The sequence below is a fragment of the Rhodnius prolixus genome, unplaced genomic scaffold (assembly GCF_049639745.1).
Source record: "Rhodnius prolixus isolate KJV_2025 unplaced genomic scaffold, Rpr scaffold_17, whole genome shotgun sequence".
NCBI classification, from domain to species: domain Eukaryota; kingdom Metazoa; phylum Arthropoda; class Insecta; order Hemiptera; family Reduviidae; genus Rhodnius; species Rhodnius prolixus.
This window is the reverse complement of record NW_027411626.1, coordinates 31,967-92,914: the sequence shown is the minus strand read 5'-3', so window position 1 is coordinate 92,914 and position 60,948 is coordinate 31,967. Positions and strand designations below refer to the sequence as shown.

At 34.5% G+C, this 60,948-nt stretch overlaps 1 protein-coding gene and 1 long non-coding RNA gene across 4 annotated transcripts; both read left to right on the top strand.

Annotated features, from left to right (window-relative positions):
* Positions 1-298: 298 nt before the first annotated feature.
* LOC141459621 (uncharacterized) lies at positions 299-2,061 on the top strand. Its single transcript, XM_074138874.1, has 2 exons — positions 299-1,034; positions 1,825-2,061. The coding sequence occupies exons 1-2, from the start codon at positions 411-413 to the stop codon at positions 1,942-1,944; spliced, it is 744 nt and encodes a 247-aa protein (XP_073994975.1). The 5' UTR covers positions 299-410; the 3' UTR covers positions 1,945-2,061.
* Positions 2,062-4,355: 2,294 nt separating this feature from the next.
* Positions 4,356-19,214, top strand: LOC141459622 (uncharacterized). Of its 3 annotated transcripts, XR_012461539.1 has the most exons (4): positions 4,356-4,851; positions 4,957-5,104; positions 8,026-9,228; positions 17,420-19,214. It is a non-coding gene; the product is annotated as an uncharacterized lncRNA (long non-coding RNA). The 3 variants fall into 3 exon arrangements; XR_012461538.1 differs by lacking the exon at positions 17,420-19,214 and having other exon boundaries at positions 4,356-4,736; positions 8,026-11,256; XR_012461537.1 differs by lacking the exon at positions 17,420-19,214 and having other exon boundaries at positions 8,026-11,256.
* Positions 19,215-60,948: the final 41,734 nt, after the last annotated feature.

Below are 60,948 nucleotides of genomic sequence, written 5' to 3'. Positions count from 1 at the left end.
GCAATGTTTAGGATAAGAAGCTTTTTTAGATAATTAATTATAGTAAATTGAAGTGCTTTAAAAAAAAAAATCAGTTAAGTTCAACTTCCTTTGTATATTCGACCTAAAATATCAAAAATAATGAAACAATTCCGCTGATTTCCAGTTTCGAAACTGTTACTTCTCACATACATAACATAAATCACACTTTACCTACTTGAGTTACCTCTTCAGCGTTTTAAGAGAAAAATTAGACGAAGGTTGCTATGAAAATAAATCCGTAATGGATAAATTTTTGCGAATTAATTTTAATTTTGTAAAACATATGTTGCCAAATTGAGAATTTAAAATATAAAAAAAGGAGACGATATTTTTATTTATTGCATTTTACTATTTCCAATTGTAAAGTTTGATTTCAAAAAAGAAAAAATATGGCAACGTTAATTAAATTTTTTAAAATGAGCTTTCAAGATGAAGAAGAAATTTCTGACAATAATTTATTACAGGAAGAATTAAAGTTATTGTCAGCAATCGATATTGGTATTGTTGGTAATAGTTGTAAAGAAAATGATGGAAAATTACCAACTAAAGAAAATTTAGACACTACTAATGAGGAAGGAAAATTAGCTAAAGATAGGAAAAAATTAGAAATTATAGCCGAATGTGATTATCTGGCTAGACTGGTTGTGGAACAGAGGTTAGGTTCTTCTCGATGTAAGGTTGATGAACGTCACACTGAAGTCTGGAAGTACTTGATGCGAGGTATGGAACTCTACATCAATAATGGTAGTAATCTACTGGAAGGGAAAGCTAGAAACCTGTGGATCACCAATAAATGTGAATATAGTACATTCCAGGAAATAGCTAGCGAATTGGTACTGAGGAAAATTTCCTGGATCCAAATTTGTGGACTGTTCGCTTTGCTGGATAGACTGGCAGCTTTCTGTAAAATGTTCGGGCGTTCGTATGTGGCTAAATTGGCTGCAGGACATTTGGCTACCTTTATTGTAGAAAATAGTAAGATAATAGACTTCCTGGAAGAGAATGGAGGATGGGTAAGGATAGTTTCTTTGTATCACTCTTATAAGTTTTCCAAGTTGCTCAGATGGCTAAAAAGAGATGATTTACTTTCATTAATTCAAATAAAAGAAGTTATCAGTAATCGCGCAGAGTTAGCGATTTCACCGGGACTTTCCGGGCCCCCGTGTGTATGAAAAAGTGGTTGTTAATACAAAATCAGTCTGTGCATCCACCCCAAACTAAAAACTTGAAAATCACAGAATGTTGAAGATATCGCTACAGAAATTGCTACAATGAATTTTTGGTCAAAAAATCAGTCAACTAGTTCGAGGATGTGAAAAGAAAACTGGGTAGACCACTTTATTGATTATTTGTGTAGAATACATTGCTTTTACTCATCCACAATAATGCACAAATATAATAAAGAAATGAAAATAATTAAAAGTTAGCGGGGAATAAAGAAATGCTTAAACAAAAAATACTCAAGTTCATACTTAAAATGAAGGACAAATTAAAAAACAAAATGAGATATCTAATTTAATTATATAACAGAGAAAGGTAGCTTTAATAAAAAAAAATAATACTAATAAAAAAAACAGAAATTAACTAAAAAAAAAAATCTTAAGATAATTTGAGGACAACTACCACTTTGGGACCACCTACTGAGTTAGGTGGATCTAATTTAATTGATTCCCCAAACTAGGTACAGGGTGACCGTTAGACAAATCAGTATCAAACTTTAGATGCTTAAGGGCTTTTTAAAAACTTATTTACTATCAATTAAACAAGAAAAAAGATAATTTTAAATTTTTCTTTCTTTTTTAGGTTAACATTTTTGAAAAGAAATTAATGGTACAAGATATTGAAGATTTTAAAAGGAATTTGTACATAAATAGTGTAAAAATCATAGCTGTTGGCCTAATATGCCTATGGAGATATTGGTAGTCTAGATATTGGTAGACACGAATACCAGCGAAGAAAAGAAAAATGAAATATTTATTGTACAGTATATAATTTGTAATAGGATTAGTGTACAAAATAAAATACATTTGACTACTCGTATTATGTGTAAATTATTCAATTAAAAGTATAGACTATGTAAATTTGTGATTGAGGAAGGGGGCAATTAATGACAGAATAAAATTAGATAAAGTGAAATAAAACAAATGAGAATTAGCAACAAAGTAGTTTGCCACTGGGAAATGATGCGCTGTTAGCGCCAACAAACAAATTCTAAGCAGGGGGGCCGCACATCCTTTCGAGGATCGAACAGACTACAATAAATGAAAACATAACTTTATTCTGAAATTTAAGTCCCCTAAGAATAAATAAGCAATTGCATACTAATGGCCCTAACTTGGCCCGTAAAAAAACAAATAATCAGAAACTTTAATCAACAAATTAAACAAAAATAATAATAAAAAATTAATAATTTAAATTAAGGTAAATTATCGTCGAAACTAATGAATCTAATGAAAATTTAAAAGGATGCAGAATGGCAAACTGAAGTTGGAACAAATGATGACTGAAGAAAACTGATAGAGAAATTGGTGAGAAGATCCAAAGTGAAGTGACATGGATTACAATGGATTTGTGGGAAGGACTATAATGGGTTGTCTTCCCTTATGGGAAGGAATATGGAAGATGACGAGTTGTCAGTGCATTAAAGGATATAAATTGTAGGACATAGAAACGACTTTGTGAATTAATAGCTGGAATAAGTAGACCACAAGGAAATACTGGCGTCCGAATTCATGGAAGTGCCAGTTTGCAGGGGATCTTGAAGATTAAAAAAAAAGGGTAGAAAACAGAATTGGCCTTCAACAGCCTCAGAGTGGCCTCCACAAAAAAGATAGCCATAATCTAAATTAGGCGAACAGTTGGCATTTTTGGACGAAATAGATGTCGAAGATTTCAAGCATAATAATGGACTATTTGGTTATTTGAGCAATATGGTTCTTCCAGAAAAGATGCTGATCAAATATCCAGTCCAAGAGTTTAATGACGGGACCAAGAAAAGAAAAACTATGATGGTGAACAAGGAACAGAGGAGATGGTTAAGGAAGAGATTTTGAATCTCAGATTGATGACTTAATAGTTTTCAATCGATTATTTACTGGTCTGAACGGCTTTCTGTAGCTAATCGATTCGATTAGTATTTGGACAAAACATTTGTTTGGCCAGTCACATTGGTTTTAATTTTCTTTTCAGAGAATATTTCTTTTAATAGGGGGGCCACCCTTGCTTCAACTGTGCTAATTTATTGTAGCAAACATCTTTAATATAGAAGACAACTAACATCTATTTCTAGTAAACACAAAAATTTGATTACGTGAATACGCTGTTATTAAATAAATAAAAATATAATAAATAATAAATTAATTTTTATGGGAAAATTATAGCAATTAAATTATGGAGGGATGTAACTCTCACGGTTGGCCAATCAAATCACAATAGACAAGAAATGTCGCTGAGCTCAATTTTGTAACCAAAACTGTATGTATAGGTTATATTGTTTATTGTATATACAAGTGCATTGTTATAATTTGTATACTGTACTTATCTGTATATATACATTCATGGTGCACTGTATAATAACAATGCTTGCTATAACAAACATTATGTTGTTCATATATGTGACTGTGTGTGTATGTGTGTGACGACATAAGAAAGTACCCACATTACTGCGGTGGGGTGTGGGGTACAGGGACCCCCTGCTGTTAGGACACACTGGCCTTTAAGTGGCCTGCACTTTAAGAGCAAGCGAGAGGAGAAATTGTCTGCAGATTGGTTGTGAGTGGAAACTGCATAAAGAGAGACAGAGAGGAATAGGTAGGTCTTAACACTTGATTGGCTTTACGTTTATTGTCATCATACTCAACGACACAATGTTGCCTACAATCAATTATCTTTTAATTTAACAATATTTATTTAAAGAGGTTTTTTTTATTGTGAGAAAAATGTGAGAGAGAACAATTTTCATTTAGCTGGGGGCTTTAATCGAAGTTTCAGAGTGTAGCAGTGTACAAAGCAAAAGAACTTACTGAAGTAAGAGAAAAGCAATGTATCGCTAGCACTTTCCCCTAAGCTGAGCGTTTTCTAAACTAACTGTACGGGGGGGGCGTCCCTTAAATTGAAGTACGATATAATCGTAAGGAGCACGCATAACTTAAATCAGATTTTTTTTTTATAGCCACAAAATTATAAATATTACTAGATGCCTCATTAGGCCATAAAATAAGTAAGGGACGAGTAAAAGATAAGGGAAATTCTAGGTATGCTCATGAGAAATTGGCATGCCTGAATTATCTCGTATTACCCTACAACAAAAAAAAAAGACTAACTTTTTCAGTTAAGAAATTTACAACAGATGAAACATTGTTTTAAATTAATTGAGTAATAATTATTTTTTCCTTCTCTTTATCAGTGAAAGGATTTCTGCCATTAAGAAGCGCAAATGATTAGTATTCAGCAGCGTTAGAATGGCTGGCGTCAGGACAGGTGTAACGAGGATCATCTAAAGCAATGTTTGTGATCTTCTCCTCCATATTAAGGACATTCAGACCAATCAGCTCCTCCAGTTTTATGATAATGATGCTGCAAAAAAAAAGTCATGGCCAATGTGATCAAGGATGTCTTGGCTCAATGAGTGTCAAATCTCCTACGATATGAATGAACCTTCTGCAAAATCAACTCCGCTATATCAAGCAATCTGAAAAGAATCTGAGAATAGCCAGGCAAGTTTCAATCAATCAATAGAAACTTCATTTATTCCAAGTTATAATGAAATGCTTTTTATTTCAAACGATTTTTATGTAAGAATTAAATACGGGACCAAACTTCTAAATTCAGGTGACTTTAAGTGTCATTCATTCTAATGAATTTATTCGTTGTAATTGTTCTATTTGTTTAAACTTGATACTTATAAAAAAAGTAAAGTAAAGCCTATTTTTTCAGGTGAGCTTTACTTCCAAGTGTCGTGAACGGAGGCGACTCAAGCAAACTTACTTTACCACAAAGTTTTTACATTAATCATTAAATAAAACTCAAAGCCTAGACCAGGGAATCGATCCCAGTACCACAATACAAAACTAACGTTTCTAAGGTACTCTTACAGAATATACTATCTCTTCTTAGCTAATAAGAAGATTATGCAAGATGTTGATTTTTTTTGGATTTTACAAAAAGAAGAACATCACCGACAATTAAACATAATTAATTGTTTTTAACATTTACTTGAATGAGTTAGGTTTTTATGAGCAAAATACTAAATCCTTAGGAATTACTTTTTTTACAAAAAAGCAGTAGTGAATTTTATGATCTTGTCACACAGTATGTAATCTTTTGTTACATTGAATGTAATATTACAACAATACTGTAATGTTGCTTGTTAAAAATTTTATTGAGCACAATGATATTACTTGTAGATTTCTTTACATTTCTTAACAACAAACAAATGGAAGTGTTGTTAACAAACAAACAGATACGCTACTGTGAAGCAATAATAATAGTAATAATAAAAACAAAATTACGACGTTTATTCTAAAATATATTGTGTGCCTATTTAATTGATTGTATGAGTATGTATTTTTTGAAACTTTTAAAAAATACCTTTTCAGTGAGGATAATAAGTTTAATAGAAAAGTTTCAGGTAAAAAATAAGGATTTTTGTTGTTATTTTGTAGTAAACAACCTTTTTTGAAAATGACTGGGTGGTCGGAGAATTTTTCTATAGAACAAAACTCTTACGATGACAAAGATCATTTTAGCCGTTTCTCGCGTTTATTTCTTCTTCTTCTTCTTCTTCTTCTTCTTTTTCTGGTGTAGCAGTTCATCAAGGACCATTGGATGCTGAATCCGGCTTGCCTCTAAGGCACTGATCTTTTCAGCCACCTTGTTTTGGTAAGGATTCCTTAACCTTAAGACATGTTCAAAGTTCTCTAGAAATGCTTTAGCGAATATTTGGTCTTCTGACTCCTGCAGAATTGGCCCCTTAGTATTTCCTTTCTTCCTGTACTTTAAGAAGGAGAAGAATGGAAATTTCCTATTTGTCCTCCTTCTGCTCCATCTGCGGTTCTCCCCTTATTTGTCCCAAGATCTTGCTGAATATTTGCTACTCCTACCTTAAAACTATTTCTTAGGGAAACTAGTTTAGTGCACAAGTTTTACTTCCGTGAGTAACCCCAGCTAAGACATGTTCTTTTCAGGGAATGATAGTTGTACGTTCTATTGGTGTATAAACAGATTTATTTTTGATAGTAAATATGCACATAATTATTATTAGTAAATAATAATAATTGCAGTAACAATTAATTTAAGTAAAAATGTGGTATTTAACATACAAATGATTTTTAAATAGATTTTAAAATGGAGGAATACTAAAATGGTTGGTACCTTTGTTTTTTTGCTACAGTAGACAGGAAATACCAATGAATTCTTTGACCATATTTTTTGGCCATCTAGATTGACTTTATTGTTCGAATACAGTGACGACCTTGATCAGTTAGCAGGTGGTTTTAAACATTTTTTACATTTTTCTGTTTTCGCCGGCTGTAAAAGGAAAAAAAAAAATACTATCAAGAAATCAAAATGATTCTCTAAAGAATTTTGTATGTGTCTGTCTAAAATCTTAAATCTCAGATATTCCTTTATTATGTTAGTTATAGAAAAGACGTGTATTGATGATACAACTGGGATGGACCAAATTAGGAACTATTTGCTCTTTGGTTAACAAAAAGAAGTTTTGGTAAGGCGACTGCCTCTTATATGGTCGAGGATAGATGATACAATTAAGGTGGACACTTCTAGGAAGTGCAGTAAGAAAAAACGAAGGAATCTTTGAGAGGGTTTGGCCTGGATAAGGATGTTTTTGGGTGATGAAGTGTGTTTTTGGGTGATGAAGGATGTTTTTGGGTGATGGAAGTGTGTTTTTGGGTGATGAATGGTGTTGTTTTTGAGTGATGAAGTGTGTTTTTGGGTGATGAAGGGTGTTTTTGAGTGATGAAGGGTGTTTTTGGGTGATGAAGGATATTTTTGGGTGATGAAGGGTGTTTTTGGGTGATGAATGGTGTTGTTTTTGAGTGATGAAGTGTGTTTTTGGGTGATGAAGGATGTTTTTGGGTGATGGAAGTGTGTTTTTGGGTGATGAATGGTGTTGTTTTTGAGTGATGAAGTGTGTTTTTGGGTGATGAAGGGTGTTTTTGAGTGATGGAAGTGTGTTTTTGGGTGATGAATGGTGTTGTTTTTGAGTGATGAAGTGTGTTTTTGGGTGATGAAGGGTGTTTTTGAGTGATGAAGGGTGTTTTTGGGTGATGGAAGTGTGTTTTTGGGTGATGAATGGTGTTGTTTTTGAGTGATGAAGTGTGTTTTTGGGTGATGAAGGGTGTTTTTGGGTGATGGAGGATATTTTTGGGTGATGAAGGGTGTTTTTGGATGATGAAGGGTATTGTTGGGTGATGAAAACTACAGTCAAGTTCCAGATTAGATGGTAAAACAAAGATTAAAATGCCAGAAATGAGGGTCTAGGTTAAAAAAACAAACTATTAGACATCATTAATATTCAACACGGTATTTGCAGTGAAGGCGGAAGCAACAAGATCCAAAAATTTTCATAAATAAAGAAATTAGACTTACAAATAAGGCTTTTAATTTTTAACTTGCGAATCAACAACTATTCTTAAAAAAGCAAAAAAATCAAAATAAACGACCTTGTACGTAAAAACAAAATAATGAGCTAAAATATAAACGTTTTGCACATTTGCAATAAATATTTGCAATGATATATTACTGGTTACAAGGAAACAATAAAAGAAATATATAATATAGAGACTTGGTTGTCAATCGATTGTATTATACAATGGTTTTTTGAATAATTTTGTCATTTATTACTACTAAATTATTTATCAGATTTTTTTTGTTTGCACAGCTGCAAAACAAAGATAAATTTATTTATTACAACTCATATTTTTATAAATTCCGTTTGTAATGATTGGAATAATAATAATATGAATATGAATTCTGTGACAGATACAAGATGTACGGGAACCGGCGGAATCCTTGTTGAGCATAAGCGTATGTGAGGCTGTATGTAGCATTCGAACCGGGAGACAAGCTGACACCTGATGGCAATTCCTGCAGGATTGAGGGCACACAGGACAGCGTGTACTGAACGGTCGACCCTCCCCCAACACAACGAAAGTCAAAAATCATATGTCGTACAAATGCAAGACAAGCGTTTGGTTCACGTGTGGGAGATTTGTTTCAATTGACAGCTATCCAGGACCTCCAAGTTATCCTCTTGCGGAATCACAAGAGGTTCATAGGTTAAGGTAGTCTGGAACAGAGGATGAAAGATATAGAATGTGCCAACTAATGGCAGAAACTATACTGCACATAATTAGCTCGTACGAACGCTCGTCAAGACAACCATGTGGCCAATTAGAAGTTAGCAATGAAAGTTAACGGAAGTGTGCCTCAAATTTTGCTTGAGTAAAGTAATGCCTATTTTTTCAGGCAGACTTTACGTCCAACTACCAAATTAGGTGTCGTGGACGGAGGCGACTAGCAAACATACTTCACTACAAAGTTCTCATATTAACCATTAAATAAAATCCAAGGCCTAAGACCGGGAATCGAACCCACTAAACCAACAATACATCTTACCATTGCGGGTCTAGCCTATAACCGCTCGGCTACCGTGGCGCCTGAGTAGTAAATCAAGATGTTAAAGAGAAATACACTTCATTTTAGGATCCTCGTGAAGTAACTTTCTTTAAAACATTTAATAGGGGAAGCCGTGCATGGGAGGAGGTTTTTGGCTCCAGGAAGTAGTTATCCCTAACTGCTGGCTCCTCCTCGAACTTTCCGGGAATACCTGGATGAGTTGGTCCATTACCTGGAGGGGCAGGAGTGCTGTAATCTCTCAGCTGGCTATTGATGGCTGCAATGTCTTGGGGAATAGAATCCTTCACATGTTCATTTAATAGGATCAATCATTATACAGTTTGTGTAACTCAACATTATCATGAAACGGTACAATCTACCACCCAAACTTCCCTCTAGAACTATCATAAAAGATGTTTTTTTTTCCGGAAGAACAAAGAAAATCGAGGATCAATTATAAAGAAAGAAATCTCCAAAAAAAAAAGTGAAAAAAATCTCCACAGAAAATTTCAAACTTCCGTTTAAGATACGAGTATTTCAAGCGCAAACTTTCTATCAAGTTACAAAGTAAGTTTATGTTTGTTTTTCAGAAATTGTTCCACCATAGAAACATGCTTGTAGTGTTATCTTTAACAGCCGAGTATTTCTGTTCGGTAGGAAATAATGTTTAGCTCTCTAGTAGTAACATGTTTATAGATTAGTTTGGAATCTGTGTAGCTCTCTTATCTGATAACTTCTTATTTACATGTTCTTTCTAATAAATAGATTTATATCTAGTTTTTCTAACCTGTGTAAGTATTAGAGTGTTTATTATTTCTATAGATTAGTTTATTTACCGCGTTTATATACATAACTTGTGTAATAAATATAGATAATTACATTGCACGCATTTAAATTATAAAATTCCCCCCACTTAATAGAAATTTAAATTATCTTAGACTTGGTTGCTAAAGAATGCAAAAAGTGAACCGGTTTTAAAATTTGTCTTCTTTTTTTTTCAGACTGGCATGAACTATGATAAAATTTTAAGCATGTTTGTTCAATTCATTAGACAAATCTTTTTAGACCAATCGACACGCTTTTTACGCATGTTCTAGTCTGTTGCAGGTATTCACTGACAGGTTTTTTTTAAAAATTACTTTCTCTTTCTCTAATCCCCGGTATGAGGACCTGTCATCTGCCAGGATTGTGGTATCCGTAAATCCCACAATTCTTTAGCTTACTAAGAAGAGGGCAAAGAAAGTCATCCTTAGAATATCTGGGGATATTGTTCGTAAGAGGGAGGGGAGCTTTCGGCTCTAGGAAAAACAAGATATCCCAGACTGTTGCTCCTTCATCTTTCCAGCACTTTCCTAGCCCAATCCACAAGATGTTTATGCGATCTTGGACAGAAGGATGGATGGAACATGGGTAACTTTTGTTGAATTTAAGAGAACCCCTAAGACGCTAGGTACTCCTCAGAGTAAGCCTTTTTTTTGGTTGACATGGGCTTGAATGGGTATTTGATCTCCCCAGAAAGTCAAAATGAATATTGGGCAGTGAAGGAATAAGTCGCCTGCCTTTGGGAGAGGGTTCATCCCCGACTGTTCTTTCTAGGGGTCCTCCAGAGAGCCTGATTGGTTTACGAGTGTTGGGACCGGGATATGTTCTCCCTGGGGCATACAGAGAGAGAGTTTTGGCATCGAGAAGTAGGACGATCTACCGATACCTAGGAAAGTAAGCATAGGCTTTTACCAAGGTCAGTGGATTGTTAACCTTTATTTCGGGGTCCAATTTTGGAATATCTGGTGAGGATTTTGTTGGAAGAGGTGTACAAGACACCAGAGAGAATGTACCCTGGCTACCGGCTTTTTTTGGAGAGCTTGGTTCTCTTTTGGATCTTGAAGAATCATCTTTAGAAAATTTCCTCTTAGGGCTGTATTGACTCTAAGAGCTACTGAAGAAGATGAAGGCACAGGAATGGATATTGTGAGGAAATGATTGTGAAGAAAGATTCAATCACCAAGGAAACGATCAGGTGCTAATGGAGGATCTACTCTTGCTCTGGAATCCTCTCAGAACCTGGAATTCAATTCCCTTTTCGGAGGGTGGGACCTGGGAACTGTATCTGGACGAAGAAGTTTGAATAAATTGTTAACACACCCAAAGGTTGTAGAAACTAAACTTTGGTTAACCAAAGAATTGTAGTCTTTAATGATTTGATTGAATTGATCAATTTGGATGAATTCAATTCCTCTTAACTTTGGAATAATTACTTAGTAATTAAAATTCATCTTCATCTTTCAACTCGATTCTTTATTTACGGTTAACCATTGAAAGAGAAAATAGATTGGGTTTTTAACACAAGAATTTTATTTATATATTGAAATTCTTTAAAAATTATTTACTGAACCAAAAAAAAGGGGCATATCTTGAATCCTAGCAACAGGCAAGATATCAAGAAAGTTAATTTCAAGAATTCATTCTTGTATTAAATCTCTCCTTTTTAAAAACTAAAAGAGATTTATCGATTTAACTTAGCTAAGTAATCATAAGTTTTTTTTATAATCGAAATAATTCATCTTCTTTGTCGCTTCACATTCAAATTACTTAGGACTGTTAATCTGGGATGCCTGTAAAAGATTTCTAACAGACTTCTTTTGCTTCAGACGTGGCTGGGTAAGGTAATGATAAATTCATTCTTTGAATTTCTCGCAGCATGGTCTGTTGTACTTCTCTTTCGTTATTCCTAAAGTAATTTAAGATTGTCTTTGGGTTTAGATAGTAATAAGTGACTCCCAGAATTAGCTTTACGGTAAAACTACGGTATGTGGAGGTGGCCACAATTCATATCTGCTCTACCAAAGACACAGTGATTCCTGGATACATTCCGTTAAAAAGAAGGGAAACAAGAAGGAGACAGAAGAATTGGCGCTATTATTTGCATCGGTCTTCAGGAATTTTCTTTTTGAAGTACCCAAAAGAAGGGACTATATCCCTAGAGACCCTCAACGGCCTAGGACAGTATAAAAAAGAAGACGAAGAAGAAGAAATTGTCCTTTAAAAGTTTTGATAATCATATGCTACAAAATGTTATTTTATTTTTATGACAAAATTTATGTTCCTAAAATTACCGTGTTATGCATACACATTATTTTTTACCCCGTTAAATATTCTAAAATTAAATCGCTGAATGACATGAAGTTTGATTTTAAATTCCGGTTTTTAGAAGACAACCGGATATAGTAATGATAATATGTAAATCAGTAAGAGATCTCTTCTTTCTCCCTTTAATTCCTGTTTTTGAAATGCCTTCAGATCTGATACCGATCTGGGGACTTACGGACTTGAACTGTGGGGGGTTCAACCAAACTTTAGATACAGTCCTTTCAATCTAAAATACTTAGTCAGATACGGATTCTCCATTTTATGTCTCTAACTCCCCGCTCCATAACAACCTCAAGATCTCATATGTAACTGGCGAATCCAAATCTACGATTGCAGAAAATTCTTTGAATATCTCTTCCTCTCTGCACAAATCCTCTTGTTCAAAACCTAGGCTCAGCACGATTTCAGATCGTTCTCCACGTCGATTGAAGCGCTGTTGACCTCACCACCTTCTACAGTAATTGTAAGAATCTCCAGAGAGAGTGTTGACGGTGGGCAGCTTCTCTCCTCCAGCTGATCCCACTCATGAAGTCTTCTTGTACTGAAGCTGGACACGAGGCCTACAGCGTTTCAATCGTCGTGGAGGACGATCTGGAATGGTTTTGGAGGCGAGATTTTAAACAAGAGGATTTATACAGAATGGAAGAGAGTCAAAGAATTTTCTATGTTTAGAATTAGATTCGTCAGTTACGTATGAGATCTTGATGCAAATAAATAATTTTTTTTTTTTTAAATTCACGAAAATGCGTATCCAACGATTAAATTCTGATGATGGATTTAGATAGGTTATGTATTTAAGGGTTGAAATAAAGGGCCGTTATTTAAGGAGTTAACATTTTATCCCTTTCACTGAGCGACCAAACTTTTACATAGGATTAATAATTTTCAAAGCTCCTACAAAGGATAAATTGTGGCTTCTTTAGGTATGAATGTTTTGTTACTGTAATGTGGGTGGCAATAATGTATTTAGTATAATTAAAATGTGTGATTGTGTTTGTGAGGTGATGAACTCGAGTTTGGCCTGTGGGTTCGCTAAAACCAAAATTGTTGCACTAATTAACTACCTGTAGCAGGTACGATGAGTTTTCTTTGACTGGCTGGTATACTGGCGCAGATCCTTAAAAAGAAGTGATTCGTTCTCCTGTTGATTCTAGTCAGAAGTTTTAGTCATAATTATTTAGGCCTTAATTTATTTGAACAAGTCAGTCGAAGTCGTAAGTGAAATCGAAATTTCAGCATAAAACTGATTAATCCTGTATTTGATGGAGGTTAAAAGACTGAAGTACTGAAAAAGAAGGTCAGGGATACAAATAAACAGGAATTAAAATCAGAAAACTTCAGAATTATTTGAAAATTGAAGTTTTTACGTGTGTTTGGAATATCTCTTCCTTTCTGCACAAAGTAAATGTAAGAAACTCCAGCGAGGGTGTTGCCGGTGGGCAGTTTCTCACCTCAAGAGAGAAGAATAACCAAAAAGAGAGAGAGAGAGAGAAACCACTTCCGATTTTCTATGAAATTCTATTCATCAAAATTGATTTTAAGCACAGATTCTTGGAGGACAGCTTCATTTAAAAAAAATCATCATTTTTGGTGTTACCAAAAAAGTCATTTAGTAAAAATTTGAAGTTAGATGAGAAAACTTCACAGAAACGCTTTCACTGTTCACCTGTTCACACCTGTTTTTTTTTTTATGGGTTGTTCTAATCTGGAACAAAACAAAACTCCAAAAAACCAGATCAAAGAACAAGAAGAACAAGAAGGAGCCCACAATTGTGGTAGACCATTAAGTAGCGTTAAGTTAAGTGGGGTAACTTGAGGTTTACTTAAGCTTGGAAATACTTTGAACTATGTTCTCACAAGGACCTTAGAAAAAAAAGAGCCTTGTTTTATCCCCTCTCCCACTAATACTAATAAATAAGTTAAGCCTCACGTAAAAACCTGCCATAAATTGTAAACCTGTTCACTTTTAGGGTACATATATACGAGTAGAACCGGGACTATAGATTGTGAGATCCGTTAATTCAGAGCTCCTCTGATCCTGATTTGTTTCCCTTCTTCTTCCTCTTTTTATCCTTTATTCTCCTTGCCGTCTCGTCATGCACTCCCAGTGTTTGATGTTTCTCCTGGCTCGTCTAAAAAGCTCTTTCTTTTTCTTTTTTTTTTTATGAACAGAGTTGCCTTAATTATTAAAATACTTTCTCTAAGAAATAATTACATTATTTTAACTGTCTTGAAAGGCTTTTTCGTTTTTTGTCTTTTAACCGACTGAAATAGACCAATTAGATGTTTTAATACTTCTCTAATCTTGTTTGATCGTATGCTCCTATTTCTTGTAAGCCAATCGATTCTTCTGATTGTATCTCATTGTAATCAATGACTGTTAAATATTTAACCTTAGTATTAGTAATTAAATTAGACTAGCTCTTTATAATGATTATTAATTTCTCTAACGAGATAAGGGAATTGTATTGTGAGATTTTATCAAATTTTTTATTCCAATTTTTCACCTATCCGTTTTTGAGATACCCTGATTTAAAAAGAAAAAAAATGAAATTTAGAAAATGGTCTTTGTGAGTAATAACTGAAAAACGGAAAACTGTGTGGAAGCTGAAACTGTATATATAGATTGAGCCTTATCAGCAGATCATACTGCAAATCCAGTGCTCAAAATACTGTAACTGGATCTGCGCCAGTATCCTAGCGTATCAAAGAAACTCATCGTACATGCTAGAGGTAGTTATGGTTATTTTAGTACCATATTACTAAAAACATTTTTGTTTTTTTTGTGATCTACCCAAAAAAATGCGTACACACTTTGAACTCACGTTAGTCCACAACTTTTATTAGCAAAATTTTCCCTGATTTAAGGCCCTTCAGGGATAGCAGGCTTTCCTCTAAAGGGCAATTTAAATAGTATTGTTAGATTAAACTAGGGCGGCCCTTAAGGCCTACGCCATTGCGACCCCTCTGGATCTATTGTGGCACCCCTCACTCTAAAGCTCACCCACCAGACCTGTCCTTTTGATCAGACTCTTAATTCTGGAGAGCGACTCCTGGGGTAAAGCTCTCAGTGCCTTGGTTTTTTCCTCCCCGAGAAGTAACATCCTTAGCCCTAGACAAGCCCCTCACACTGACACAACACGTGCAGTGTCGTTTTCTTTTCTTTCCTCCTCCTCATGAAAGAACCTTCAAAGGCTGTTCTGCCAGGCCCCCATGCGATGCATGTGTTTTCTGAGCCTGCAGTGGCCCAGTTAATAGGCCTACAAATTATCTTTATAAACCGGTCTTGAACGGATTAATTCTGCAGTCAGTCTCGGCGAATAGCCTCTTTAATGAACTCCTTTGCCTGTCTCTGCCCAGTGGTGGCAAGCTACCACTCCTGAGACCTACTCTGCACCCATAGGTTAATGGCCGCAGACTTAACACACTTCGAAACCCCAAAAAACACTTCCAACGAAGTGTCAAGCAGAGCCTTCCCTGGCCAATTAAATCTGCCATTTCGTTTCCCTTATTATGTCCTGAATGACCAGGTACCCAAAACCAGAAAGACCTCATTGTGGTCACTAATTTCCTTCAGGGCAAAAAATATATTGTTAGACTTTTGTGTCCTACTTAACTGTAAGAAGTTCTCTAGACACGGATTGCAAGAATTTAGGTTCCGGGAGTTCTAGCTACTTATCAGCTATTCGCGATTATTTTAATACTACAAATTCGACAGTGTTGCTGACAAAGTTAATCTTTCTTTAGTTCGTTAAGCCTAGCTTAGTTAAGCTTCACTGATCTCACCACTTCATCGCTTCAAGTAAATATTATGTGGCATAAATATGTTACCTAATCTTTTTAAACTTTATATGAAGTTAATGAGCTTTAATGTTAGCTATTAACTTAAGAAGTAGCTTATTTCTTTCTTTTTCTTTTTTGGTTTAAATAATTGATTCTGTTTCTAAGACAATTTAATATTCCAATGAAATTATATATATTTATGTGTAATTTTGTTAGCGTGATTTAAACGCTGTTAAAAATGGTTTATTTCTTAAATATATATTTTTTTTTTTTTCTAATTTTTAAAAGTAAAGTACCTAATCATGTAATCATGTAAAAACATTAATTTTTTTGATTTTATGGTACACATAATATTTTACACGTTTTATGTTACGGGGTTTTGAAGGATGGTCATGTTTTTGATCTTCGTTGGTAGATTTGTTTTTTGGAGAGGAGAATATTAGCCAATAAACTTTTTGTTTTTTGTACCAACGTTTCGGCAAATTTATTGCCTTCGTCTTCAGAGTATCATAACATGATGTAGATCATCCGAGACTACTTGGAGCATTCACCAGAACGAGAAGGTTTATTGAGATGGAATCGTTCCCTAAATCGTCAACTAAGAAAGGGTAATGGGCCTCTTCAAGTATAAACCGACAGATATAAAGGTAGACTCTTACTGAAGTGGCCAACTGTATTGCAAAGCTCGCGTAAAATGCGGGCACTGGCTAATTTAGGTTTTGGACTCTTTTTCCTCGGATGCTGCATTGTTATCATATGCACTTTTCCTGCCTTTCCCCCAAAAAATCTCTGCCCAATGTACTGAGGATGACTCTTTTGCTCTTTGCCATTTCTTAGCCAAAAGGGCCGTGTCATTAATGAAAATCTCAATTCCGGAAATCCGACAACTACACTTACAACCGCCTTTGCTGGCGCGCTCTTAGAAGCCAGGTGTCCTGAAGGCACCACTATCTTTCTTCACCGTTAAATAGACATCCGCACTCTTCTTACACAAATGGTGTATACTCGTGCGGTTCAAAACAGCGATAATGCCATTCTTAAAACAGGAATCCATTCTTCTGATAAGCGATGGCAACAAAAAACAGAAAAGATGGATATCCTAGGTAGATCTGAATGACAGGATCTCCCTTCAGTTCAATTTACTATCCTTCAACCCTTTCTGGGAATCTAACCTTTATAAGGTTAGATGGTAAATCTTCGACAGATGCCAAAACAGTAGGCCCGCACACACGACTTGTTCCTCAAGCTCTTTAGCTATGCACAGTGGATGTATTCTCCGATAATTTGGGCCTGTTTACATTTGCCCATATAGATGTAAACGTTTACATACCTAAGTAAGAAAACGCTTTATATGAAGAACTAACTACAAGACGTGGTCTTCACATATTAATGCGGGCGGGTAACTTTTTGTATAATACATATGTATACATTTTTTTGTCATATTTTATTTGTAATGGCACGTGTCAGATCCTTATTCTGTTTTGCTTACTTCTTTTTATTATTGTTATTATTATAAGTATCTATTTTTATCCATCTGTTTTTAACGATTTTTACGCTTTGAATTTTCTACTGTTATTTTCTCAAGTCTGCTTCTTGGATAAGCAAAATAAAATATACAGCTTTACATTCAAAATAATTTATTTGATCAACGATGTCAATCGCTAGAATTATTTATGATTTTTTTCTCTTTTTGGGTATTTGCTCAAATCGATAATAATGCCGTGATTTGGCAGCAGAGAATTTATTTACTGGGTTATTGTTCAATACAATAAATTTTATGTTTTGGTAGCCAAAGAATGTAATAATCCAATTTTTTGTTTGTTTTCAGGCGGGGCTTAACGTCCAACTGCCAATTAGGTGTCGTGGACGGAGGCGGAAGCTCATACTTTATTGTAAACAATTTTTTCTAACAAATAAAAAAGTAGTCCCTTTACACGGGATTCGAACTAGCGATCTCCCGCACACAAAGCCATTTTCTTGACCACTAGACCAACACGTGGCCCCTGTTTGTTTATTTAATTTTCAAGAATCTAAACAGATCTATCTTTTAAGAAACCCAATAACAAGTAAAATGTTGAGTTCACCGGAAGTCTTAAAAGAATGGTTACAGGAGAAAAAGGATTGATTTAGAGATTTGTGAGAAAAATTTGTGTACTTACAAGATTTTTATGTAATTTTTTGTTTTTTTTTTCATTTAGTTGATATTTGAGAGGTGGAGAGGTGTTTATATCCAGGAGAAAACAGGAAGTGTTCATGAATTACCAATCCAAATATAATCAGATTTTTTTTGGCGCTGACAAATTCTGGCAACATCCGGCGGACTCCCCTACCGATAAACTTCACACAAGTTATACGAACACTACTTACATGATATTAATTTAAGTTTAAAGCCCTTGTTCTAGAAACAACCCTACCATTAATAATAAAGCCTTTAAGTTGCAGTAATAGAATGGGGGGAAGGAACTTAAGTAACTCCTCAAAGGTTAATAATACCTTTAGAAAAAAGGAGCGTACATAAAGGGTTAGGTAAACACAAATAGAGTTACTCCTTTTTAGGACAATGTTCATTCAAACTATTGTTTTTGCTTTCTTTGAACGAAACACTTTCAACAATGTGAACAAACGCATTCTTCATTAATTTTAAAGTAGGTCTTTTTTACTGGCGGCACTAGAAATAGTTTCATTATTTCTTTTCAACTAATAGGTGCTTAAGATATTAACAGTAAAACTATTTTTTTGTTTTATCGCTTTCCAATGGGATACAAATACAAAATGTATTAAGTATTAAAAGTTGTCACCTCTTAGAAAGGAAGAACTACCACTTCCGTCAGTTTTTATTTTGCGTATTTCTCAGGAAATATTTCCGCTTTGATGTCTCCTAATTCTAAAAAGAAAAAAAAGTTTTTGCGTACAGCGTATAAATGTGTCAGTAGTCGGCAAAACTCAAAAAAGAAAAAAAATAACCAAAAAGTTGAAATTGAGTACTTATCACTTATCTGGCGGCTAGGATAAGAGATAATAAAGCTACTAAAAAAAAAAAAATAAATAAAAATAAAGTTTATCGACAATAAGTTTCTTATCAATAACACTCATTTGTTTGGGGTTTTTTATAGTCAAATCATTTAATCTCAAAATAAGACCAGATGAATATTTTAATATCATCGTATTAATTAATATTGTAGTAATTATACGTAAATTATAAATCGTATTATATTAAATTACATATTATTTTATTATTAATACATTTTATTTCAATTTTTCAATTAATACATTTTTGCATTATTTCAATTTAATTTAGCTACTTTTATCATTATTTTAAATGCAGTTTTCTAATTTTATTATTTATCTGTTTTTTCTTTCTCTATTTTGATAAATTATGATTTTAATATTATCTTTATTGTAAGGTTTATTATCATTTAATTTAATATTATTATTTTGTTAGTATTATCAACTATTACTATTCTACTCTAAATTATTATTTTGATAATTGATGATAAATGTTATATACCAGCACGTATGGAGCATGCAGAAATAAAAGTTGAAAAAAAACAAATTTTATTAATATTTAATATATTATTTTTTAATATTATATCCCCGATTTTTAATATCTTTTTTAGACAATTAGAAGAGTGTAATAAAATATAATAAAGGCCATTAAAACAAACAGTATGATGAAAAATATTAAGTCCCTGATTAAGCCAACACTTGAAAACTTTCTTTTAAACAAAGTAATAAAGTTGTTTGGAAAAGTAGGTAGGTACTTGATGGTCGGTGATTACAAAGATCGAAAGTCCGTCCGTCCGTACGTGCGTGAGTGTGTGTGTCTACTCATTCAGCTTTCAAGATTCCGAGTTTTATCTATGACTCTCTACACCCAATATAAACGTATTTGGTGGGTTCTAGCTCATTAGATTTGGGGGGAAATTGTTATCAGTGATGTGTTAATTCTGACTGGACTCCCCCCCCGTTTCCCATAACTCCCCCTAGGTGTGTGTGTGTTTAACACTAATCCCCTCGACTAATACGGGTCCTAAAACTAATGGACCAACTTAATCTAAAAACCCTTATCTCACTACCACTTTTCTTTTGGTATCTAAACTACCCAAAATTCCCTTTGCATTTATACCCTGGACCATCTTTGCTGGCTAGAATTGAGCCAAAAACAGTTACCTCTTATCAAATAACTATTTATTCTACCTAGAATCAGTATTATTTCCGATTTATTTTTAACACCGATTATCTTATTTTGTGTTTTAAATGATTATGTTTGATTAGTTATATTAACCACAATTAAGTATAGTAATTACCTAATTTTATTGCTGGCTTTACGTCCAATTACCAATTAGGTGTCGTGGAAGGAGGCGACTAACAAACATACTTTACTACAAAGTTATTGTATTAAACATTAAATAAAATCCAAGGACTAGACCAGGGGGAATCGAACCCACTAACCAACAATACATCTTAGCATTGCGGGTCTAGCCTATAACCGCCTAACATACTTTACTATAAATTTCTCATTTTAACCATTAAATAAAATCCAAGGTCTAGTCCAGGGGGAATCGAACCCACTAAACCAACAATACATCTTAGCTTTGCGGGACTAGTCCCTCAACCGCACGGCTATCGTGGCGCCTATTAATCACATTTATACACAATAAATGAATTGCCATTATTCTCTTATAATCATTAGCTTAACGTGGTTAATTTATCTGGGTAGGTTGTAGCCTCGAATAATGTTCAATTATAATGCGTATAAATGAAACTACTAAAAAGCATCTAAATAACATTTTTAAATGGTTTCCTTTAAATTGTTCCCTTGCACACTGAGAAACTAGCAATTATAATTCCTCATTTACATAAAAATTTCTGAAGAATTCATCAAAGTACTACGATGTAGGTGCCAACAAATTGATCACTTTAAAGTCGAACCATTGAGTTCCCTATGCAGCACTGAAGTCATCCGAAAGTAAAGTCTTCATCAAAAGAACTACGATGTAGGTGCCAACAAATTGATCGCTTAATAGTCGAACTATAGAGTTTTGCTTCACTGAAGACATACGAAAGCAAAGTCTTCATCTATGAACTACAATATAGGTGCCAACAAATTGATCGCTTAAAAGTCGAACTATAGAGTTTTCCATCACTGAAGACATCCGAAAGCAAAGTTTCATCAAAAGAACTACGATGTAGGTGCCAACAAATTGATCGCTTAATAGTCGAACTATAGAGTTTTGCTTCACTGAAGACATACGAAAGCAAAGTCTTCATCTATGAACTACAATATAGGTGCCAACAAATTGATCGCTTAAAAGTTGAACTATAGAGTTTTGCATCACTGAAGACATACGAAAGCAAAGTCTTCAGCCAAAGAACTACAATGTAGGTGCCAAAAAAATTGATCGTTTAAAAGTCGAACTATAGAGTTTTGCATCTCTGAAGACATCCGAAAGCAAAGACTTCATCAAAAGAACTTCGATGTAGGTGCCAACAAATTGATCGCTTAATAGTCGAACTATAGAGTTTTGCTTCACTGAAGACATACGAAAGCAAAGTCTTCATCTATGAACTACAATATAGGTACCAACAAATTGATCGCTTAAAAGTCGAACTATAGAGTTTTCCATCACTGAAGACATCCGAAAGCAAAGTTTCATCAAAAGAACTACGATGTAGGTGCCAACAAATTGATCGTTTAAAAGTCGAACTATAGAGTTTTGCATCTCTGAAGACATCCGAAAGCAAAGACTTCATCAAAAGAACTACGATGTAGGTGCCAACAAATTGATCGCTTAATAGTCGAACTATAGAGTTTTGCTTCACTGAAGACATACGAAAGCAAAGTCTTCATCTATGAACTACAATATAGGTGCCAACAAATTGATCGCTTAAAAGTTGAACTATAGAGTTTTGCATCACTGAAGACATACGAAAGCAAAGTCTTCAGCCAAAGAACTACAATGTAGGTGCCAAAAAAATTGATCGTTTAAAAGTCGAACTATAGAGTTTTGCATCTCTGAAGACATCCGAAAGCAAAGACTTCATCAAAAGAACTTCGATGTAGGTGCCAACAAATTGATCGCTTAATAGTCGAACTATAGAGTTTTGCTTCACTGAAGACATACGAAAGCAAAGTCTTCATCTATGAACTACAATATAGGTACCAACAAATTGATCGCTTAAAAGTCGAACTATAGAGTTTTCCATCACTGAAGACATCCGAAAGCAAAGTTTCATCAAAAGAACTACGATGTAGGTGCCAACAAATTGATCGCTTAATAGTCGAACTATAGAGTTTTGCTTCACTGAAGACATACGAAAGCAAAGTCTTCATCTATGAACTACAATATAGGTGCCAACAAATTGATCGCTTAAAAGTTGAACTATAGAGTTTTGCATCACTGAAGACATACGAAAGCAAAGTCTTCAGCCAAAGAACTACAATGTAGGTGCCAAAAAAATTGATCGCTTAAAAGTCGAACTATAGAGTTTTGCATCTCTGAAGACATCCGAAAGCAAAGACTTCATCAAAAGAACTTCGATGTGGGTGCCAAAAAAAATTGCTCGCTTAAAAGTTGAACTATAGAGTTTGGCATCTCTGAAGACATCCGAAAGCAAAGACTTCATCAAAAGAACTTCGATGTGGGTGCCAAAAAAAATTGCTCGCTTAAAAGTTGAACTATAGAGTTTTGCATCACTGAAGACATCCGAAAGCAAAGTCTTCATCAAAAGAACTACGATGTAGGTGCCAAAAAAAAATTGATCGCGTAAAAGTCGAACCATTGAGTTATTAGTGACGCAATAGAAGTCTCAATCTAATTAATTTTCTACAAAATTAGAATGCCATAACGTGAGCTTTTATTCATTTCAAAAAATCAAATACGTCCTTCACGTTTTTTGTTTGATTTTTTTTACAATTAATACAAATAAAAACAATTATACGAACATATAAACAAAATTCATGATAATCTCCCCCCCCGTACATATGTAGATAATTCAACTGTCTAACATTATCTACGTTTAATTATCAATTTAACGGCTACAGAAGGAAATAACAAACTTAAATGAAAACTTGCTCACTAATGGGTGTTTTAAAACTAAAAAAATATTTAATTTTTATGGTAAAAAAAAAAAAAAAATGGCATTAGGCCTAAAACATGAAATTAGCGAATAAACTAGGTGGTCCTGTTGCCAAGGTTACCAACGTCCATACTTTCGTCAAAACTAAAGTTATAATTAGAATACATTTCTTCCCCATTAAATTATAGTTATATTTAATTTATTTGCAAGATATTAATTTTTTAAAATGGCTAATTCAAGAAATAAAAATTACTAATAAATACACAAAATTAAAATTTATAATATACAGGTTTGATAAATTAATTGAATCACGTATCAAATCTCCGCTTAGTTTTAATTAACTAGATAATTAATATTTCTTTAATTTCTAAATAATTTTTTTCCTATTCCTCGCCGCCATTAAAATGAATTGACCAATGAAAAAAAAAATAAAAAACCTTGCTTAATTCCTCCTCAAAAATGGCAACAATATTCCCTTGTCCAAAGAAGAATTTATAAAACAGGCTGTGGCAGAAGTTCAATGTTGGATTTGGTGGGGGGGGGGGAAATCGGATTTACCACTTCCTTCCTGGGGCGGTAAAAGCGGGTTAGCTTCTGTTCGAATAGTCATGAATGCGTTGAAGGCGCTGACTTCTTAGGGGGTTTTTCCCCGTTCAGTGGGGGGGGGGGGGTGTTAGAATGTTCTAGGAGACTGAAAGAGCTGGTCCTGTACGAGTATACAGCCGGGTTATTTGGGAATGTGGGGGAGAGGATAACCAAATCGGGAGAGTTTTACTCTTTCTTATTGGTCTAGAATTAATTGCCGACTTGTTGTTTCGGATTTCACATTATGCAGCGTGGATTTAAGAAGAAGTAGGAGCTCCACAGTACGAAATGAAAGTATGTGCTTCTGCTCCTGTACAAGACCCGTAATTGGAAAGCTCCTCGTATAAAAATAGCCGATTACCTTACTTTTCTTTACCTACATACGACCTAACTACATCTATCCTTATGTTTAAAAAGTCATGCTTACATGCTTAACTGTTTTTGACTAAAACTTAATGTTAATGTCCTCTGATAGCTGCTGCACAAAATATCAAATTTGAACCTACTGCAAGTATTGGGTTTTACGAATTCCGGTGGATACCGGAAGACAGTGACGCACTTTATCCGAACTCTGAGGAACTCAAAAAGGGTTATTTCCGGTGAGAACTAAATATTTAGACAAATTACAATAATTTCTCTTACTGCAGTAAGAGTAGGAGAAAATAAAAGATGGAGCAAGACGATATATAAATTCCTAGAAGAGTTTAATGTCCATTTTTGAAAAAAAGTACTAGGCAGATGCTTTGACTTTAGTGGTGACTTCGCTAGATCTAAGTCTTCGCTCTAAGCAAACACCTGCCTCGCTTTTATTAACAGCATCACCGCCCATTTCTGCTCTATTGCAACCGCCAACTATGCTTCTTGCAAATTTTATTTTCATTTCTTACTATTTCCTATTGCGCACTTAACACAACTATCTTCTGCTTGTTGCTTACTACGTCTCACACAATTACTTAATCGATTGTCTAAAAAAAAAAAAATAAGAAAATATTCAGTGTTTTTAAATTTCTTGGCCAAAATCCCACGACTTAGGGGGGAGCAGTAGGAATTTCCACGCTTTTCTTTTGTCCACTCATTGTACTCATTGAGGTCTTCAACTTTTCTTTGGAGCATTTTTCCTGGAAAATTCGATTGAAGGCACTTTTCTTTAATGGGTAGATTTCACTCTAAAGCACCATTACAGTTTAAAGTACACTCCTTTATCTTATGAATGACGTAATATGGGCGCCACGATAGCCGAGCGGTTAGAGGCTAGACCCGCAATGCTAAGATGTATTGTTGGTTTAGTGGGTTCGATTCCCCAGGTCTAGGCTTTGGATTTTATTTAATGGTTAATATGAGAAATTTGTAGTAAAGTACGTTTGGCGGTTATAGGCTAGGACCCGCAATGCTAAGATGTATTGTTGGTTTAGTGGGTTCGATTCCCGAGGTCTAGGCTTTGGATTTTATTTAATGGTTAATAAAAGAAATTTTGTAGTAAAGTATGTTTGGCGGTTATAGACTAGACGCTCAATGCTAAGATGTATTGTTGGTTTAGTGGGTTCGATTCCCGGTGTCTAGGCCTTGGATTTTATTGAATGGTTAATATGAGAAATTTGTAGTAAAGTACGTTTGGCGGTTATAGGCTAGACCCGCAATGCTAAGATGTATTGTTGGTTTAGTGGGTTCGATTCCCCTGGGTCTAGGCCTTGGATTTTATTTAATGGTTAATATGAGAAATTTGTAGTAAAGTACGTTTGGCGGTTATAGGCTAGGACCCGCAATGCTAAGATGTATTGTTGGTTTAGTGGGTTCGATTCCCGAGGTCTAGGCTTTGGATTTTATTTAATGGTTAATAAAAGAAATTTTGTAGTAAAGTATGTTTGGCGGTTATAGGCTAGACCCGCAATGCTAAGATGTATTGTTGGTTTAGTGGGTTACGATTCCCTGGTCTAGGCCTTGGATTTTATTTAATGGTTAATATGAGAAATTTATAGTAAAGTATGTTTGGCGGTTATAGACTAGACCCGCAATGCTAAGATGTATTGTTGGTTTAGTGGGTTCGATTCCCCTGGGTCTAGGCCTTGGATTTTATTTAATGGTTAATATGAGAAATTTATAGTAAAGTACGTTTGGCGGTTATAGGCTAGTGTATCCTAGTTTATAAATGTGATTTTTTTTTTTTGCCATAATGTAGATTAATTTGTTTTCGATTAAGAAAATGTCATTTTCAAAAATTGTTGACCTTGTTGTTACCTTATTTTGTAAACAACGTAGCGCCTAAACGCGTGAACCGATTTTGATGAATGAGGTGTCATTTGATTCAGAATTTCTTGCAGATGTGCCTTTTGGGAGTCTCAATGCTGTATATTATTTAGAATAAGAGTGAACACCACTTATGTAATTGTAAAGCTAAACTAAGATTTAGTTAAGATCCCAAGTAGCAATTTAACCTTAAAAAACTTGAATGAGAATTCAAACAATTTTTTTTCTATTTAAACATCCAAGTAAATTGGGAAGAGACTAAACTAAATAAATACAGCGGAAACAAAAATTTAAATAAATTATTACATAATAGCTGGAAATTTATATACAAGTATTTATTCAAATGTCATAACAGTAAATTATCTTTATGTGTTTAGGAAACGTGGCAAAAAGGAGAAAAACAACAACTTTGATTGGCTTAAAAAACTAGTTTTATTTTTTTTGAGAGAGAGATTGCAGGAATGGTCTTCGATTGTTTTGGGAATTTAATTTAATTAACAAAGGATTCTTCCAGAAGGAACATTTTGAATTGATCCCCCAATTTTCTCTTATAACAGGAAGAGAAAGTATTGAAATCGTGTTAAAATTAAGTCCTTACAAATGGGATCCAATTGATCGTAATGTTCAAAAAATAGAATCCCAAAATTGGGATGATTTATACACTTACGCTCGATTATCCATCCAGGTTCTTTGAAGAAGTCTAAGACCATGTGAGGAGCCGACAGATATGTGGGATAATTGTTCCCTGTTAATTGTTCCCAAAAGGGAGTTTCTCTACGTTCCTGTAATATGGAAGTTCACTATGCTCCTTCTCAGTGTCACGGAAACTGCCCCAACGGCCACTCAGTACCTCAAGGGATTAATTTCTGGTGCCAACCATCCCATTGCAAGTGCTTGAATTGAGCTGGTTATTCCAGAATAATTGTACCATATTTCTCTGCAGATCCCTACCTGAATACTGTCTGTAGCTTTGTAGGTCTCAGTATTTATGTGTTGTTCGTGTTGTTATACTGGGTTTGCCCGCAGGGACGGCCAAGCTCCCTGAAGAAGGTGGCTAATCCACTTCTCCCTATGGAAAATTATAATTCTTAGGGCTTTAAAATTGCTATTTTATTCATTTATTTTACAAAGGAAGCCATACAACATGGTTATAGTAGTTTTATGTTCAAAATTATCCGAAAGTGACTCCAACAACCCTTCAAACCCTACATCTCAACCCAATTTAAGGGCAGTTTATTATTTAGTATTTTTTTTGGGGGGGGGGCGTACCAACAGCTGAGATTATTAGTGCCCGGAGCTTTTTTCAATGCTCTGCCGGCCTCCGGACAGTTTTCTCTCGTTACAGACATCACTGTCCATCACCGGACAGTGAGCTGTAAGAAGCTCCTAGGAAGAGAAAATCTAAGGGTCAGCAGCTGGATTCGGACCCGGGACCTCCGCGTGAGAATCCAATACGCTAACCGCGTAGCTAATCCCTTCCCTTACTATTATTATTATTATTCCAAATGAAGGAATCAGTTTTTAGCAAAGAGAGATCAGCTATGTGCATTTACATTTTTGGCCACAAAATATACTTACATAAAAAGTGATCTTTATAAAGTGAAACTGTATTTTTATTATTCTTTTTATTGATTGGAAGAATGGTATAGAAGACAATATTCCAGAATTATCCGATAATGATAAGTTAAATGATCATTATCTTTTTGTTAAAGTGTTTTAATATTTATTATTGTTGAGCATTTTGACATAAAATATTTTATAAACCCTTAATAAATTTGAATATTACAATTTTTTCCTCTCTCACTTGTTCATATCCCAAAATTATTTATCGAATCTAACCTAATGGAATTATCAGCAGAAAACGCAGACAATAATGTCAGAAATTATAAATAGGACCGAATTCTCCACCTGCTCACATTTTGGTGAATGTCAGAATTAAATTTATAGCCATTTCAGTTTATTATATTGAACAGAGATTATTTTTTTCCCTAAAAATTTCCAAGGTAATCCAGGTACTACCGAAAAAAGCTGAACCAATACTCATTTATTTGTACTTTTTAATGGAATATAAAGGTGGAAGAATGATGCGAGAAGGTGGGAGAGGGCGATGTTAAAGCGATGTATCGATTTTTTTGTGTTTAAATAATTGATTTATACTATTTTTTTTTTTTAAACAATTTCGAAGTAAAAATTGATTTTTTTTTTAAACTAATTTTAATTCAATTAATATTTTAATTTGGTCTTTTGAAAGTTCTCCTCATTTTTCTTGTGGAGAGAATTTCCTGAGTAGTTTCTTTTTGGAAGATGTAGGAGTAGTAGTAAGTAGTAGTAATTGCCAATTTTTTCAAGCGGGCTTTACGTCCAACTACCAAATTAGGTGTGGTGGGCAGAGGCGACTAGCAAACATACTTTACTATAAAGTTCTCATGTTAACATTAAATAAAATACAAGGCCTAGAGACCAGGGAATCGAACCCTCTAAACCAACAATACATCTTACCATTGCGGGTCTAGCCTATAACCGCCTAACATACTTTACTACAAAGTTCTCATATTAACCACTAAATAAAATCCAGGGCCTAGACCGGGGGAATCGAACCCACTAAACCAACAATACATCTTAGCATTGCGGGTCTAGCCTATAACCGCCTAACATACTTTACTACAAAGTTCTCATATTAACCACTAAATAAAATCCAGGGCCTAGACCGGGGGAATCGAACCCACTAAACCAACAATACATCTTAGCATTGCGGGTCTAGCCTATAACCGCCAAACATACTTTACTACTAAGTTCTCATATTAAAATTAAATAAAATACTTGGCCTAGAGACAGGGAATCGAACCCACTAAACCAACAATACATCTTAGCATTGCGGGTCTAGCCTATAACCGCTCGGCTACCGGTGGCGCCTAGATGTTGGAGTGAACATTAATGAAGAAGGTCGAAAAAGAAATTATTAACTAAGAGGGTTATCCTCGGCCCAAAGAATGTACCAATGTCTTAAACAGAGTCTTCGTAAATACTAACGGAAATATACAAGGCTACGTTTTCTACAAAGTTTTCCAAAAATACTCATAAACATAACTCCGGGTTCGAAATCAATTGCTGGCTTTTAGATTTTTCTCTTTCTCCCGTTGATAGATAGTGTTGTACACTAGCTTTATGTCGGTGAAAAAAATACTACAGGCGCTATTGGCCTCAGAAGTTGACGCGCCTTTAATTAATTAAATAAATAAATATTAATCCTTTAGAGTGAACATGTATAAAATTGTAACCAAACTACTTCTTGGTAAAAAGTCTATGTTTTAAGAAAATGTAATTAGTGTTCACACACTATTATTTATTTAAGATGTCTGAGGGATATTGACGCCCGGAGCTTTTTTTTTACTCTGCATCACCGTTTAGCGAGCTATAAGAAGCTTCTATACAAAAGGAAAATCTAAGTAACAGCAGCTGGATTCGAACCTGTGATCTGTGCGTTGGAATTCAGTATTCGCTAACTACTTAGCTAATCTCTTCATCACGCACGATTAATATATTTTTTTTTTTCTGTTGTATTAACGAGAGAGAGATTTTAACGCCGTCTAAATAAACAGAACTTAAAACCTATAAAACAACAAAGACGTAACCTACTATTTTAGAAGATTTCAAAATATTCAATTTGATCTACAAGCTAGAAAGACCGGTTCTTTTTATTTTTTTAGTTTCTTTGTCTAAAATATTATTTTGTTTTATTTATCTTTTTTTTTTTTTGTAGAATTCTAGTTTATACATAGATGAGTAGAGAAGTGTGAGACGAGGGGAGCAAACCCACTGGCTAGTATTTCTAGTTCAAGTTCGTGGCACCTTGCAAATCTGCTGCAGCTGCAGCTGCACCAAGAAGCAGGTGACTTAATTGCAAGAGATGCATTAACCAAGCTGTGTTATGCACTGGATCTTCTTTCTCTCTCTTCTGTACATAAAATGCATTCTGCAACAAGATAGTTAACTAGTTTATTCTTATTTATTTATTTTATTTTTTTGTGTGTGTGTGCATCTGTTTTTGGTTTATTTGTTGTTAATAATAACTATACTACAGCCAATCGTACGTAGTAGGTATTTTCACGTAATCGTCTAATGCATCATAATTGTATGTTTCGAACACACATGAAAAATAAAATGGGTGTTAGCTTTATTAATTTTTGCTTTAAACAAAAAAAATGAACTATTTTCTTGTGAAAAATAAACCAAAATAAATAAATAAACTAAAATAAGTAAACTAAAGGCACTGACCAGGGCAAAAAAGAACGTCTTTCTTTTCAAAAACTATTCTATCTAGAGATTTTATTTCCAATGCTTACTTAATAATGTTGGTCTAAAAAATTAACTGATCATCCACGATCCATTTATTAATATCGATTTATTTTGTAATTTCGCTCTTTGGTTAAAAAAAAAAAAACGACATAGTTTCCGATTTTTGTAAAGTAGTAAGTAAGTAATTAGTTAAGTAATCGCCTATTTTTTCCAGGTGGGGCTTAACGTCCAACTACCAAATTAGGTGTCGTGGACGGAGGCGACTAGCAAACATACTTTACTGTGAATTTCTTTTATTAACCATTAAATAAAATCCAAGGCCTTAGACCGGGGGAATCGAACCTACTAAACCAACAATACATCTTAGCATTGCGGGTCTAGCCTATAACCGCCTAACATACTTTACTGTAAAGTTCTCATATTAACCATTAAATAAAATCCAAGGCCTAAGACCAGGGGAATCGAATCCACTAAACCAACAATACATCTTACCTTTGCGGGTCTATAACCGCCTAACATACTTTACTGTAAAATTTCTCATATTAACCATTAAATAAAATACGAGGCCTAAGTCCGGGGGAATCGAACCCAATAGTTTTTCGTTTTTTTTTTGGTACTCTATAAAAACCTCTTTGTGGAAGGGGAAGTTTGGGCTCTTCTTTCCTACATGGAGATGCAAGAAACGGAGCCTGAGTGAGATTCATCAAGCGTTTAGTGCATTCGCCATTAGATTGGGGGTAACTACTGACTTTTATGTTTCACTTGAATTGAGTAGACACTATGTTTAAAGTTACAGCAAGTTTAGCGGTAACGCAAGTGAAGTCGAAATCTCCACTCCAAACTGATAAATCTACCTCTGATCATGAATATCCGAAAGCCGTTAAAGATACAATAAACACGCATGTTACGGCATGAATATCAATGATATTATCCAGCACTGCCAACCTACATTTTCAAAACGTTTAAAGTTATTTAAAAAGAAAGCTGAATATTTACAGCTTCATTGACGTCCATTTTCTTTTCTTTTTTTTTTTAACTTCATGAATGGAAGTGAATTTCTGAAAGAGAAAGGTACCACAACTCTGGGCTGAATGAAGAAGGGGGGGACCAGCCAGGTACAGATGTTTAGATTTAGTAGTATACGTCACTATCGTAACGTCTACATGACAAGACACATATATACACCTGTATATGTTGCACGTGTCTTTAGACATTATTCAAAAAAAAGTGTTCACGTGTGGGAGTACCTAAACACACGTGTTTCACCACTGTATATAATCTTACAGCTAATAATTTTTTATGAAATTGGATACAGTCTGGAGATGTAGGCGTGGAACGAACAACTTGATGAAGTGTTAAATTGAGCGAAATATTGAAAATTTTATGTATTAGGAGTTAATACTCTTTTTTCGGAAGCCCTTTGACTATTCAAATTTGATGGTGATTATGTTTAAATATGGTAATACAAGCGCCCACTTATTCTTATAAATTTATTGCTTTACTAAATTCAATTCACAGTTTTCATTATAATGTTTAAATTATCATCATTTTTGTGTGATTAATTCAATTTTTATTACTTATTTAATCTTCTAAAAAATCTTATTTACTCGGTGACTGTGTGCGCCTTTGAAGGAGCACCGCAACTCTCCATCTATCTCTAACAATCGTCAATAATGCCTATTCTTTAAGGCCGGCCAGCTTTACGTCCAACTACCAAATTAGGTGTCGTGGACGGAGGCGACTAGCAAACTTACTTTATTGCAAATTTCTCCTATTAAACATTAAATAAAATCCAAGACTTAGTCCGGGGGAATCGAACCCACTAAACCAACAATACATCTTAGCATTGCGGGTCTAGCCTAAAACCGCCAAACATACTTTACTACAAATTTCTCATATTAAACATTAAATAAAATCAAAGGCCTAGACCAGGGGATTGAACCCACTAACCAACAATACATTTTAGCATTGCGGGTCTAGTCTCTTAACCGCTCGGCTACCATGGCGCCTATTAACCATATTGATATATAAATGAATAACCATTATTCTCATTAGCTTAACGTGGTTAATTCATCTTGAAATTAGGTAGATTGCAGCGTAGAATAATGTTTAATTATGACGAGTGAAAATGAAACTACTAAAAAGCAAGCCCATCTAAATAACATGTTTAAATGTTTAAAAAAAAGAGAAAAGTAAAACGTTCAAAAGCAGACAAGGCTGGAAAGAAACTTCATAAAACCTCTTAGAAATCAAAATCTGGAAATGAATCCAGAATTATAAAAAAAAAAAAAAAATTACACACCAAAAATAAAGAAGGCCAACTCAAATCTTAAAGAAGCTCCATTATATGAAGTAATAGTCTTGAGAATAGCAGGGGTCTGCCAGCCTTTAGTCTGGAGGATAAAGTCTGCAAGAATGTTGAGGTAGGTCCAGCGTCCAGGTCAGTATGTCCCAGAACGGCACACTGGATCTTCCTACCATGGTGGGACCGGTCTTCAACTATCTTACAAAACACCTGCCACTGGCCAGTTCAAGGTTGGCTATCCAATTTCAAGAACCGCACCTAAATTTTAACCACAAGATTCCACAGGAGGTGAACACACAAAAAATTAAAATTAATGATTTAGAGAGAGTTTAGTTTTTAAAATTATTTTAGATTTTTTAGACTTAATCAAGAGATAAACAAAAAATATTAAAAATTAATTTAACAATTCAAAATTTTTGTAGATTTAGAAGTATTCGTTGGAAAAGAAGTTTAATGATACGCTTTCCTTATCAATTTAACTTATCTCATTGTGGAGATTAGATAAAGCAACTTTGGATTCCTATATCGTTACAAAATTATTTTCGTACATAAATAATCATGCCTTAAGTTGGTTTAGTGGGTTCGATTTCCCTGGTCTAGGCCTTGGATTTTATTTAATGGTTAATATGAGAACTTTACATTAAAGTATGTTAAGCGGTTAGAGGCTAGACCCGCAATGCTAAGATGTATTGTTGGTTTAGTGGATTCGATTCCCCTGCTCTAGGTCTTGTATTTTATTTAATGGTTAATATAAGAACTTTGCATTAAAGTATGTTTGGCAGTTATAGGCTAGACCCGCAATGCTAAGATGTATTGTTGGTTTAGTGGGTTCGATTCCCTGTCTCTAGGCCTTGGATTTTATTTAATGGTAATATGAGAACTTTGTAGTAAAGTATATTAGGCGGTTATAAGCTAGACCCGCAATGCTAAGATGTATTGTTGGTTTAGTGGGTTCGATTCCCCTGCTCTAGGTCTTGTATTTTATTTAATGGTTAATATAAGAACTTTGCATTAAAGTATGTTTGGCAGTTATAGGCTAGACCCGCAATGCTAAGATGTATTGTTGGTTTAGTATAGTGGGTTCCATTTACATAAACTTACCATTTTTTTTCTCGAATTGGGACAATTTTGAGAGTTTGTTGAAAAACAAACGCCACCTATATACCAAATGCCTTTACTAGAAGTGACCAAAACTGAGGATTTGTTACCCAAAAAACCAACAATTCTGCAACAAAATAATTAGTTGGTTACCCACGCTTTTCCAGTTGCTAGACCTTGGATTTTTCTCTTCTTAGGAGCTCTTACGGTCCGGTAATGGATAGTGTTGTCTGTGATTAAAGAACACTGTCCGGAGGCCGGTAGAGCTCTGAATCCTGGGCGCTAGCTAATCCTCTCAGATGTTGACGCGTCTTAAATTTAAAAAAAAAGTAAAGGAAATAGTTGCTTTTAAACTCGAGACAATGAGGTTCCCTTAAAAAAAAAACCTGATTACTCGAGGTTCTTAAATACATCTAAGCATAGATTTACGTTTGCCATTTAAGCATGAACGCTAAGCAAAAAACTGCAAATGTACTTTATTGCTAGTTTTCCAAAATAAAGTGTAAAAATAGCTTAGAAGTAAGACAAAATGACGCGAAGATCGTCCTTTAAAAATGGACATTCCAAATCAAAACGAAATTTATAGGTCTAACATCTTCTTCTTTCTCTTACAAAGAATCTTACAAAGGCGTTAACAAAGAATCAGAAAGTTTTGTAACAAGTAGATTATTAAATTAAAAATCACTTATGCAAACTACGATCAAATTATAAGTTGTTATACGATACATCGAGATATATATACACAATATGTAAGTGTGCGTTTGTGTATAACGAGAAAGGGGTGTAGGGGTGACCGGTACCGTCCACTTACTGCAAACAAACATTTTCACGGTCAATATCGCGGATCCACCTGTTTGGCACGAGCCCCGTACACCTGTCTGTTTAATGATACAACTGGCATACTCGCGTAACAAGTGTCCAGTTTTGCACAAATAAATCTCTAAATTTTATATAGAACTATTATTATTAATATTAAACAAATTGGTAAAAAACTCTAATATTTACTCTAAAACTCTTATATTTAGTAAACTAGCATTTCCGCTCTACTAATTTACTTTAAATTTTAAATTTCCTCTACTTATTTAATTTCTGTCTCTCCAACAATTTATGGTCTAATATTTGTAATTTTGTAAGCTTTGTTAGACGCCATGGTAGCCGAGCGGTTATAAGCTAGACCCGCAATGCTAAGATGTATTGTTGGTTTAGTGGGTTCGATTCCCCTGATCTAGGCCTTGGATTTTATTTAATGGTTAATATGAAAAATTTTGCAGTAAAGTATTGTTTGTTTAGACGCCTCCGTCCACGACGCCTAATTAGTTAGTTGGACGTTAGGCTTTACTTTTTAATCTGGTTTCTTCTAAAATAAAAGAAGACAATTCTGATTGCAATTTAGGAAAACGCTGCTATTGTCTTGTCTCCAGACGATAAAATAAGTTGAACAGTTTTCTGAGAATAAAAGTTTTGGATAATTCAATGAAATTATGACACATCAAATGGAAATCTCTTTTTCTAAAAATATAACACGATTGCAATGCTTCCTTTTTTTATTATTAGAAGGAATGCGAATACTTTTCCTTTCAGCTGAATTAAGAATGGAAAAATCTCTAATAAATATTCCATCATAGATAAGATTGATTATAAACCATCTGAGAGGGCTGAAGATTGAATCAAAAAACCGCTCAGACATAATACACACGGCCCATCAAGATAGATTGAATATAAAAATGTGTTAACGGAAAAAAAACAAACCCTTTATTACAGAATGCGACCAGGTGTTAGCATATTTTGTGTATATTGTTAATTGCACGTTCAGCGCCGATACTTGCTAAGCCTGCTAAGATTCCAGTACACGTGACAAGTGCATAGTTATTGTCCAACACTATCAGGTGTTATGATCTACAGGGTATGGAATTCATGCTGATCTATTCAAAAAAGAAAAACGGGTATAACAAAACTGTTATCCTTTTGGAACAAAAGGGAATAGTTTTCACCCTTTTGCTTTCTTGTTCCATTCAAAGAGCGCACACCCAAGGTTTCTTATTTAGTCCTTTTTGGGATGCATGATTGGATCTCTCTCTCACGACACCCTAACTTATTATTGTGTCCTGACAAGAACGCTTTCATCGTACATACACGGCAATATCTGGCCATGATCTCGCAACTCTATCCATCATTTACACCTCTTCCAGAAGTACTGTTAGTTGTTCGCACCCTTTTGCTTTCAAACAATCATGTACTTCTACATTGAAAAGAAAAAAAACTATAAATGTTTAAACATATTTAATTACGCTAACATTACACAAAAATTTTAAACTGCTCGTTACCCTTAAAATAATATTTTACAGAGACTCTACTTCCATCCGTAGGAAACCCTAAATAGATCTAGACTTGTCTGTAAAATATTCACTTTAAAAACCATAAAACATTTATCAGTAATCAGTTATCAGATAATTGGAGGAAAATCTAGTTCCACCACCTGACTGGAGTTTAAAGAAAACTTAGATTCGAGGGTAAGTAATCAGATGTTGGAGGATGATATACCCTCCTAAGAAACTTTGCAGATTCTGGGTTCTCTCCAGAGGTAATGGAAATTAGATGAAGTTCAGAAGCCGGCCATCTATATAAGAAGGGACTTCCACACAACCTAACACATATCACACACAGACCGATCACATTCAGTCCATGAACATGCAAGACAGAAGAAACACCAACCCTGTAATGTAAAATATTACTTTGTAAATTAGCCGTGAAGATGACCTAGTCCCTAGTTCGAAAGCTCGGCAGAATAAATGTATCACGACTGAAATGGCAATTATTTTTTCATCCTATTGAAACTATGAATTAGTCACCAAAAATAATGAACAGAAATTATAAGAAGGAAGTTACCTCAATGCACAATGTCCAACAAAACATTTTCCAAATATGATCTTGCTAAATAAAAATTTAGGCTTTTTTTTTGTTTTCAAATAACCAAATTTTCACGTAACTTCACTTAATAAAACTATTATAAGAAAATATAATAGTTTAGTCACTCTCAATTTGTGATAAAATTAAAATAAAACAGACAACAGTTTGTGACTTCGCGCGACAAACGACTGTTTCACTAACTAAAACTATATTTAGGACAGTGATTGACAACTTTATAGCGATAATAAGAACTATTATGAGCTGTAACTTCCGGTTAATGAGATAACTATCCATGAACGAATGAACGATAAGTGAGGCCTAACTTTTTAGCCTAATTTAACTTTTGATGCAGTTATACTGATTCTGCAGTTAGTAACAAAATTTATTTTATTTTTTTAATGCCATTAGGCAGTTCGAACATAACGTCAGAAAGGAAACCATTATCTACATAAACAGGAAGAGATGGTTTGTTTTTGGTTTTAGCTTTTGGAGATAATGGAAATAATGATAGTGATATAGTTAATGGTATTTTTATAATTTTTTATTTTTTGAACAGCGTTGGCAGAGATTAACTTTTAAAGATGTAGAACGGTTGGGTAGAACGGTTAATGAAACTAATAAGTGTAATCCACTTTCATCGGCGAACATACCATTTTTTCCACTGTTTTTAGAACTAATCTTAAGAATTATGAACGACCCAGTCTGTATCATCCAGCCCTGCTCTAGGAAATAGTCCTTTGAGCTAAAAACTCACTATTGTCGGTGAACTAAGACCGTAATTCAGACTTTTTCCACAGTTTTAGATCTAATCTTAAGAATTGTGAACGACCCAGTCTGTATCATCCAGCCCTGCTCTAGGAAATAGTTATTTGAGCTGAAAACTCATTTTCGTCAGTGAACTTAGGAATGGAAATCCAACTTCTTCCACAGTTTTAGAACTAATCTTAAGAATTAAGAACGACCCAGTCTGTAACATCCAGCCTTGCTCTAGGAAATAGTTATTTGAGCAGAAAACTCATTTTCGTCAGTGAACTTAGGAATGGAAATCCAACTTTTTTCACAGTTTTTAGAACTAATCTTAAAAAGTAAGGACGACCCAGGCTGTAACATCCAGCCCTGCTCTAGAAAATAATTCTTTGAGCTGAAAACTCACTATTGTCGGTGAACTAAGACCGTAATTTTAGACTTTTGCACTTTTTTTTAGAACTAATCTTAAGAAGTAAAGACGATCCGGTCTGTAACATCCAACCCAGCCCTAGAAAATAGTTCTTTGAGCTGAAAACTCATATTGTCGATGAACTAAGACCGTAATTTTAGACTTTTTCCACTGTTTTTAGAACTAATCTTAAGCATTACGAACGACCCAGTCTATAACATCCAGCCCTGCTCTCCAGAAAAATAGCTATTTAAGATTAGAACTTACTATTATTGGTGAACTAAGACTGGAATTCAGACTTTTTTTTCACTTTTTATTAACTTATATTACGTAAGAAAAACGACAAAGTCTGTGACATCCTGTGATGGAATGAAGAGAAGGAGAGAGTGTGATAGTTAAAGAAAGAGAAAGTGATAAAGAAGAGGGAGAGATATAAATTGAGATTTCCAAGTAAGTGTACGATTTATTAAGGGGGACGTTCAATATAAAATTAATGGTCAGATAATGTAATGAAGGTTAAGAAACGCTTATAGTATCTTAAGTAAGAAGGTGAAAACCGGTTAAAAACAATTCTCTCTCTCCTCTGGGACAGCAGACGTCTGCGGTGTCATCTGTCCCGCATCTTTCTCAACTGGCACGAGTTGGTTTTAATTATAATTCACGCCGCATTGTCCTATTCGGCGTAACACCTGCTCACGTCTATAGCTGCCAGACTTACGTGAAATCTTGAATGTGGGTGTCGGACGAGGGGTGGTGTGTGTTTGTGGAGGGGGAAATATATCTGACTAGATATTAAGTCTCCCTCCCCCTCCAAAAAAATGGAGTTTCTCTTGTTTTTTTGTGCAGTCAAGTGGGTCATCTAGGGAATCTCTTCCCAAATTAGAGAATGCCAGACTCTCCTCTCTGATTACGTCATGAATTTTATGATAATTTCTTTTCTTTTCTTTTCTTTTTTCTTCTGTCTTTGGAACAGAATTTATCAAAAACAGGTAACAGGTGTGGCGATGTAAGGACTCCGTTTTTTATAAATACATGATATTGATGTTTCTATCAATTTAATGATTTCTAATCCACGTGGCTTTAACTCAGTTTGGTTGAATATTAATCAAATCGTTTTAAACACTCACACGACTTCCGGTTATTCACAAGGATCAAATACTTCAATTTGCTTCAAACTCGGTCTTTTCGTTAAAATTTCTTACCAACACTATGTAGGTTTTATTTTATTCATTTGTTTATTTTTTATAAACCAAAAGGACTCTTTAGCAGTAAATCTTTAGGAGGAAGCCTTTAGGAGGATGCCTTAAGGAGGAAACTTTTAGAAGGAAACCCTTAGGAGCAAGGATTAAGGAGGAAGCCTTTAGGAAGAAGCCCTAAGGAGGAAGGTTCTAGAATGAAACCCTTAGGAGGAAGAATTAAGGAGGAGTAATTGAGGAGGAAGTCTTTAGGAGTAAGCGTTTAGGAAGAAGCCTTTACGAGGAAGCCCTAAGGAGGAAGCATTTACGAGGATGAATTACGGAGGATGCGTTAAAAAGAAAGCCCTTAGGAAAAAGAATAAAGGTGGAATAATTGAGGAGGAAGTCTTTAGGAGTAAGCGTTTAGGAGGAAGCCTTTACGAGGTAGCCCTAAAGAGGAAGCCTTTAGGAGGATGAATTACGGAGGAAGAGTTAAATAGAAAGCCCTTAGGAGAAAGAATTAAGGAGGAATAATTGAGGAGGAAGCTTTTAGGAGTAAGCGTTTAGGAGGAAGCCTTTACGAGGAAGCCCTAAGGAGGAAGCCTTTACGAGGAAGCCCTATGGAGGAAGCCTTTACGAGGAAGTCCTAAGGAGAAAGCCTTTAGGAGGATGAATTACAGAGGAAGAGTTAAAGAGAAAGCCTTTAAGAGGAAAAATTAAGAAGAAAGCCCTTACGAGGAAGCCCTAAGGAGGAAGCTTTTAGAAGGAAACCCTTAGGAGGAAGTCTTTAGGAGTAAGCCTTTAGGAAGAAGCCCTAAGGAGGAAGCCTTTACGAGGAAGTCCTAAGGAGGAAGCCTTAAGGAGGAAGAATTACAGAGGGAGAGTTAAAGAGAAAGCCCTTAGGAGGAAGAATTAGGGAGGAAACCTTTTGGTGGAAGCTTTTAGAAGGAAGCCCTTCTTGGGCAAAGAAATGGCGAATCAAAATCACTCCACGAAAAAGCCATCATGCCACGTTTACTCTTCGGCGAAACTTCTTCAACATCAATCCTCCTCCTAAGGAGTAAAAGAAATTAAGAGTTATCTCTTAAAAATACCGCTACTAAGAAAACAAAAAAAGAGAAAGTAAATTATATGACCATTCCATGAAATGAAATACTTGATTTTTCTAACATCCAATTTAATCAATAGAAGAGCAGATAAATCTAGACAGCAGAGCGTGTTTGATAAACTAAGAAACGCATCTTCGTATCCTAACTCTGATTAGATCCGTTAAAAAGGCATTCCAACGATTGAAATACAACTTTTAATTGATATTAATAGTTTTTTTGCTTTTTTGAAAAGAAAAGGAAACCAATTAAATTGTTCGGTTTAAGATTTACAAAAAATAAACAAACTAATCGATCTTATAACCTAAATCTAAAATCTAAACATGGAAAGTTAGTTAAATAATTAAAGCATAGTTTTTAGAGTTGGCTTTTTTAGAGTTAGAAAAGTAAAAAAAAAAAAACTTACGAGTTCAACTAAGTTTGTGTTATGAGTCCCTAATAAACGTATTGAAACTTGCGTAAATCCTGAATAAATTTTGTTCAATTAGAAGTTGAATCAACATATGGCTGGTTAATGGTCAGTCGGCCTTTTTTTCTCTTTTTTGGCACTAGTGAGAAATTTTTTTGGCATTCGAAGGCCGTCTGGCTTCAAGTTCTCAGGATTTTTCTAAACAAAAATTTCTTTATTTTACATTTGGTCTTCTTTTTTTATTTATTTATTGGTGAATTAGTGAATAACTTTTTATTTTGTTTTTAAAAAAAGGCTCATCAAACGCGAAGAAAACAATAAAATTATTTTTAAAACTTTTTTATGGAATTCCAATATTTTTATTTAAGGCGCCACGGTAGCCGCGCGGTTATAGGCTAGACCCGCAATGCTAAGGTGTATTGTTGGTTTAGTGGGTTCGATTCCCCTGGTCTAGGCCTTGGATTTTATTTAATGGTTAATATGAGAACTTTATAGTAAAGTGTGTTAGGAGGTTATAGGCTAGACCCGCAATGCTAAGATGTATTGTTGGTTTAGTGGGTTCGATTCCCCTGGTCTAGGCCTTGTGTTTTATTTAATGTTTAATATGTGAAATTTATAGTAAAGTATGTTAGGCGGTTATAGGCTAGACCCGCAATGCTAAGATGTATTGTTGGTTTAGTGGGTTCGATTCCCCTGGGTCTAGGTCTTGGATTTTATTTAATGGTTAATATGTGAAATTTATAGTAAAGTATGTTTGCTAGTCACCTCCATCAACGACACCTAATTTGGTAGTGGGACGTAAAGACCGCAAGAAAAAAATAGGCAATTACTTTACTTTACTTTTTTATTTAATTTATTGTAAAAGTTTAATGAAATAACGAGATGTTTTACACATTGATCAAAATGCCGAGTTACTAAAAATAAAGGAGTCAAAATCAAATACGTCTATAAAGATGGATCATCCAGGTATTAGGAGAATAGTAATTAGGATTCATGACTGGAAGATCCACAGTGAATCGTATAATTTTTTAACGAGGATCATGCTGGAAAAAATTTCATGAAAATAATGTGGATTATACGATAGCATAAACGGATGGCACACGTAAGAGAAGGGACGTAGTCACATAGATACAATCCATTCGTGTTTCCTGCATATCGCTTACGTCCGAATGGAGGGGGGGGCATCAAAACGATAATCCAGAAACGGAAATCCGTTCAACTATAGCTGGAGAATTTATAGGACGTACCGTTTACTAAGTGCGCGGATGATGCTAGGAGACAGGGCGATTCAGTCTTTTTCAGTGCTTTAAATAAACCTGGAGGATTTCGTTTTAATGGGAAATTTTAGTAGAAATTTTTCCGAGAAGTAATACGCTTGAAAAATGGCAGCTTTGAAATATTTCAAATTTTTTTTGAATATTATTAAAACTGTCCAGTAGGATAGTTTGTATAAGGGTTGATTGCAGGAAAAAGCGTAACGTTGAAAAACACCCAACTTTGACAATTTTTTTCTCTTTTTCTATAAAAGATAAATTTCCCAAATTTTCTTTATAATTTAGAGCAAATCCTCCTTTATAACTATAATTTTTTGCAACAACCTAGATCAAATAGATTTCGAGATATAAACATGGCCAAAAATGGGCAAAAACTGGCATTTTCAAAAATTGTTCTTGTTACCATTTTTTTTTTTTTTTGTAAACAACGTAGCGCCTAAACGCGTGAACCGATTTTCACGAATAAGGTGTCATTCGATTCGGAATTTTCTGTAGATGTACCTTTTGGGAGTCCCGATGCTGTACATTAAGTAGGAGGGGAGTTAGCCCCATGTTTAATAAGTATTGACAATATTCATGGATAGTGCCCTCCACATTGAAGTTTTAAAAAAATCTAAACCTGAATAAACAATAACGTGTACATAAAAGATTTAAAAAAAAAAAATCAAACGCTATAACATTTTATTAACTAGCAATTTACACTAAGCAGGGGGTCTGACCTAAATGTAAGGCCTCCCCTTCGTTGTATCCTCTCCTTTATTTTTATTTAAGATAGAGTCATTGCATTTTACGAAAACTTTTATTTTTCCCCATTTATTTTATTATTGTGCATTATTGTTGGTAAAAAAAAAAAAAAAAAAAAAAAAAAAAAAAAGCAACAACAATAACAATCCTTACATCGTTTAATGGCGATGCACAATTAAGGCCGTCATTTTTAATGAAGGCTTTTTTGTGTGTGTGCGCGCATGCGTGGAACAGGTTTCCCATTTTACTGCAACAATTATTCTTTCCTTTGTTTTTGTTTTTTCTATCTCTTTCTTTTGTGAATTTGTATGTTTTTTTTTTAATTTGCATACAAATTTTTTGTGTCTTTGTTTGCTTATAGTCACTTGTTTGTAGGCAACAGGATCTTTTGTCTTTATGACAAAAACATTGTCTTAAAATCAATTAGATTTTGTCTTACTTTAACTGGTCGAAATTTTCAGCAAATACTGATTTTATTTGAAAGAATGAATTTGAAATTGTTCTTACTGGATTATCTAGAGCTAAAATTAGAGTAAAGTATGCCTGGAAAAAAAAATAGTCATCACTTTCCTCACTCCATTTATCGATATCGAGGAACCTGCTTGATTATATGACACGTGATGCGGGAAGTTGCAAGTATGAGGTCTGTAAATTAAGTAATGAGACTGATTTTTTAAAAAAAAATTTATTAAAAAAGAATTACAATTCTATATTGTCACCTTCAAAATAACTTCCTTCTGAAGCCACACAGCGCTGGAGACGTTTCTTCCACTCCTCATAGACCAGTGCTCGAACTCCTGATACAGGAATAGCCTTCAGCTGGTCGGTTACAGCCGTTTGAATGTTTTCAACTATCCCAAAATGACTGTTCCCTTGAGGTGATTTTTCCAACTTCGGGAAGAGAAAAAAAGTCACAAGGACTCCTCAAGTTAGGCGAATAAGGAGGCTGTGAGGAGCCACAGGAATGTTTTTTTACTGGCCAAAAACTCTGGTTTATTGAAATTGCTGTGTGACAAGGAGCATTATCGTGATGTACAATAACACCCACTTGTTCTTGATGTTTCAATAAACGATATTTCAATAAAGCCTCCTTATTCGCCTGACTTGTGCGTCCTTGTCACTTTTTTCTCTTCCCGAAGTTGGAAAAATCACCAGAAAGGGAACTCATTTTGGTACAGTCGAAAACAATCAAACGGCTGTAACCGAGACCAGCTGAGGGCTATTCCAGTATAGGGAGTTCGAGCACTGCTATGAGGAGTGGAAGAAACGTCTCCAGCGCTGTGTGGCTTCAGATTATTTTTGAAGGTGACAATATAGAATTGTAATTCTTTTTGAATAAAAAAATTTAAAAAAATCACTCTCATTACTTAATTTACAGACCTCGTAAAATGCCCGGTATCAGACTACTAACTAGTTTCCGTTTTATAAACCGTCACTTCTATAGATTAAACTTCCTTCCATAAACTAGTGATTACGTTAAAATGACTGAGAAAAATAAGAATAGAAAAGCGTTTAATCAGGGGAAGGGAAATAGGTCATCTCATTCAAGTTTGTAGCTTTTTAAATAAGCCCTAAACATATGTTATTTGGGTCAATTGATAAATAAAATCATATATAATTGAAGAATATTTTTTAAAAAAACATAAACAAAAATAAGAGAATCTTTCAATTGATTTATAACAAATAGGTACATTAGATTTGTGGTGAGCTTGAGCTTTAGAAATTTTAGAAATAGTTACAAGTGTGATCGGTACTAGTGATGATGTAGCTTAAAAGAGAGAAAAAAAAGAATATTTTAGTGAGATAGAGTTTGGAGATTAACTTAATAGAAGGTTTTTGTGGATGTAGGAACCGAAGAAGGGACTTCTGTGGAGTCTGGACTGCTGATTGCCGGCTATACAACTGATCTAGAAGATTATCCTAAAAAAAAAAGAAAATGCCCTCCAGGAGCTATAGAGTAGCTCTTGCAGTCCAAGGGCAGATCTTTGTGGCTAAGTGGCATGACTAATGGGGAAATTATAGGCTTCATTTTGGTCTTAATCTTTTTTTGGTTCAACTAGGGATATTCTGCGCTGTGACTGAGATAAGATGTGTTTGGTCCCAATGTGAGACTACTCATTCTATGGTACATCCCGGAGATGCGTGATGGAAACTCAATTGGGTTCTCTACGGAAGAAAGATTAGTGCAAACGCCTTTCCCTAAAGTTGAAGAACAAAGTACTTTTTTGTGATCATTGGAGAATAACGGGGACCTTTGGCCAGGTCATATGCTGGAACTAGCAAATTAAACGATAGAAGCACGTAGAGATGGAGATTTTACAAAAAAAAAAAAATTGCATACGGTAGCCGAGCGGGTTAAGAGGCGAGACCTGCAAAGCTAATATGCATTGTGGTACTGGGTTCGATTCCCGGTCTTGGCTTGGATTTTATTTAATGGTTAAATGAGAAATAGTAAACTATGTTTGCTAGTCGCCTCCGTCCACGACACCTAGTAAATGGTAGTTGGACGTTAAGCCCGCCTGAAAAAATAGGTGATTTCTTTACTTTTACTTTTTTTTTTACAAATTGCATGCTTCGAAGCCGGTTGCTGGAAGGGGCAGCAAGTTTAAAGAACCTTCAGCCTGTCATCCTGGAAAACAGAGAATTGTTAAGGCAACGTTTTTTTTCCCCCCATTGTTTGTGATTACATCTGAGGTTTTGTAAAGCTACCAAGTTCTAACAAGATAATTCATGAATTTAAGAGAGAGAGAGAGAAACCCAATACATTATCGTTGAAAATGAGCCATGGAACGATTTGCAAAAAAAAGTCTTCGAAAATTTCAAGCTGGTAGTCCTTTTTTTTTTTTTTAAAAAAAAAAGGAGCTCAAAACAGATACTTCCGGGCGAAAAAAGTTAACGACAATTTTACCATTTCTTCTTAACTGGAGTAACTAGAAAATAAGCACTCAATTACGTATTTATATATAAATCAACAATACAATTAGACGCCACGGTAGCAGAGCGGTTAAAGACTAGACCCGCAATGCTAAGATGTATTGTTGTTTAGTGGATTCGATTCCCCTGGTCTAGGCCTTGGATTTTATTTAATGGTTAATATGGAAAATCTATAGTAAAGTATGTTTGGCGGTTATAGGCTAGACCCGCAATGCTAAGATGTATTGTTGGTTTAGTGGGTTTGATTCCCTGGTCTAGGCCTTGGATTTTATTTAATGGTTAATATGGTTTATAGTGTTATTCAATTGTTTATAGTAAAGTATGTTTGCTAGTCGCTCCGTCCACGACACCTAATTTGGTAGCTGGACGAAAAGCCCGCCTGAAAAAATTAGGCAATTACATACTTTACTTTTTTTTACATTACACTTTATCTTGCAGTTTTTGACAATAAACCCTCATGCAACTCATCAGACAGTTTGCATGCAGTATAAAGATGCCTGAATAATTGCAATAAAGTAGCAATCAATTTCACGGCGAAGGAGTTTTAAAAGGAAAACAACAACAGGTTGTAGGAGAAACCAAATTGGGGATCATGTTTGCTAGAATTTATTAAATTAAAAAGAGAAAGTAAAAAAAACGATTACTACAAATCGATTAATTTGTAATCCGGTGATAATAATTTCGAAGAGACCATTTAAACAGTTTAGCTATAAAATTAATAAACAGGCAATCGATTTATATTAAGTACTAAAGTGTAAATAAAAGTTGAAACACCTTAAACATGTAATTGGTTGCCAATAAAATGTTTTTCGTCCAAAATTCTGAACAGCGTAAGACATTAGTACGTTATTTATATAGCATTGTCCATGTTACACCCAGAACTGACGTACCAAAAGAGAGAAAAGAAGTAGAAGAAGAACATGGAACAATGATGCTGTAACAGGTCTGGTGAAACTCTATGTGTGAGGGTGTAAGAGAGGCAGAGGGTGTGAGGGGAGCCTGAGATTAATGCGGCTCCATTTTGTGGAGTCTGTGATATTCCAGGACTGAAACAGATCTCAGTTGCCAGTCTTGATCGTTAAGTCGCACGCGCGCTGCTATGCCAAACCAACACTTCTTTAGATGTGCTCCACAACTCAGCTTCGTTCCGTCTTATCCGACCATCTTACCACCACATACACGAGATGCCCATGCTGCAACTTCTGAAACATCAACTTGCTCATTACCAAAAATTAGTGACCCATTTTAAAAATATCAAATGTCATTTACTAAAATTATGTAAGAATAGAAAATAACTGTTTTGATTAATTATTTTATTTTTTAAATTGTGTACGATTATAGTAGAGGTAAATGAGTACTATAATTGTACACAGTTTCGCAGCGATAACACCAATACAATAGGAGTTACGGCAATTAGAAAAATGAAGCATATGTAAAACCTTCAAATTTCATCAACTTATATCTCCTTTAAAAATACCGATTGAAACCTGCAACGTTGCACAATTGCAGAGGTAAACGAATACTATAATTGTACACAGTTTCGCAGAGATAACAGCAATACAACAGGAGTTACAGCAATTCGTAATATGAAGCATATGTAAAACCTTCCAAACTTCATCACCTTATATCTCCCTTAATAATGGCGCGAGAAAGCTGCAACACTGCGCAATTGTAGAGGTAAACGAGTTCTCTAATTGTACACAGTTTCACGCAGATAACACCAATACAATAGGAGTTACGGCAACTAGAAAAATGAAGCATATGTAAAACCATCCAAACTTCATCACCTTATATCTCCCTTAATAATGGCGCGAGAAAGCTGCAACACTGCGCAATTGTAGAGGTAAACGAGTTCTCTAATTGTACACAGTTTCACGCAGATAACACCAATACAATAGGAGTTACGGCAACTAGAAAAATGAAGCATATGTAAAACCTTCCAAACTTCATCACCTTATATCACCCTTAATAATGGCGCTAGAAAGCTGTAACTTTGCACAATAGTAGATGTAAACGAGTACTATAATAGTACACAATTTCGCTGAGATAACACCAATACAATAGGAGTTACGGCAATTAGAAAAATGGAGCATATGTGAAACCTTCCAAAGTTAATCACCTTATATCACCCTTAATAATGACGATAAGAAACTGTAACATTGCACAATTGTAGAGGTAAACGAGTACTATAATTGTACACAGTTTCGCGGAAATAGCACCAATACAATAGGAGTTACGGCAATTAGAAAAATGGAGCATATGTAAAACTTTCCAACCTTCATCACCTTATATCACCCTTAATAATGGCGCTAGAATGCTGCAACATTGCACAATTGTAGAGGTAAACGAGTACTATAATTGTACACAGTTTCGCGGAGATAACACCAATACAATAGGAGTTAGGGAATTAAAAATATGAACCATACATATGTAAAACCTTCCAAATTTCATCACCTTATATTTTCTTTAAAAATACCGATAGAATGCTGCAACATTGCGCAATTATAGATGTATACGATTACTATAATTGCACGCAGTTTCGTAGAGATAACACCAATTCAATAGGAGTTACGTCAATTAGAAAAATGAAGCATATGTAAAACCTTCCAAACTTCATCACCTTATATCTTCTTTACAAATACCGATAGAAAGCTGCAACATTGCACACTTGTAGAGGTAAACGAGTACTATAATTGCACTCCGTTTCGCAGAGATAACAGCAATACAATAGGAATTGCGGTAATTAGAAAAATGGAGCATATGTAAAACCTTCCAAACTTCATCACCTTATATCTTCTTTAAAAATACCGATAGATAGCTGCAACTTTGCGCAATCGTAGAGGTAAACGATTACTATAATTGTACACAGTTTCGCTGAGATAACACCAATACAATAGGAGTTACGGAGTTTAGAAAAATGGAGCATATGTAAAACCTTCAAAATTTCATCACCTTATATCTCCCTTAATAGTGGCGCTAGAAAGCTGCAACATTGCGCAATTGTAGAGGTATACGAGTACTGTAATTGTACACAGTTTCGCGGAGATAACACCAATACAATAGGAGTTACGGTAATTAGAAAAATGGAGCATATGTAAAACCTTCCAAACTTCATCAACTTATATCTTCTTTAAAAATATTGATAGAAAGCTGCAACATTGCGCAATTGTAGAGGTATACGAGTACTGTAATTGTACACAGTTTCGCGGAGATAACACCAATACAATAGGAGTTAGGGAATTAAAAAAATGAAGCATACATATGTAAAACGTTCCAAATTTCATCACCTTATATTTTCTTTAAACATACCGATAGAATGCTGCAACATTGCGCAATTATATATAATTGTACGCAGTTTCGTAGAGATAACTCCAATTCAATAGGAGTTACGTCAATTAGAAAAATGAAGCTTATGTAAAACCTTCCAAACTTCATCACCTTATATCTTCTTTACAAATACCGATAGAAAGCTGCAACATTGCACACTTGTAGAGGTAAACGAGTACTATAATTGCACTCCGTTTCGCAGAGATAACAGCAATACAATAGGAATTGCGGCATTTAGAAAAATGGAGCATATGTAAAACCTTCCAAACTTCATCAACTTATATCTTCTTTACAAATACCGATAGAAAGCTGCAACATTGCACACTTGCAGAGGTAAACGAGTACTATAATTGCACTCCGTTTCGCAGAGATAACAGCAATACAATAGGAGTTACGGTAATTAGAAAAATGGAGCATATGTAAAACCTTCCAAACTTCATCAACTTATATCTTTTTTAAAAATATTGATAGAAAGCTGCAACATTGCGCAATTGTAGAGGTATACGAGTACTGTAATTGTACACAGTTTCGCGGAGATAACACCAATACAATAGGAGTTACGGCATTTAGAAAAATGGAGCATATGTGAAACCTTCCAAAGTTAATCACCTTATATCACCCTTAATAATGACGATAAGAAACTGTAACATTGCACAATTGTAGAGGTAAACGAGTACTATAATTGTACACAGTTTCGCGGAAATAGCACCAATACAATAGGAGTTACGGCAATTAGAAAAATGGAGCATATGTAAAACTTTCCAACCTTCATCACCTTATATCACCCTTAATAATGGCGCTAGAATGCTGCAACATTGCACAATTGTGAGGTAAACGAGTACTATAATTGTACACAGTTTCGCGGAGATAACACCAATACAATAGGAGTTAGGGAATTAAAAATATGAACCATACATATGTAAAACCTTCCAAATTTCATCACCTTATATTTTCTTTAAAAATACCGATAGAATGCTGCAACATTGCGCAATTATAGATGTATACGATTACTATAATTGCACGCAGTTTCGTAGAGATAACACCAATTCAATAGGAGTTACGTCAATTAGAAAAATGAAGCATATGTAAAACCTTCCAAACTTCATCACCTTATATCTTCTTTACAAATACCGATAGAAAGCTGCAACATTGCACACTTGTAGAGGTAAACGAGTACTATAATTGCACTCCGTTTCGCAGAGATAACAGCAATACAATAGGAATTGCGGTAATTAGAAAAATGGAGCATATGTAAAACCTTCCAAACTTCATCACCTTATATCTTCTTTAAAAATACCGATAGAAAGCTGCAACATTGCACACTTGTAGAGGTAAACGAGTACTATAATTGCACTCCGTTTCGCAGAGATAACAGCAATACAATAGGAATTGCGGTAATTAGAAAAATGAAGCATATGTAAAACCTTCCAAACTTCATCACCTTATATCTTCTTTAAAAATACCGATAGATAGCTGCAACTTTGCGCAATCGTAGAGGTAAACGATTACTATAATTGTACACAGTTTCGCTGAGATAACACCAATACAATAGGAGTTACGGAGTTTAGAAAAATGGAGCATATGTAAAACCTTCAAAATTTCATCACCTTATATCTCCCTTAATAGTGGCGCTAGAAAGCTGCAACTTTGCGCAATTGTAGAGGTAAACGAGTACTATAATTGTACACAGTTTCGCGGAGATAACACCAATACAATAGGAGTTAGGGAATTAAAAATTTGAAGCATACATATGTAAAACGTTCCAAATTTCATCACCTTATATTTTCTTTAAACATACCGATAGAATGCTGCAACATTGCGCAATTATATATAATTGTACGCAGTTTCGTAGAGATAACTCCAATACAATAGGAGTTACGGCAATTAGAATAATGAAGCATATATGTAAAACCTTCCAAACTTCATGACCTTATATCTTCTTTACAAATACCGATAGAAAGCTGCAACATTGCACACTTGTAGAGGTAAACGAGTACTATAATTGCACTCCGTTTTGCAGAGATAACAGCAATACAATAGGAATTGCGGTAATTAGAAAAATGGAGCATATGTAAAACCTTCCAAACTTCATCACCTTATATCTTCTTTACAAATACCGATAGAAACCTGCAACATTGCACAATTGTAGAGGTAAACGAGTACTATAATTGTACACCGTTTCGCAGAGATAACTCCAATACAATAGGAGTTATGGCAATTAGAAAAATAAAGCATATGTAAAATTTTCCAAACTTCATCACCTTATATCACCCTTAATAATGGCACTAGAAAGCTGCAACTTTGCACAATAGTAGATGTAAACAAGTACTATAATTGTACACAGTTTCGCGGAGATAACACCAATACAATAGGAGTTAGGGAATTAAAAAATTGAAGCATACATATGTAAAACGTTCCAAATTTCATCACCTTATATTTTCTTTAAACATACCGATAGAATGCTGCAACATTGCGCAATTATATATAATTGTACACAGTTTCGCGGAGATAACACCAATACAATAGGAGTTAGGGAATTAAGAAAATGAAGCATACATATGTAAAACGTTCCAAATTTCATCACCTTATATTTTCTTTAAACATACCGATAGAATGCTGCAACATTGCGCAATTATATATAATTGTACGCAGTTTCGTAGAGATAACTCCAATACAATAGGAGTTACGGCAATTAGAATAATGAAGCATATATGTAAAACCTTCCAAACTTCATCACCTTATATCTTCTTTACAAATACCGATAGAAAGCTGCAACATTGCACACTTGTAGAGGTAAACGAGTACTATAATTGCACTCCGTTTTGCAGAGATAACAGCAATACAATAGGAATTGCGGTAATTAGAAAAATGGAGCATATGTAAAACCTTCCAAACTTCATCACCTTATATCTTCTTTACAAATACCGATAGAAACCTGCAACATTGCACAATTGTAGAGGTAAACGAGTACTATAATTGTACACCGTTTCGCAGAGATAACTCCAATACAATAGGAGTTACGGCAATTAGAAAAATAAAGCATATGTAAAATTTTCCAAACTTCATCACCTTATATCACCCTTAATAATGGCACTAGAAAGCTGCAACTTTGCACAATAGTAGATGTAAACAAGTACTATAATTGTACACAGTTTCGCGCAGATAACACCAATACAATAGGAGTTAGGGAATTAAAAATATGAACCATACATATGTAAAACCTTCCAAATTTCATCACCTTATATTTTCATTAAAAATACCGATAGAAAGCTGCAACATTGCGCAATTATAGAGGTATACGAGTACTATAATTGTACGCAGTTTCGCAGAGAAATCACCAATATAATAGGAGTTACGGCAATTAGAAAAATGAAGCATATGTAAAATTTTCCAAACTTCATCACCTTATATGTCCCTTAATAATGGCGCTAGAAACCTGCAACTTTGCACAATTGTAGAGATAAACGAGTACTATAATTGTACATCGTTTCGCAGAGCTAACTCCAATACAATAGGAGTTACGGCAATTAGAAAAATGAAGCATATGTAAAACCTTCCAAACATCATCACCTTATATCTCCTTTACAAATACCGATAGAAAGGTGCAACATTGCACAAATTAGAGGTAAACGAGTACTATAATTGTACACAGTATCGCAGAGAATTCACCAATACAATAGGAGTTACGACAATTAGAATAATGAAGTATATGTAAAATTTTCCAAACTTCATCACCTTATATGTCCCTTAATAATGGCGCTAGAATGCTGCAACTTTGCACAATTGTAGAGGTAAACGTGTACTATTATTGTGCTCAGTTTCGCAGAGATAACACCGATACAATAGGAATTGCGGCAATTAGAAAAATGGAGCATATGTGAAACCTTCCAAACTTCATCTTCTTATATGTCCCTTAATAATGGCGCTAGAATGCTGCAACTTTGCACAATTGTAGAGGTAAACGAGTGCTATAATTGTACTCCGTTTCGCAGAGCTAACTCCAATACAATAGGAGTTACGGCAATTAGAAAAATGAAGCATATGTAAAACCTTCCAAACATCATCACCTTATATCTCCTTTACAAATACCGATAGAAAGGTGCAACATTGCACAAATTAGAGGTAAACGAGTACTATAATTGTACACAGTATCGCAGAGAATTCACCAATACAATAGGAGTTACGGCAATTAGAATAATGAAGTATATGTAAAATTTTCCAAACTTCATCACCTTATATGTCCCTTAATAATGGCGCTAGAATGCTGCAACTTTGCACAATTGTAGAGGTAAACGAGTACTATTATTGTGCTCAGTTTCGCAGAGATAACACCGATACAATAGGAATTGCGGCAATTAGAAAAATGGAGCATATGTGAAACCTTCCAAACTTCATCTTCTTATATGTCCCTTAATAATGGCGCTAGAATGCTGCAACTTTGCACAATTGTAGAGGTAAACGAGTGCTATAATTGTACTCCGTTTCGCAGAGATAACACCAATACAATAGGAATTGCGGCAATTAGAATAATGGAGCATATGTAAAACCTTCCAAACTTCATCACTTTATATCTTATTTAAAAATACCGATAGAGTGCTGCAACGTTGCGCAATTATAGAGGTATACGAGTACTATAATTGTACTCCGTTTCGCAGAGATATCACCTTATATCACCCTTAATAATGGCGCTAGAAAGCTGCAACTTTTCGCAATTGTAGAGGTACACGAGTACTATAATTGTACACAGTTTTGCGGAGATAACACCAATACAATAGGAATTGCGGCAATTAGAAAAATGGAGCATATGTAAAACCTTCCAAATTTCATCACCTTATATCTTCTTTAAAAATAGCGATAGAAAGCTGCAACATTGCGCAATCGTAGAGGTATACGAGTACTATAATTGTACACAGTTTCATAGAGATAACCCCAATTCAATAGTAGTTACGGCAATTAGAATAATGGAGCATATGTAAAACCTTCCATCCTTCATCACCTTATATCTTCCTTAATAATGGCGCTAGAAAGTTGCAACTTTGTACAATATTAGATGTAAACAAGTACTATAATTGTACACAGTTTCGCTGAGATAACCCCAATACAATAGGAGTTAGGGAATTAAAAATATGAAGCATATGTAAAACCGTCCAAATTTCATGACCTTATATCTTCTTTAAAAATAGCGATAGAAAGCTGCAACATTGCGCAATCATAGAGGTATACGAGTACTATAATTGTACACAGTTTCATAGAGATAACCCCAATTCAATAGGAGTTATGTCAATTAGCAAAATGCAGCATATGTAAAACCTTCCAAACTTCATCACCTTATATCTCCTTTACAAATACCGATAGAAAGCTGCAACATTGCACAATTGTAGAGGCACACGAGTACTATAATTGTACACAGTTTCGCAGAGAAAACACCAATACAATAGGAATTGCGGCAATTTGAATAATGGAGCATATGTAAAACCTTCCAAACTTCATCACCTTTTATCTTATTTAAAAATACCGATAGAAACCTGCAACTTTGCACAATTGTAGAGATAAATGAGTACTATAATTGTACACAGTTTCGCAGAGATAACACCAATACAATAGGAATTGCGGCAATTAGAAAAATGGAGCATATGTAAAACCTTCCAAAGTTCATCATCTTATATCTCCCTTAATAATGGCGCTAGAAAGCTGCAACTTTGCGCAATTGTAGAGGTACACGAGTACTATAATTGTACACAGTTTTGCGGAGATAACACCAATACAATAGGAGTTACGGCAATTAGAAAAATGGAGCATATGTAAAACCTTCCAAAGTTCATCATCTTATATCTCCCTTAATAATGGCGCTAGAAAGCTGCAACTTTTCGCAATTGTAGAGGTACACGAGTACTATAATTGTACACAGTTTTGCGGAGATAACACCAATACAATAGGAATTGCGGCAATTAGAAAAATGGAGCATATGTAAAACCTTCCAAAGTTCATCATCTTATATCTCTCTTAATAATGGCGCTAGAAAGCTGCAACTTTGCGCAATTGTAGAGGTACACGAGTACTATAATAGTACACAATTTCGCTGAGATAACACCAATACAATAGGAGTTACGGCAATTAGAAAAATGGAGCATATGTGAAACCTTCCAAAGTTAATCACCTTATATCACCCTTAATAATGGCGCTAGAAAGCTGCAACTTTGCGCAATTGTAGAGGTACACGAGTACTATAATTGTACACAGTTTTGCGGAGATAACACCAATACAATAGGAATTGCGGTAATTAGAAAAATGGAGCATATGTAAAACCTTCCAAAGTTCATCATCTTATATCTCCCTTAATAATGGCGCTAGAAAGCTGCAACTTTGCGCAATTGTAGAGGTACACGAGTACTATAATTGTACACAGTTTTGCGGAGATAACACCAATACAATAGGAATTGCGGCAATTAGAAAAATGGAGCATATGTAAAACCTTCCAAAGTTCATCATCTTATATCTCCCTTAATAATGGCGCTAGAAAGCTGCAACTTTGCGCAATTGTAGAGGTACACGAGTACTATAATTGTACACAATTTTGCGGAGATAACACCAATATAATAGGAGTTACGGCAATTTAAAAATGAAGCATATGCAATATTTTCCAAACTTCATCCCCTTATATCACCCTTAATAATGACGCTAGGAAACTGTAACTTTGCACAATTGTAGAGGTAAACGAGTACTATAATTGTGCATTGTTTCGCGGAGATAGCACTAATACAATAGTAGTTACGGCAATTAGAATAATGGAGCATATGTAAAACCTTCCAACCTTCATCACCTTATATCTTCCTTAATAATGGCGCTAGAAAGCTGCAACATTGTAAAATTGTAGAGGTAAACGAGTACTATAATTGTACCCAGTTTCGCAGAGATAACACCAATACAATAGGAGTTACGGCAATTAGAAAAATGAAGCATATGTAAAACCTTTCATACTTCATCACCTTATATCTCCCTTCTAAGAGTGCTTAATTTAAATAATGATTCTTTCTTTTGCTGACTTACAATTTAAAGGCTATAATGGATTGTACAAACAAGGTTGATCTAATTTGAATGTAGTACTTCAAGAACTATGGAAAAATTAGGAATTCTAAGAGAGTTTAATCTAAATAATGATTCTTTTGTTTTGCTGACTTACAATTTAAAGGCTATAGTGGTTTGTATAAACAGGGTTGATTTAATTTGGATGTAGTACTTCAATAACTATGGAAACAGTAGCAATTCTCACATATGTTAGTTTGGCCAAAATTGTAATTTCTTTCGAGGACATAAAATTTATTTTGTATTAATAGATTGTGCAAACGTGTTCATTGATATTTGGAATTAAAGATTGTGATTAATAGGAGAAATTTTAGGATTAGTTACTTGGTCTATGTAGATGTTTCGTGTGCTAAACTTCCTCGGATGTTGATGCTCCATTAATGTGTAAAACAAAATAATGTAGTGTTGAAACTATTTCGTTAAAGTTTGATTTAATATTTTTTTATAAGATAGCCTGAAGATTGGTGTAAGGTAGCTTGAATTCTTTTAATATGATTAATAAACAGAATTTTACGTAATTGAAAAAGCTTATTATCTAGACTAAAAATCGACTAAAAATTAATCGACTAAATAATTTATTTTAAAATGTTGAAAAAATATAGGTATTAATTTTTTAATCCCTGATAAAATGGAGGAGAAATAAAATTTCCACCTAGGATTCCCACGCCTTTTTGGCGCCCATTATAGAGCCACATCCCGGAGCCTTCAGAAACCCTTTCCAACAGTCGTTTTGATAGATTTATTGGCTATAGAAGGTTTTACAGAGTAAACCAGTACATAAAACGTTTGAGTTATGTCTTCTGTGCTTACATACATACATACATATACATACGAGTATATAAACCAATGATTTGTCTAGACAATACCAGTAATAAAATTATTTTAAACTATACCTTAAAATGTAATATCTAATTATTTATTACATTTATTTATTTTAATATAAATAATCACATTTATTACATACTTTAATCTGCATACGTTTTAATAAACAGAATAGATAAATAAATGACTTGTTTAATTTTGATATTACATACGAGGTTGAACTTATACAGTTCTGTGGTCTATTTAAATGACAGCAAATCATAAATCTTTTCTCTAATTGGAGTTTATTTCTCAGACAATCTGTAACCTTATTGGTTAATACAGGCAATAAAAAAGACGAATTATCTAACAGCATTAATAACCTCTGTTGTGTTCTCATAGTGCTTTTTTTTTTTTTCTTCAAGAAAGCCTTCTTCCGGTCTTGACTGCAGAATTTGACGGAAATATTCAAATTGAAGTTGTCGATGGTGTATCTTAAAAAAAAAGAAAAGAAAACTATACTTGTGATATCTGGGATATTTCTTTTTGGGTCGACTTAAACTGACGAGAGTTTTTCTTTATTTTAAGGTTTTTCCAGAGTTAATGCACGAAAATGGAAAAAGCTGTTAATGGTTTCTCTTGGTTCTTGGTATTTTTGGTACCATGGTCCTTTTGATTCTACAAAAAGTTGGTTATCAAGTCACGGTATCATATTCTATTTACAGGTTAAGTTCATTCATTAAAATTCATTTTTAAAAATAATCAAGATCCAATTACCACTTCAGCCCATTATCCTAGATACCATCGAATTGTTTAAATAACGTTTTCTTTACCTCTGACGTTTTTTTTTTAAGCTCCTAGATCAATGCTAACAAACTAAAAACAATCCCTGAACTCAAGACAGAAATCGAACATATCATTGATGAATTTGTTCCAACTGAAATGAACGTTAATTCAATCAAAATTGGTTAAACGTGATCAACTATCAATCAACGTGATCAAATTGGTTAACCAAGAACAACTATCAATCAACGTGATCAAATTGGTTAAACGTGATCAACTATCAATCAACATGATCAAATTGGTTAACCAAGATCAACTATGGGTTTTTCAAATTGGGCCTAAGACAGTTTGGTCCAATACCTCTTGACATTCTCCTCTATTCTACTCCGTGTGGATATACATATGTTGAACCCGAAAGAGTTGCACCTATCATTAACCTCTTCTGCAGTTTCTAATTTGAAGTGTTCAGATTGTAATGATTGTGGGGAAGTGGCAGTTCGATGATAATTGAGTGATTCGTTTCCTTAAACGGGGATACCATTCACAGTGATTCCAAGAACCCAAAAAACAGTAAAAAAAAGTAAAGTATTTTTTCAGGCAGGACGTCCAACTACCAAATTAGGTGTCGTGGACGGAGTCGACTAGCAAACATACTTTACTACAAAGTTCTTATATTAATCATTAAATAAAAACCAAGACCAGGGGGAATCAAACCCACAAAACCAACAATACATCTTAGCATTGCGGGTCTAGCCTATAACCGCTCCGGCCATCGTGGCGCCTTCCCAAAAACAGTAGCTAGTCCACCACCTCTCTACACGCTAAGAAACGCAACAGAAGTGGAAAAACAAAAAGTTTTTCACGTACTCACTGATTTTCTAACTTATTTTTCCCAAATTTAACCACCAATATTAATACTTTCTCTCAATATTGTAAGAGTAAGAGAAAGTTGAACTAGAAATAGATCATTTATTTGTAATTTATTTAATAAACTCCATACATAGAACAGGAATAGATAAATTTGATGATTATATAACAGAGATCTCCTCTACTTACATCCTGGTTTTTTTCTCCCCCAAAAATAACTTCAAGGTTTCACTTCCCCGCCATCCCTACTCCCCAAAAAAATAAGTCGGCTTTCTAATGCAGATAAATCTATACAATTATATTATATTATTAAGAAAAAAAAAAAAATCTACGTAATAATGAAAATAGAGTGGAAGAAAAAAAGGAAGCACTTGAAATCATTTGGAGACAGGTGAGAGATTTTTCTGTATGTATGTATGTATGTTCTCGCGCGCGCCATAATACATCCTCCCGGAATAGAAGATGCGGGTCCATGGATGTCCCTGTCTGTCTTCACCTGCAAGGCGAACCAACCTTTCTTGAAGGATACCCACTTCTTATTTTACATCTGCCTTTCCCCAAATAGATTTCACTTATTTTCTTTCTTTGGAGAAAAAATTAAAAAAAAAAAATTTTACGCCATTTTATTGGGGGAAAAAATGGAAAATAAAAACATTAATTAATTAGCGAGTGAATGAAGGTTAAAGGTAAGGATCTTTTAACTTCTTAACCTTTCTTTTCTTATTTGCAAATTACTTCTGCAAATTTATCATTTATAATTAATCAAGCAAGTTATTAAAAAAAGGCTTGAAATATCTTGAAAGATAATTTCGTATATTTTAGAAGTTCATTAATTTTTTTTTCACTCGCATGTAATTTGCGGTTTTAAAAATTTTTTGTATTATTAACAATTTATCCAAAAATTATGCAAAATAACATTTATTATTGTAATCAATCATATCAACACTTTTTTTTTGAAGGCACATTAAAATGTAATTTGCCCAAAAAAATGATTGCAAAATATTGTTATTTTATTATACAGTATTGACTTTTTTATTTATCTTTGAATTTTTTATCCGTCCTAGTGCGCATGCGTATTGTATCCCTGACAGGTTTCAAACTTTATCCATTTTCAGATATAGATTAATCTGTTTTGGGCAGAGATTTCACTTATGAGTCAGTAGGTGCTATGCGTAGATGATAACGTAAGTGTACCAAAATGTTTCTATCTGGCTAAAGTTTCAGGAGGATCCCGAAAGAAGCAGATCTTAAAACGTAATCTCTTGAGCAGTATTTTTTTCCAGGGGAAATAGAGGAGTAAAGTAATTGCCTATTTTTCTGGCGGGCCAAATAACCAATTAGGTGTCGTGGACGGAGGCGAATAGCAAACATACTTTACTGCAAAGTTCTTATATTAACCACATTAAATAAAATCCAGGGAATCGAACCCACTAAACCAACAATACATCTTAGCATTGCGGGTCTAGCCTCTACCGCCTAACATACTTTACTTCAAATTTCTCTTATTAAACATTAAATAAAATCCAAGGCTTACACCAGGGAATCGAAAACACCAAACCAACAATACATCTTAGCATTGCGGGTCTAGCCTATAACCGCTCAACTACCTTGGCGCCTGATATAGAGGAGTAACCTTCATTTAAAGAAGTGTAAACGCCCAAGAACTTATTGCTACAGAGGGTCATGCAGATTTATATGACATTTTGCTCTAGTCGGAGCATATTAGACTCTCCGACTTAACAGTGGAAGGCTTGCAACCTTGCAATACTTCGCCACTAGAAGTAAAATAAAATAAAGACAAAAATCTTTCCATTGAAAATTCTAAGTTTTATAGAAGATTTAATAAATAAAATAATAAATAATTAACACTCTTTATTATATACGCTTTTAATTGCACGGGGGGTATCTTTTACGCTTCTATAGCGGATGTAAGAGAAAAAACGGTCACGAAAGTAATTTAGTAAACAGTTGCAATGCCGACAAAGCGTTTTGCTCTAGTTTGTTTATTGCGCTTATTAATTTAATAAAAGCGAAAAGCAGTTTACAAAGCAGTGAACTTAACCACCAACTTGTTGGAGAGTGAGAAAGTTGCAGTTGCAGGAATATACTTACTGAATTTATTGTAAAGTAATCGATGACACCAACTATATTATTAGAAATGCAAACGTGCTGAACCAGTCTAATCAATTTCTCCTAGTTTCTTTTACTGTTCATTTTATAAGAAACTTAGCTCCATAAATTGATACGGCAAAGGTCAATCGTGAATATAAGAAAGGAAATAAAAAACGAAATTAAAACTAATCTGGAGTAGAGGAGAGAATGAAAAAGTATCAATTATTAGTGTAAAAAAATAAAACTGAATAACAGAAATGGCATCAAGAATGGCATCAAAGGCACTCTTGATAATATTTTTTTAACAAATGTTGACAAGGTAGTTACAGTTCAGGCGCCACGGTAGCCGAGCGGTTATAGGCTAGACCCGCAATGCTAAGGTGTATTGTTGGTTTAGTGGGTTTGATTCCCTTGGTCTAAGCTTGGATTTTATTTAATGTTTAATATGAGAAATTTACAGTAAAGTATGTTGGCGATTATGGATAGGCTAGACCCGCAAAGCTAAGATGTATTGTTGGTTTAGTAGGTTTGATTCCCCAGTCTAGGCTTTGGATTTTATTTAATGGTTAATATGAGATATTTATAGTAAAGTATGTTTGCTAGTCGCCTCCATCCATGACACCTAATTGGTAGTTGGACGCAAAGCCCGCCTGAAGAAATAGGCAATTTACTTTACTTTAGTAACAGTTCTTCACCAGCCGTTAAGATATTGCAGTTCTTCATCAATCGTTGATAAGATAGTTGCAGTTCTGCATCAGTTGTTGACAAGATAGTAACAGTTCTTCAACAGTCGTAGATAAGAAATTGTTTCTAAGGAATCTTGAGTTTTGATCAGTCCATAGATCTTTACGCCAATATTTCAAACTATATTTAGTTCATCTTCAGGACTTAGATTAGATACTTAAATACTAATCAAAAATCTAAGCACTATAGTTTAACTTAACATAGCTTTCGAAACAACGTAAAGATTTCTGTATCTACAAAACTGACCAAAACTCGAGATTCCTCAGAAACAATTTCTAAACACAAATTACGTCTAAGTTCATCTGTCTAGAAGTTTACGAAAAGTTC

What these genes read in the sequence shown, in the direction of transcription:
- LOC141459621 (XM_074138874.1), top strand. Translation starts at nt 411, where the DNA reads ATGGCAACGTTAATTAAATTTTTTAAAATGAGCTTTCAAGATGAAGAA. An exon ending in TGGAAGAGAATGGAGGATGG is followed by an intron (nt 1,035 to 1,824) that starts GTAAGGATAGTT and finishes TTTCTTTTTTAG; the next exon opens with GTTAACATTTTTGAAAAGAA.